Source organism: Urocitellus parryii, chromosome 11 (assembly GCF_045843805.1).
Source record: "Urocitellus parryii isolate mUroPar1 chromosome 11, mUroPar1.hap1, whole genome shotgun sequence".
NCBI lineage: Eukaryota > Metazoa > Chordata > Mammalia > Rodentia > Sciuridae > Urocitellus > Urocitellus parryii.
Window position 1 is genome coordinate 104,130,698 of NC_135541.1, and position 71,576 is coordinate 104,202,273.

At 40.0% G+C, this 71,576-nt stretch overlaps 4 protein-coding genes across 5 annotated transcripts; 2 read left to right on the forward strand and 2 right to left on the reverse strand.

Moving 5' to 3' along the window:
- Positions 1-17,913: 17,913 nt before the first annotated feature.
- Positions 17,914-27,861, reverse strand: Ovgp1 (oviductal glycoprotein 1). The gene is given in 12 exon segments (XM_026394140.2): positions 17,914-18,303; positions 18,306-18,364; positions 18,367-18,420; positions 19,206-19,341; positions 20,691-20,807; positions 21,938-22,123; positions 22,222-22,330; positions 23,603-23,727; positions 24,175-24,340; positions 25,606-25,662; positions 26,675-26,879; positions 27,837-27,861. Coding segments are annotated over 12 exon segments (1,629 nt in total).
- A 7,005-nt stretch (positions 27,862-34,866) lies between these two features.
- Positions 34,867-43,395, reverse strand: Wdr77 (WD repeat domain 77). Of its 2 annotated transcripts, none has more exons than XM_026394103.2 (10): positions 43,075-43,395; positions 42,641-42,826; positions 41,549-41,690; positions 41,213-41,262; positions 38,492-38,562; positions 38,348-38,402; positions 37,817-37,888; positions 37,195-37,303; positions 36,581-36,649; positions 34,867-35,947 (listed from the first exon to the last, which is right to left on the reverse strand). In XM_026394103.2, exons 1-10 carry the CDS (start codon positions 43,187-43,189, stop codon positions 35,788-35,790), a joined length of 1,029 nt encoding a protein of 342 aa, XP_026249888.1. In that variant the 5' UTR covers positions 43,190-43,395; the 3' UTR covers positions 34,867-35,787. The 2 variants fall into 2 exon arrangements, with proteins under 2 accessions (XP_026249888.1, XP_026249889.1); XM_026394104.2 differs by lacking the exon at positions 34,867-35,947 and adding an exon at positions 36,069-36,267.
- Positions 43,396-43,470: 75 nt separating this feature from the next.
- Atp5pb (ATP synthase peripheral stalk-membrane subunit b) lies at positions 43,471-58,252 on the forward strand. Its single transcript, XM_026394105.2, has 7 exons — positions 43,471-43,605; positions 43,879-43,915; positions 50,136-50,281; positions 52,377-52,540; positions 52,926-53,051; positions 55,913-56,092; positions 57,851-58,252. Exons 1-7 carry the CDS (start codon positions 43,566-43,568, stop codon positions 57,926-57,928), a joined length of 771 nt encoding a protein of 256 aa, XP_026249890.1. The 5' UTR covers positions 43,471-43,565; the 3' UTR covers positions 57,929-58,252.
- A 6,645-nt stretch (positions 58,253-64,897) lies between these two features.
- Positions 64,898-70,102, forward strand: C11H1orf162 (chromosome 11 C1orf162 homolog). The gene is made up of 7 exons (XM_026394141.2): positions 64,898-64,958; positions 65,616-65,717; positions 67,748-67,795; positions 68,557-68,620; positions 68,999-69,093; positions 69,355-69,404; positions 69,638-70,102. Exons 1-7 carry the CDS (start codon positions 64,898-64,900, stop codon positions 69,779-69,781), a joined length of 564 nt encoding a protein of 187 aa, XP_026249926.2. The 3' UTR covers positions 69,782-70,102.
- Positions 70,103-71,576: the final 1,474 nt, after the last annotated feature.

A 71,576-nucleotide genomic window follows, 5' to 3' on the forward strand; every position in this document is an offset into this window, starting at 1 on the left:
GTCTGGTAGGTAGGCTTCTTAATTTTCAACATTAACTCTCCAGACTGTAATTTATTCACGATTGTCATTAAGTGTGGTCTACTTTATCTTTTTTCCCCCCCAGTGGGAGATACTGGGAATTGAATCCATGGACTCTTTGCCAGTGAGCTACATCCCCCATCCTTTTTTGTTTTGTTTTGAGACAAGTTCTCACAAAGTTGCTGAGGTTCACCTTGAACTTACAATCTTCCTGTCTCAGCCCTCCCAAGTCACTGGGATTACAGATATGTGCCACCACACCAAGATTTCTAGCTTATTTTTTAATGAGTAGGTCCTTTTGTATCACTTACCTCTTAGTAATTATCCCCAAAACTCTGAAAGAGTCTGGATTTCAAAGAGTGAAAAGCTGATAGTGGCCACAGAAAAGTTCCAGCCCACTACAACCCTGAGAGCCACCCCACAGCAAGTGTTAGCTGGAGAAAAGGATAGACAAAAACCTCCTGGTGAATGACCTTGGAGAAGCCGAATTCCAGAACAGCCATGGTCTTCTGAAATCACAAAGGGTGAGGGTCAGAAATGTCTCTATAGGAAACCAAATTGGAATGTTAAGGATACCTGATGCTTAGAACTTACCTAGTACTTAGACATCTTTCAATCTGATGATTGAATGGTTTCTGTTCACCTGTGGAGAAGAGTTGATGACTTGAGAGTCAGGATGAACTCTTACCACCCCTCCCACATGCTTCCCTCCTTTTCTCCTGTGGATCCATATATTTACATGCAGACGGATTCAGAGACAATAATTTAGCACTTGTCATTGTTTCTGATCCAAGATCTTTTGCCCCTTCTTAGGAATTTATTGACAGCAGGATGGAACATCTTTCCCACTGCTTGGTCCATAGGCTCAGAGCTTTTCCCAGGGAAGGAAACTCTCTTTCCTAAAATAGTAATCTGGTGCTGGGGGTGTAGTTCAGTGGTGGAGCACTTGCCTAGCATGGGCAAGGCCCTGGGTTCAATCCCCAGCACCCCACACACACATATACGAAGAAAGAAAGAAAGTAAAAATCACATCCTGTTAAATAATAAAATAGTAATCCGACTTGATCAAAAATAAATTGTAATAGAACCTCAATTAATATTCAGGGTCTCCAAAAATGCTAAACTGTTAACAAGTGGCACAAATACTTAAGAAAAAAAAAATCATGAGACCTGGAAGTGTAGCTCAGTAGGAGAGTGCTTACCTAGCATGTGCAAGTGTGGGGATCTCCAGGACCCCAAAAGGAAATAAATAAATAAATAAAACCAGTACCAAAGACAAAATGTAGTGGGCCATATGTATTTTATATCTGGATTTGTTCAAGAGGCTTACAAGATTTTGGGGGGTTCATTTAGTAAAATCATAGTGCTTAGTGAGGTAGGGTTTCCAATATAACAGAGAGATTGATATAACATAGAGACTGCATGAAATCCTGGAGGATGTAGCTTGACATGCAGCACAAGAGAATCTGTGACAATGTGGAATTTAATGGCCAATTGCAGCAGGATTATAACCATGCACATGTACTAGGAGAGATTCATACTCAGCAAAAATTTGGAAATCGATTTAAATCACATTAAAGTCTTCCAGTGTGTTTCATGTGCTCTGTGACATTTTAAACAGCATATTATTAAATAATAAATTATATTTAATCATATTTTTATGGCTTGAGGAAAAAGTAAGTAATAATGAGGTTAGTCTGCCCTTCCTCTGTGCACATTTAAAAGCTCCAACCGCAGGTCTTGTCCCTGCAGAATGCAGGCATCAGAGCCAGAATTGTAATTTATTCAGTCTTCGAACCTCATAGTGTAGTCCTCAGCATTGTCCTGGCCAAGCCACTTAGTGCCTTAGTCAGCGTGGGGGACTTTTGGTCTTCCATGCAGGTATTTGTGTTCCACTTCAGAATGTGTCGCTCCATAGGTGTGGGGTGAAGAAGGGAAAGAGCACGTCACCGTCCAATGTCACATTGGAAGAGAAAGAACTGAAATGGGCGGAAAACTAGGAAGAAATGGGAAGGAGATGCAGAAGAGGACATCATGGAAACAACATTAATCTCACATGTTCTTTAGAGAAAATCTTGTCTCATAAAGTGAAGAGACAAATTTATGAGACAAGACAAATTTATAAATTGATGTCAGGCTACAGATGCGTGCCATTCTGGCTAACCTGTACCCAGAGGTTATTTGGGGAAAACAGTGCACTCAGATGCACCCAGGTGGTTCTTCCCTCTTGGGGCTTTGGCAAACACTGCTTGCCAGTCATTCTGCTTTCAGCACAGGTTTCAAGTAAGCACAATCAATTCAAGTTGGAAGGGAGATCAGATTATTTGAAATTCTTCTCTAGCTATTTATGGGAGCAGAATAGAATTTAATATTACTTGGGGGTTATGGAAAAGATGGTGTTTTAAAACCTGAAAGGGAAATGCAGATCATTTTTTATTTCCTAAGTAAATATTCTATAGACATCGATCTGCTTATGCTCCCAGCAATGAGAAACCAGGGTTTAGGGACTCCAGAGAAGAGTAGCACAGTGACTTAGAGCATGAAAGAATCTCCCCTGGGGATATAGCTCAGTTGGTAGAGTACCTGCCTCACATGTACAAGGACCTGGGTTTGATCCCCAGCACCAAAAAAAAAAAATTTCCCCTGATGCATTTTAAGCCCCATTAGTTAATTTATGGTAAGCCTAGGAGTTGCCTCCTACATTAAAGGGCCAGATGATTCTGCTTCAGAGACTGGGCACCAGCTGAGGGGTTAGAACCACTTAGCTGGAAGGCTCTCCACAGGTGGGGAAGCCTTTTACCAACCTTTCTGCAGGGACCCCCTTGTCTTTCCAGTGGTCCATGGCACATTCCTGGGGAAGGCAACACACCTTTGTTCATCAACAGTGTCTGATGCATTTGATGACCAAAGTCTAGCAATTGTCCCCCCAAAGAAAGTCTTAATCCATAAGCAAGACTCTCCCCAAACCCTACCATCTCCCCTCTGCATAAGACTCAAGGCTTTCCTTTCTTACGTGATTGAACTAATGTGTGTCACCTTGATCTGTGAATCCTATGTGCACAGGATTCAAGTAAACACTATTCAGGTTGGAAGGGAGATCCAATTATTTGAAATCCTAGACTTTTTAATTCCTTCTCTAGATATTATAAGAGTATAATAGAATTTACTATTGCTTTGGGGCTATGTGCAGAGGACTGTTGTGTCACGTGGATGTGTCCCAGATACCAAGGTAGTTATAGATGACATGCTAGTGAAGTTGAGGAGCCCAGAACAAGAGCCAACAGAATCACCAGGGCATTTCCTCGTGGATAACTAAGGAGTAAGATATGATAATGGTGGGAAATTCATGATGCCAAGTAGAGCCATGTGGTCCTGTTTCCTGGAGAAAAAGACTAACTGTGGGATGTTAGAGCATGGGGGTCTCAGAAACAGGGATCTGTAGGACCACAGGAATCAGGTGAGTAGTTCTGCTGTTTTGTCAATAATAGTTTCTATGATCATACAGCTTTTTTTTCAAAATAAATTGCTAATGAGGTTGCCATTATAAGTATTTTCTATGGTCTTGAGTCTCATTCCTCCCCACAGTGACTATAGTCTCACCATAGTGACAATTTAAAGGGACCATAACCTTATGCCAGGGCCACCAAGTTCCCAAACCTCTTTGTCATTGAAGGTTAACTTCCCTAATGTTATATCCACTTAACTATTTGAGATGCTCTCCACCTCATAGTCTAGGAATCTCTGCTCTAGGACTTGGAGATTCCAAGGGACCCAGTGCACTCCCCAGTGTCTACAGTTTCATGGGCTGTAGTGCTCCCTCTGCTGGCAGATGCTATGAGAAGCATCCTGGGGTGTCCTATTTTTTAGCTGCTTCTTCAAACCCCTCCAGCATTTCCTGGTAGATTCCAGTGGCTGTCTTCATTGTCTGTTTCCTATAGTAAGTAACTTTTGCGCTATTTTCAGCACCCAGCAATCCTCCCTATTTTATAAAAATACCCCCCGGTATACAAATATTACAGGTTTTTATAAAGCATAACTTGGAACAAAGAGGTGCCAAGAGTCAAGTCAGAATTAATGGTAATCCCCAAAGAAGAGGGGACCAGGAACTTTAGGCAGAATTCCTTTTCCTGCTAAGCCTTTGTGTGTAGCAGGACTAAGGTCTCTCCTGCCTCAGGGCCTTTGCTGATATGGTTTCAACTTCCTCAGAACACCCTTCTCCTTGCTGTCTGTGTGGTTGGTTCCTTTTCATTCATATCACAACTTAAATATCACTTCCCCTGTTGGGAGTCGCCCTGGCTCCAAAGACTAACTTCCCCATCCCCCAAGAAGAGCTGCCCAATGGTGAGCCCTGTGGCTCACATGATCCTTACCCACCAATCAGAAAGCACCCCATGCCAACTGTCAAACCGGTCAACCATTAAACTCTCATAACTGTCAAACCCGCCCCTGGCTCTATAAATATGCAGAGCTGTTCCTCAATAAACGGGCATTTTCTCCTATGGCAAGCCTTGTTTCATCCCCTGAGAAGACTTCCCTGACCATCTTATTTGCTTCCATCCTAGGTCTTCTCACAATTTGAAAATACTTGAGACTCTTTTGAGGTTTTTTTGGTCTGTATCCTTGTTATACTGTAAGGTCCATAAGGGTAGAGAGCACGTTTGTCTAGTTCACTGCTCTGTCTATAGTGTGTGCACAGTTCTTGGACTGGATCATGGTAGGTACTCAGGAAGGACTTTCTCCAAGGACTGATTAACATAATGAATGGTTTCTTCTTTCCAACCCAAGGATATCTTCCTTGGTGTTATGCTTTAGATGTGAGGTGTCCCCCAAAAGCTCCTGTGTGAGACAATGCAAGAAGGTTTAGAGGTGAAATGATTGGGTTATGAGGGCTTTAATCCAGTCAGTGCATTAATCTCCTGATAGGGATTAACTGGGTGGTAACTGTAGGCAGGTAGGGTGTGGCTAGAGGAACTGGGTTCCTGGGGGCATGGCTTTTGGGTTTATATTTGTTCTTATTGAGTAGAGCACATGCTTATGCTCTCTCTCTCTCTCTCTCTCTCTCTCTCTCTCTCTCTCTCTCTCTCTCTCTCTCTCCTTCTCCCCCGCCCCCATTTCCTGGTGCCACGTCCTCAACTGCTTTCCTCTGCCACATTCTTCCACCACAATGTTCTGCCTCACCTCTGGCCCTAAGATTGGAGTCAGCCATCTATAGGCTAAGACCTCTGAAACTGTGAGCTTCCAAATATCTTTTCCTCTTTTAATTGTTCTTGTCAGGTCTTTTAGTCACTGCAGCAACATAGCAGACTAAAATACTTGGGTTCCTGCAGATACTTGTGTACTTCCAATAAATTCTCCTGGGACTTAGAGCTAAGAGAGTGTGTTTCTGTTGCTAGCAACTTCTATATACCTTAATCAGTGCGCTGTCTGAAGGCAATACCCTTCACCATCACCAGGAAACTCACCTCTCAGAAAATCCACTAAGCCTCAAGCTTCTTAAAAAATCTCACAGAGCTGGGGCTTCATCCTCAAGTTACTCAGGATGGCAAATTGCTGCTTGTCTTCAGTTGGACTTCCCCAGAACTCTGAATGTTCAATGTCCAGGTTCATGCCATCAAATCCATCTTGATGAAGGAAGTCAATGGCAGAGCTGATGACAGTCTTGCAGTCAGCAGTGGTGGAGACTATGTTGGTGAATCCAAGCAAAGGTGGTCTGTGTTAACATCAGCAGACCCCAGAATCCTCCCACACCAGGTCTGATATTAATTTTTATTATGTATTTTATAGTCCCTCCTGGATTTTTGCAGTTAAAATAAAGGAATTCAAAAGTATTAATGTAAATCAATCTATATGTGGTTATAGTTTTAAAATTTTAGCAGTATGTTTGACATTTATTTATAACATCAAAGAATCATGTACTAAATTCAATATATCCCTAAAAGTGATATGTGTCAGGGGCCAGTGGGTCAGGTATTGTATTTCTTTGATTCTTAGTATTCATTTTTATACTACTGTTTCCAAAATTAATATGCAACTTGCAACCTATACATACATTTAATGAAGAACTCTTGCCCCCAAAGAATAAACTATTCAATTTATCCTGAATCCTATATCCAAAGGTGTCTTAATATCTAGAAATTTAGTTCCTCTGACATAATCAACAATTTTATAGCCTGTAAACACATATTTAAGCATAGTAAATCTGTGATGGATGTTTTGCAAACTTGGTCACAACCTCCCTAATTTATCCCTTTTTTTTAAGCTCATGTATTTAGTAACTAGTAAGCATTTTCTTTTTACATATAAACAAACTGACCAGTACAAATGGGGTAACTTAAAAAGAGTGGGAAAGATGCTATTTGGAGTTTGGGACAATTAACTGGCAAAGATTTTCTTATGTGATGGGCAAGATGACAAAAAGCTATGCTGATAAAGTAGAGAAGTCTTCAGATAGAAAAAAATGCAGATACCATAGATGAGAATCAGCTGCTTAGCTTAGTGGGCACTGCCAGGAAGTTCACTTGGCTATTACAGTGAGCCTTTAGAAGACTCAGCTGCAACTTGTTTTAACATCACATTGCTACCTCTGGAGAACTAGGGAGGAGAAGAGGAAGAAGAGCAAGTTAGGTTTTTATATCAAAGAATTTCATGCTCTCTGATTTTAGAATAATTATGGGAATGCATTACTTCAATAATTTTTAAAAATATTTTTTAATTGTCAATGGGTCTTTTTTACTTATTTATTTATTCATTTATTTATTTATTTATTTTTATTTGGTGCTGAAGATTGAACCCAGGTCTCACACATGCCAGGCAAGCACTTTACTACTGAGCCACAACCCCAGCCCCTACTTTAATAATTTTTTTAAAATATATTTTTTTAGTTGTTGATGGACTTTCATTTTTATTTATTTGTACATGGTGCTGAGAATCGAACTCAGTGCCTCACGCATGCTAGGCAAGTGTGCTACTGCTGAGCCACCACCCCAGCTTCACTTTATATTTTTTAAAGTAACTTCCCAGGAGGATCACAAGTTCAAAGCCAGCCTCAGCAACAGTGAGGCCCTAAGCTACTCAGTAAGACCCTGTCTCTAAATAAAATATAAAATAGGGCTGGGGATGTGGCTCAGTGGTTGAGTGCCCCTGAGTTCTAATCCCCAGTACCCCCACACACAAAAAAAAGGATACTTTGGTGTTCAGAAATGTAGATAATTCATCCCAAGATCTTCCTGGGAAATTAGTAGTCTGACCAAGTATATAAAATTAGTCCTCAAGATCCAAAATATTCTCATGTCTTACTACTTGCTTAACACCTAAGATAAGGTTGTTTATTCCCTTAGAAAAAGCCTCCCATGCCCCCTTCATTTCACAATAGACCAAAAATTGGCATAGAAACCTCTTTGATCTCCTGAAAGATAATTTATCATTCATCTCCTCCTTCTATCACTGTGAGAACCCAGTAGCCTGACTGGCATGAGCTCACGTACCCATTGACATAATGGGAAAAGGAAAATAGAATACCATTTAAGGAAATCCAATAGGTTGAAAAAAGAAAAACAGTCAGGCATGATGGCATAAACCTATAATCCCAGCAACTCAGGAGGCTGAGGCAGGAGGATCACAAGTTCCAATCTGGACTCAGCAATTTAGCAAGATCCTCAGCAACTTAGCAACTTGGTCTGAAAAAAAAAAGTATAAAGAACTGGGAATGTAGCTCAGTGGTTAAGCAACCCTGGGTTCAATCCCCAGTACCAAAATAAATAATGAATAAATATTAAAACTAAAAATAAATGAAAATTTTAATATATATATATATATATATATATTCCTTGCTGTTTTCACTAATATATTTTTCTTGAAGAGCCTTACCATCAATTTGTTAAATTAAAATACATGTACATGAATGAATATATCTCCATCCACACCCTATATTTGTCTGTTTTCTGTTACTATAGCAAAATATTTGAAGCTGGATATTTACAAAGAAAAGAACTTTGGTTTGCTCACCTATCCAGAGGCTGAAAGTTCAAGATAGAGTGGTCACATTGAATAAGCCTCTGGTTAGAGCCTAATGGAGAATGGCATCATGACAGGAATATAGGCAAGAGAGACCAGTCTCTTAATGAGACAGGAAGTGAAAGAGAGGCTAGTATCCCAAAAGAAATATGTTAATAGTTTCCAAAGACTGCCCACCAGTGACCTAAATTCTCCTGCTAGGTCTCACCTCTTAAAGATTTCACCACCTCTTAACATTACCACACTGAGGACCATAAAACCCTGGGCAACATACTTAAACCATATTCAAAACATAGGACATTCCTTTGAGATTTTCAATATATTGGTGTTTAATATATAAGAGCTGACATATTTATAATATTGAGTTTTCTCACCCAGAGACAAATTTTTTTATGAATTGTAAAATCCACAAAGAAAATAAATTTATGTATCTTGTTGACCTCTGAGGCCCAGAATGTAGAGAACACCTGGGAAATAATAGATCCTCAAAAAATATTTGCTGATTCCTTACCAGGCTTAGGTTAAAGATTTATGAATCAAGAAAACATTTCTATGTTCTGAAAATATTTATTTGCTTCCAAATGTTTGATAAAGCCAACTGACTCTGCTTGTTCTGGGGGACTGGACACAGGGTCTCTCACATGCTAGGCAAGTGCTCTACCACTGAGCCACATCCTCAGCCCTAAGGGGGAAATTATTTTTAATAGAACTTTCAATTTCTTCAGTGGTTATCAGTCTGGTTAGAATTTCTATCTCTTCTTGTGTCAATTTGTTTAGTTCATATTTTCCTAGAACCTGTTTCTTAGATCTTTTAGGGTATTTGCATACAATTTTTTAGTGTTTGCTTATCATTTGGATCACTTCTGTACTGAAATGATCTCTGTAAAGAATACCACAGACTAATTTCACATCCAGATATGGCTAGAGTGAGTTCGTCACGGGAAGAGTACAGACCACAAATACTTTGAAAATCAGACTGCTCAAGGAGATAAAGGTACTTCCTGACCCAAAACAGAAAGAGTGAGTCATGGCAGAGATGCTGAACTTGGAATCAGATAAGTGTGTATTTAAATATTTTCTATCACATATTAGATATGTGATCTTAGCCAAGTTATTTAACCTCTTCAGTTTTCTCATGTATAATAATACCTTTTTTACAAGGTTGTTGTGAAAATTAAATGTACTAACATGTAAAATGGTGTATAATTATATAGATACAAAAAACAAAGTGCTCAGTAACTATTATTATTAAGATACATCATTGGAAGATTTCCGGATTTACTGAGATAACAGAAAGTGATATTTTTTTTTTAAATTATTCTTGGTAGCGAGGTGCAGTGGCATAGACCTACAATCCCAGCTACTTGGGAGGCTGAGGCAAAAGAATCACAGGTTCATGGTTAGATTGGGTACTTCAGTGAGACTCTGTCTCAAAATTAACAAAAGGGCTGGGAATATAACTTCAGTGGTAGAGCACCCCAGGTTCAACCCCCAGTATTGAAAAAAGAAATTGTACTTGCAGGCTCAGAATGAAGGTATTTGACCATGCAAAGGCTCTAGAAGCTACTTCTCAAGGCAGCAAATCACCATGAACTTGCTGTGTGGCAAGAGAAGTAGATTCCAGTAGCCCTAGAAATGAAGATGGGAGAGCACATTGTACAAGAATAAAATAATGTTTATTGCAGTTGCTCTATATGTAGATTTTTTTGTTAGTTGAGTCTGTCAGTAGAAATTGAGAAGTATGGGAAAGCATTTATAAAATGACATTAGGCAGTTCTAGTGTTAATAACTAGAGCCAATATTAACATGGTCGAGGATAGGTCAGTATTCTCATGAAAAACCTTGTACAAAGGCAAAGAACATGATCAATGAGCTTGGATCTTAAGTGTTCTCAGTGCATGCACATGCACATATACACACTCCCCTACAGAGGTTAAGTTCAGGGTGCTCAGAGACGAGCTGACTGGCTCTTTGGGAGGCCTGCAGAGGACAGCTTCTTTCTTCCTGGCTCATCATGCTCTCTAAGGGTTGGGATTCACAATGAAGCTGAATCCAATACACACTTTTCACAGCCTCTGAGAGGCGGAGACTATCCAGGACCAAGCCCAGGATCTTCATGGTGCCGACTTTCAACTACCAATCAACATGGAGGACACAGTGGGAGAGTCAAGGATTGGGGCACACAGAGGAAGGGTGAGTGTCATTCTCTACCCTGCTGTTCCTGCATTTTTTTGTCTCTAGCTGTGGGGGCATTCCTACCTTTGTATCAGCTTGTGCTTCTATACATCCAAGGGTTCTGTTTTTTTTTTTTTTTCCTCTGATATGCATCAAGAATTTTCACATCCACTGTGTAGTAAATTTACAAAGCAATAAGAAGCCGAGATGATGGGCTCTAACAATTAGAGTTTATTAACAAACATAAAATGCGCGAAAGACAGATTCATGGGGTTAGAGCCTATATAGAAATGGGTGCTGGCAGAAGCTGCCAGAAGGATGGAACCACATGCACTTTGGCTTCAAAAAATAGGTGCTTTTTTTTTTTTTTTGAGATCTACAGTTGACTCTTAACTTCTTCCTCTCCTCCTCTCTCTTCCTCTGATCATAGCCCCCCAAGATCACACAGTTAATGAAAGGTGGAACAAGGATTTCAAGTCTGATTTGTTTGAACTTGGAACCTCCTCCAGGCCTGGTGTGCTGAAGCTGTCTTTGCTTTGATTTGCATGAAGGGATAAACTTCAATGATAATGAGAAAGAGATTTAGATTTGATTCAATTTTTTACAGAAATGTATTCTAATTGCTTTTCTCACAGTTTTTCTTCCTGCCTGCCTAAAGAATTGTAACCCTGTATGCTGCTACCACCTGCTGGTAATATTCCTAACTTTGAAAACTTGAAATCAGTCTTTTTATGCAACTCTTTAATGTTCAAGCCAGAAAATGACAACAGCTCATAACTTCTCCACGACTCTTTCCTAGACAGACACCACTTGAGCCTGTTCATGGGTCTGTTTGAGCCTGAGCCCTGCCCCCTTTTCCACTCAGGTCAAAACAACCAAACCATCACCTTTCCAGCAGTTCTAAAGACATCCCCCACCTGACATTTTTTTAACACTCCAGGCTCTCTTACTGCACTTAAAAAAATCTTGCTTTCAGCATCATATTATATATAGCTCTCTAAGCCTGTTTACTTCGCATGAAATGAAATAACGTACAAAGTTCAAAGGAATCACTAAATTCTCTCAAATACATCATTGGAATACTTGTCATTGTCTCTCATTAGTTTTCAAAGTCTTGAAGGAGGCTGGTTCTGATTTATCATTTATTGTATCTAGTAGTGGCTTCCAGGTAGAAGATGCATAAAATACTTATATATAATTATATGGAATGAGCCATGAATCTTATAGTTCTACTTCAGTATTTACTTTGCATTAATAGCAACGACAGGGCCAACTACATAGATAGGAGAGGGCAGACTGACTTTGGAGTCTCCTGTTAAAATATACATATTTTGCCTGTTTAGGTTCATTAAGGAGTTCCCATTGTCTTACCTGCAGTTTATGTTTTCAAATAACTGGAAATGGAGTGATTAGGCTGCACACATTTTCAATGAGAATGAAAGGAGGTAGGGACAAAGTTCTAAGCAACTGATGATACTGGGAAGATCAGCAGGGCACCTATCATGGGGTCACAGGAAAGAAGGTGACAGAGTGTAAACGCTGACTTTCTAGAAATGAGGAGAAGCCTAAGCCCCTTGCTATGAGTTTGACATTACACTACATTGATTTAAAGGTTTCCACATATGAACCCACATCTTGCCTTACCTCTGTCCTGAATAATTAAGTTTCTCTTGTTGTACTGTGCCATTAGTCCTTTCCCATGACCTAACAGTAACCAGCATTCCTGGTTACAACCCAACAGCATTGCAAAAATAATATGGGCCAGAGTGTTTCTATACCGGTTGCAGAATTGTTGGGCATCTTTATGTGGGAGGCTGAAAAAGCAAATTTCTACACTACACTGATAGGCATCTTATCAAATATTTTTTCCAGAAGAACCCACTGTCCTCCCATGAACATCCAGTACAATAAAAATTCTGTTCTTGCACAGATTAGAATGGGCAGAAGTTACTCAAGGAAATTCCTCTCTTCTCGTAGGATAAATCAATGGATAAGTTACTAGGAAGGGGCAGTCAGGTGTCTGAGCACTGTTTTTCCACCAAGATTATCATGAGCAGAGTCACCCCTGTCTTCCCTCCATGTCGATATTGGTAAGGTTAATTGTAATGTTTCTTCTTAAACATTTTCGCCAACTCCGCTTTGAGCAGAAACCCATAAGCAGACTTGGAAAGCAATGATTAATTTTACTAGAAAATAATCCCTAAGGAAAATGAGAGACAAGGAGAAACCCACACTTTTAGCTGGGTGTGATGGTGCACATCTGTAATCCAAGCAACAAAGGAGGCGGAGGCAGGAGGATGGCCAGTTCCAGGTCAGCCTCAGCAACTCAGCAAGACCCATTTTCAAAATTTAAAAATAGAAAGGACTGGGAATGTAACTCAGTAAAGTGTCCCTGGGTTCAATACCCAGGGAGGGAAGGAAGAAGAAGGAGGAGGAGGAGGAGGAGGAAGAGAAAAAAACTGCTATGAGCAAGCTATGGCATTAACATAGACCAAGCACATTCTGTGTTTTGACAATGTCAGATTTAGTGAATACCAATAAATTTATAGGCTATACTACTTTCAGGTCACCTGGTAGTCAGAAGACGGGCAAACACAAGTTCTTTTATTTAATATTAATTTCCAATATCTATATTCCAGTCACACATCATACTTGACCCAATATATTACATGCATACATACATACACATATACACCCTGTGGCTGTTTATTATATATAAAATAAACATACATATATATGTCAGACCCGCTGACAATCTGTAATTCCTGGTACAGCAGAGATGCTTAAAGAAAGACACATGTACACACACACATCCAGTAGAAATGAGCACCGTCTTCACTTTTTTCTCTCCTTCTTTTATACAGCATTGTTAATTAAAACAAGGGGAAAGAAAAAACATCCTTTCAGCAGCTTAATCCTTACAAGCATGGATAAACATTCTCAGGAAAACTTTGTTTATGGTCACAGTGCTCCGTATTTCTTATCAATTAACTTGTGGTTAGTTATTCCCAGGCAAACACACACACACACACACACACACACACACACACACACATATATATATATATATATATATATATATATATATATATATATTTTACACTTAGCAGATCATTCTTTTATCTTCTTAAGACAGCAAAACAAGGACACAGTTCAAAGAGTTCATACTTTCTCATAGAACTCCTTGTTTTGCTAGGCACAGCAAAACTTAACACTTTGTGTGCGTGAGCACACATATATACATATACTTATATATAGTAAATATATATATATATATATATATATATGAAGATGGTGATGAAGTAGGGATGTGGTGGTATGGAAAAGTAAGACAAGAAAATAGTAACACTTTTAAAGATCCTTTCCATCATCTATTATGTTGATCTCTTTATTTTCTTCAACATAATCATAGTTATTTTAAGGTCTATCTGCATGTAGACCTTGCATCTATTTGCTAGGATTTCAGTCACCTATAGTGTATTTCCGTTGTGTGCTTTCTTGATCTCTTCCATCTCACTTCTAATACGCAATATCCCGGGATACAACTTCTCCCTCTACACACTCCACACACACATACACACAACTCTCCTGTCCACAGCAGCCTTCTGCCTCATAACTTCTTCTTCCTTATCATTTCTGCAGCTTAGAATCAGCTCACATGCCTTCCTCTTATCTATTCACAAATGCTCCCACCAAGGAGGAGTGCAATTTATAGCTGTTATGATTTGGATATGAGGTGCCTCCCCAAAGCTCCTGTGTTAATGCAGGAATGTTCAGGGATGAAATGATTAGTTCATGAGAGCTGTAGCTAATCAGTGGGTTAAAAATTTGAATGGACTAATGGGGTACTAACTGTAGACAGGTAGGTGTGACTGCAGGAAGTAGGGCACTGCATTTATATTTCCCTGGCCCTTCACGTGCTCTTTCTCTGCTTCACAGTTGCCAGTTTTTCCTCTGCCACACCCTTTGTCCGTAATGCTCTGCTCACCTTCATCCCAGAGCAATGGAGTTGGCTGACCATGAACTGAACCTCTGATACCGTGGTCCCAAAATAAATCGACCATACATTGTCTAAGTTGTTCTCTTCAGGTTTTTTGGTCACAGCAATGAACACCTAACTAACACAATAGTTGTAAAAGAAGCAACATTGCCTTGGAGGAGTCAGCCCCAAATTCACAGGCAATGCTTCTCAGGAGTAAGTAATTCCTATATTTTTAAAAAGAAGAATTTGTTATGTAACTAGCATTCTAGAAGTATCCTTGTGCTCCTTTCTACATACATGCCCCAAGAGCAAGTACTATACTAACTTATTGGTTTTGTCTGGCTTTGTACTTTGTAAAAGTGGCATCATGCAGGTGGGCATGGTGGCACACACCTATAATCCCAGCTATTCAGGAGGCTGAGGCTGGAAGATCTCAAGTTCAAAGTCAGCCTCAGCAACTTGATAACAATGTGTCTCAAAATTTAAAACAAAAAACAAACAAAAAATCCATAGAAAGGGCTGGGGATGTAGCTCAGTGGTTAAGCATCCCTGGATTCAATCCCTGCTACCAAAGAAAAGGAAAAAATGGTACCATATATGTACTCTATTGCATTAGTCTTCTCTGAATCAATGTCATGTTTTCAAATTCATCCACATAGTAGTTGTCAATGATTCGTTCTTTTTGTTGTGTAGTATTTCACAATGAAAGTATACTACAATTTGTTTATTCATTCTGCTATACATTGTCATTTGGGAAGTCTTAGGTTTTCAAGTATTCATAATAGTGTTGCTATTCTAGTGTGTGTGGTCCAATATGGTAGCTCTAAATATTGTGGCTATTGAAATTTTAACTCTAGTGAATCAAAATTAAATAAAATTTAAAATTCACTTCCTTGAAGTTTCATAAGCCACATTTCAAGTGCTGTTTATAAAACATCACCATGGCAGAAACTTCTATGAACTAGCATCATTCTAGTGCCTGTCTTTTACTGAACATGTGTAATTTAGTTCATTTTTTACAGATTTTAATTATAGGGTAAAATTCTCAATTCTATCTTGTTGATCTCTTCCTCTGTTTTATTTAACATAAAAATCATTGTTATTCTAAGGTCTATGTATATGCAATGCTATGATTCCAGTCACCTATAGTCTGTTCCCACTGGATACTTCTTCTCTTAATTCTTAACAATATTCTCTTGCCTCTTTGCATGTCTTGTCATTTTTAAGTGTATATAAGTGAATATTTGACCTTTAACTAGAAACCTGTTATACAAATAGGACAATGGCCAGCTAATCCCAACCTATTTATTTATTTTTAAATTTATTTATTTATTTTAATTTGGTCTATATGACAGCAGAATGCATTTTGATTCATAGTACACAATTACAGCACAACTTTTTATTTTTCTGGTGGTACACAATGTAGCATCACACCATATGTGCAGTCATACATGTACCTAGGGTTATGATGTCCATCTCATTCCACCATCTTTCCTGCCCCCATGCCCCCTTCCCAATCTATTTAGGGATTGACCTGGGTCGAGGTTAAGTTCATCTATTTCTAATTTGCCCCTGTCATTTTGATGTGACTCCCTCAGGATTTTGTTTGAGAACTGGTAATATCAATCTTGTAAGTCTTAAAAGATGGAAGGGAATTCAACTCTCCCCATGAGAAGTTCCCAGACCCACTCTCCGTCTTCCTGACCCATGCAACTTCAGATCCTGAAGGAAGCGCTTGTTTCGAGTAGATCCCGTCCCATGACATGTCTTTTGTTCCCTTAACATCAGGAGACTATTAAAAGAATTCACTCTGCCTTTCAAAAACTTTTGGTGAGGTTTGCCAACCTCCTGCACAACTCCTAAGTCTTGCAAATACTTTTGAAAATTGGCCACGTATCTGGGGTCTTTTAAGTTTTTCCATGTCATTTTATTTTCATGTGACCTTTAAATATTCTGCTGACCTCTTTCCTTATCTATCATTTTTTCATTAGCTACATCCCAGCCCCTGTGCAGAACTGGTAAGTGCTTGCAGAGAATAAAGATGACTGCCCATGTTCATCTTACCTCAGAAAAGTTCTATACTCTCGGGGATTTTATTGGTTCACCTTGTCCTGGTCATTTCCACAGCTCTCAGATACATTTAACATACGGTTGTTGTAATTTAGCTGACTTTTGCTAGTTGTAGCAAGAACAATCATTCCTTATATGTGCTCAGAATAGAAATTCTCATCTCTAGTAGGGTTTTTTTTTTGCCTTAAAATTTATTTTAATCATATCATGTAGTTCAAATAATTTATTTTTGTTAATAGTATATTTTCCCATTCATTTTACTTTCAACTTTTCTGTATCTTTACATTTGAGGCCCTTGTAAATAATAAAATGGACATGAGTTACTAGAGACCAGGGGGTGGAACACTATGATTTGAATATAGTTCATCTTCTCTAACACTAGTGTTGGAATTTAATTCCCCATTATGAGGTTTTAAGAGGGTGTAAACTAAATCCGACCACGGTGTTTAGAAGTGGGTCCTTTAGGAGGGATTAGGATCTGATAAGGTACAAGCCCCATGGTTGAATACTGGGTAGCTTATAAGAGAGAGAATTCAAAAGATACATACACATACATATACGCACACATCTTGTCTCTCACCATGTGATACCCTGTGCTGCCTTGGGACTGCAAGCAAGGAGGCCATCATCAAATGTGGCCTTTTGAACTTGGACCAGAACTACGATGCAAAATAAACCTCTTTTCTTGATACCTCATTCAGTTTGTGGCATTGTTATCAGGAACAGAAAATGAACTAATATGTAACATCAGTAAGAGAAATTACACCCTCTCTGTGATTACACCCTCACTGGCTCCTAAAAGTGAAGAGCTAGAACACGGTCCATTTCTATAGTAATTTTGAAGAGTCGGTCACACCCAGGAGAATGCTCCCGGGGCAAACTGCAGTGCTTAAAGTGTGGGAATCGGTGTCTCTGGAGGAGACCTGGGAGCAATGTACTAGTCACACTATAAAACAGATTAAAAGTTTTGGTTTTGCCTTCTCAATCACTTCTCAATGAGAGATTAGATGAGGATGTTTTTCCATAGACAACTGAGATTTGACCAAGCAGAGAAGATAATTGAAAGCCTCCATTTCCCTCTCCTCTCCCACCTCCTCTTGAGGATTGTGGGAAACCCACAATCTCCTAAAGAACTTCTGTCTCTGACCAACAGTGAAGTGAGCAGTTGCTAATGGAAGAAGGAAGTCCAAAATCAATAATGGAAAGCACCATTATAGACTAGACACAACCCCCTTCCAAAAATAATACTAGGGGAAACGACCCTGAGAGGAGCAAGCTGCACCGGTCATTTTAAGGCACGAGTCTCAGAGACCTCAGTTAGATTCTTGTGTTTCTAGTTTATTCAACAGAAAAAAAATATTGACCCACTGTGGCTTTGGTGCCTACTTTACCCCATGAGCAACCAGGATCAAGCAGCTTCTATCATATCACACAGAGAAGAAGAAAAGACAAGGGCTTGCTCCAGTTTGCCATCCACAGAGCTTAGGCTCCTTGATCCACAGTAGTGTTTTCTTCTTTCAGAGAGAGAGCACTTGTTGGAAGGGTTGTTAGTGGACATAGGAATGGTTCCCTTCAGTGGGCATAAAGGGGTTGTCAGAAGTAAGAGGAGTGTGTGTTGGGAGGCATCTTATTTAACTTCCCTCTTCAGACCAATTTCACCCACCCTGGGGCAGTTCCCATACAGAACTCAAATTCATTCCTTGTTGAGTCACAGTTTGCCCATTATAGGTGACTGACATCTTTCTGGTGGGGACAGTAACTTTCTCAGGGAACATAGACTTCTTATTAGGGGCCATTGTCTTACTGAGGGTCTCTGTCTGAAAATGCTCAAGGGCTTCCGTTGTCCCTGCAGTGGTCACAGACTGATGGTCCACTGAAGTCATAGTCCTTGCTCCAGGGACCGCAGTGCCCCATAGAGCGACAGTGTGATTTCCAAGGGATCCTGTTTCCCTTCCAAGGGTCATGACTCCACCTCCAGGAACTGAAGTTATATTTTTATGCTTTCCACGGACTTCAGGAGCCTCAGCTTTTCTTCCTGGGGAAAAAAAATGTTAATAATATCAGTGCTCAATGCCTTTGTCACAGCCAGCCTTTCAGAATCAGATATGAAGAATTCATAGCAGATGAGAACCCAAACTGTGGTAAAGGAGTTGAGCTGACCTCTAGAGAAAATCATCATAAAGCACGAGATCCCTACCTCTCCCTTCCTTTCCTGCTAATTACGGGAAGGACTAGAACCCCTCCAATACAGAAGGAACTTGCTCCAAAAATCCAGAATTGGACTTCTGACTGCACCCCCAGCAAGTCCTGTCCCTCAAGGCCTTATTCCTTACTAGTTGAATCCTTAAGCAGAAACCTCCTGCATCTGTACAGGCACCAGGAACAACTCTGAGGACAAGGAGCTCTAGACGGCATGTTGTAAACAATGAGGTTGGAGCCCACCTAAAGACCTGACCTGCCTGAGCTCCAGTCTTGTCCTTAAAAGGAGGATTGTAAACCATCTCTAAGGATTTTCAGCTCTTGCATGCTGGGTTCCATTTCCTAACCGCCAGGGAAACCTCTACTTTTAAAAAAGAAATATCAAAAGAAACCAAATTCCCTTTTCTAGCTCTTGCCCATGAAAGCAGAAGGAAACAGAAAAATAAACTAACATATATTGAGTGTTAACAATGAGCTAGTGCAGTTTTGATTCCATATCTTATTTAGTTCTCATAAGGATGAGTGTAAGAGGAAATAACATTTTACAGATAGGGCAAAGGAAGCTCAAGAAACTCAAATAAGGTTCAAGTGTCCCAACCAAGATTACAGAATACACTGGCTGACATCAAAGTTTGTCTCTCTTCAGTTTCATGTCACCTCATCAAAGAATTTAGACCTAGCAGAATGGACCCACCCGGTGCCTGGTTATGCAAATTCCAAGCACAGTTCCTGGGTCCTTACTACTTACCGTCTTGCAGCAGGAGGTAATTCAATGTGTATAAAAGGGGAAAAGGGCCATTGCCACAGAAAGCTCCCTTGACGTCATCCATGTCCAATGTCCACACCATGGCCCCCCCAAAATGCTCTGCCTTCACAAACTTTGCCTGTAAAAGTAATGGTCAGTCAACATGCTGTACTGCCCATCCTCCACACTGGGTACAATAGCAAAACTAGAAGATGAACTGTCAAGAGGCAACACAGCAGGTGGTTTAGGGTGTAACCTGCATTTAACTCTAGTCTCTATCACTTGTTGGCTATGGGATGTCTGATAAGTTACTAAATTCCTACATGTCCCATTTTCCTCATCTGTAAAAAACTAAAAATGAACAATAACAATTTTAGGATAAAAATTCCTACATAGACTGGGATTGTGGCTCAGCGGTAGAGCGCTCGCCTAGCACAGGCGGGACCTGGGTTCGATTTTCAGCACCACATAAAAATAAAGGCATTGTGTTGTGTCCATCCACACCTAAAAATTAAATACTTTTTTTAAAAAAAAGAATTCCTGCATGCACATACAACATGGATAAAACATGCAGCCGGGCACCGTGGCGCAAGCCTGTAATCCCAACAACTCAGGAGGCTGAGGCAGGAGAATTGCGAGTTCAAAGCCAGCCTCAGCAAAAGCAAGGCATTAAGCAACTCAGTGAGACCCTGTCTCTAAATAAGATATAAAATAGGGCTGGGGGCGTGGTTCAGTGGGCAAGTGCCCCTGAGTTCAATTCCCAGTACTGAAAAAAAAAAAGGAAGGATGAAAACTTGAAGACATTATGCTAATGAAATAAGCCAGACCAAAAATAATAATAACAAATACTGTATGGTTCTACTTATATGAGGGACTTACTTAGAGGAGTCAAATTCAAAGAAACTTACAAATCATAGATCTGCTCAGAAACTTCCCCTTAAAATGCCCACAGATTAAAGACTAAACTCCTTCACCCGCACTTACATCCTTCATTTAAAAAAAAAAAAAAAAAAACTCTGTTTTGCCTACATTCTTTAAACCTGTGACAAACTTTCTACCCCAACAAGTCTTGCCCCCATGCAATCTCCTCCTCCTCCAGCTCACCTCCCTCAGGAAGCCCTCCCTGACTTCCCCATCCCTGCCACGTGTCAGTATATTTCAATGGAGCGCTTGGGATGATCTACCCTGTATTGGTATTCATCTGTTGTACAATCACCTGGTCCAAACTGAAAAGAGAAGATTGTCACTAAAAAGCTGTGTGACTGAGAAATATGTACTCCCTCAGAACTGAAATTGCTTATTTTCAAAATTAGAGAATTGGACTAGATGGGATTATGAGATGCTGCACACATACTTCTCATTCACATTCTGTCTATCTGTGTATCTATCTATCTAGATAATTTATCTCTCTATCTCTCTATCTAAATGAGTGTCCATAGAAGCCAATGAGAATCTATATGCTGGAGCAAGAAAGAAGTCAGGTCTCACCTTCTCCTGGAAGCTCCTGATGTCGTCATAGCCAACCCACTCCTTCCCTTTGTAGGCATACGGGACATGCTGATAGCCAATCCAGTCCTTTCTTGCTTTCTCAAGAAAGGAGCAAATCTGCCAAGAGGACCACAGGTGAGGTCCATGAAGTGCCATGGAGAGAAGCACCATGCCCTGGGGCAGAGAATGCCAGAGACCTCCCCAGGGAATGAGGATGTAGGCTTTCCCACCGCTCACAAAGGATCTCTTCCCCCACCCCCCTCCCAAGTAAGTTTCTCCCTTTACCTGTTTCGTCCTTGGTATTCATGATGGAAAAAGAGAGAGAACAAGGACTGCATGAGCTGCCTAAGAGGCCAAGCCAGGGTCTGGTAAATAATACCAGCATCAAAGTTCTAAGAGGGTCATACCTAACCCTTGACCAGACCTGTCTCTTTTTCAGAGTGTTTTCATAAACAAGTCTCTCCTCAGTTAATTTGCTCTCAATATAAACTTGCCTACATAGGCAGTTATTAAACTAGCACTTGGTCCTCTAGATATTTAAAGGTCTTGAAGGCAGGGACAACCAGGCTGCTACAATCCATCAAGTATGGTGCCCACTGGATGCTCGGCATTGTGCTGGAAACTATACCGCAAGGAAGTAAAGGGGTTCAAGTTGTGCTACAGAGTTAATGTCTAAGCCATTCTTTTTTCTTCAGAGCTTTAAATATTCTGTTAAAGTCTCTTTGACACATGATCTCCTTCCAAAACATTATTTCAACTATGCCACCATTCATAACCATGCTTCACTGAATTAACAGGAAAACACCTTCAGCCATCCAGCATAGAGCAGGGTTTGGAGGGACACTCAGCACTTCCACTACTCTCTGTGGGAAGGTTCTAGTTCTGCATCTGGTGCCCTCCACATCTGTGTCTTTGCACACCAGTCCTATATCTGTGCATCAGGATTCTCCTGTGCTTTGAATCTGCTCAGAGTCCACCTGCTCCATAAGACTTTTCCAGATCTCTATTGCCACACACTCAATTGCCTCTTATCATCTCCTCTCATGTCTTACATTCCCTTGGGTACATGTCTATTAAGGGGGCACTGGAGTAGAGGAAAAAGAACCAGTAATAAAAGATATATTGGAATTGCCTCAAAATAACCTTGTTAGTGGGGAAGCAGGAGGCAGAGAACAGAGAAGAAATAAGATTGGCCATAGATTAATAACTGAGGTTGGGAGCTACACAGAGGTCCCTAACCCCATCACCTCATAATAAGCCAAGATGCCAGCTTGCTTGGTGTACGTCCCTGGAGACGCTGGTCCTGTTGCTACAGCCTGCAACCCATTATCAGAGGGTTCGAGGAGGCGAAAGGTGCGCCCATAGGTGGGGAACCCCATCATGAGCTTCTCTGAAGGTGCCCCAAGGTTCCGCCAGTAATTCATAGCATATGCCTAAAGGTAGAAGAACATAACCCTCCCTGTTACTAAGTGCCAATGTCCTGGGCTCAGTGAAAGATGTCTGGGCCACTTGAGATCTTCCCTTCTCTTACCGAAGATTTCGGGTCCTCAGGAAAAGAGTACAGGGGGCTATTGTGTCCTGTGAACTTTTCCCAGCTTCCATGAAAGTCATAAGACAAGACATTGATAAAATCCAGGAGTCTGAAAGACAAGGCACAGAAAAGGAGATGCAAAGGTTGGGCTGGGCAGAGTTTCAATTCAGATCATCATCGTGCTCACTAGCTACAGAGGTGCACGTGGTCACCTGGGTGTCCCTGCTCTTCCTGCCTTCAGGGCCTGTCCAGGCTGTGCCAGCCACTGAGAGATGGAAAAAAACTGCTGGTTAGGGACAACTGTGCGTCAGGGTCTATGAATCCTGAGAGTATCTGAGGAGGTAGCCAGGAATCAGACAAGAAAGCAAATACATACAGGCCTCACTTGTGCTATCAGAGGTCTGCAGAAATCACCACGAGTAGGAGCAGCACTGTCCTATAGCAGCAGAAACGCTTTTGTCCTTCTACCCCTCAAGGAGCCACTGGAACCCACCCCTCCAGAAGACTTTCATAATGATCAGGTGGACATGAGCATGTGCCAGGTCAGAGGTGTAAGGATTTACACTGATCACCTAATTTAATTTTATCAGGCCAATTCCCTAAGTACCACGCCTTTTTCCATTTTCAAGCTGAAGAATTTGAAACTCAGATGGCGTAACTAATTTGCCTAATGTCACCCAGTTGTGTGAAGGCAGGACTCTCAATCCTGCCTAGCTACAAGATTCACACTAACCTAGAATGAATGAATGAATGAATGAATAAAAGATTCCCACAAACCAACTCCGTTCTCACTGGGTCCCTTGCCTTTCCTCCCACACTGAAACAGCTCTCTCTAGTGCAATCACAATCAGAAACACCACATCCTCTCTTTTTCTGAATCTGTTACCTCATTTGTAAATACATTATTGTTGAGATTCAAGAAAATTTGCGCACAGCCAGCTTGTTCAGAAAGATTTATGTGCTATTCATGTTTACCTTTTTAACTTTTGCCATGGAGATCTGATCTGAAAACTCTGTGTGACTAGGAATTCCTGTTTGGGGCTTTGTGGCTCATGGCTGTCAGCTCATCTGCCCTCTGCTGCCAGCATTTGCTGCATCGTGTTTTTTTATTCCTCCACCACACCTTTCCACCATGATATTCTGCCTTACTTTGAGCCCGAAAAAATGGAGCCAGCTGTCTATGGATTAAGACCTCTGAAACCGTGAGCCCTGAAATAAACGTTTCCTCCTCTACATTGTTCTTGTCAAGTCTTTTTGGTCACAGCAGCAAAAAAAAAAAAAAAAAAAAAAAGTGCTGACTGAAACAGTGCTTGAGCAGCTCTGGGTTCTGGGCTCAAGATGCCCCCTTCCCTCTACTGTCTTTCCCACGACACCCACTCACCTCCCTAGAAGGTTTACATCATAAGATGTTTGGATGATGTGTGGGGCACCAGACACTGCAGCAGAGAGCAGCAGCCTCGGACGATGGGTGAGAAGGGCCTCCTTCTGGAAGGCACTGAGGAGCTCCTGGGAAGAAAGAACCACACAGAACAGTCCCGGAAAGAAAGCATCATCCAGGAAACTTTGACTGAGCTCCTTGAGCACCATCAGGGGACACCATGGTGAGGCAGAAACAGGCCCTGCCCACAGCGTGTGAGGAAGACAGATGAGCCAGCAAGTAGGGATTTGCCAGAGGGAGGCAAATAAACTGCCTGAGGGAGACCAGGAGACTGCACCCAGAAGGCATCACCTAGGCTAGAGGACTGGAGCAAAAACCCCACACAGACAGAGAGAAGAGCAACCACAGGACCCCTGCTCAGCAGCAAGTTGGCCCAGTAGCTCCAGTGTGATGGCAATAGAAGAACATTCTGGTTCTTCTCTCCGGCCCCTGGCCCGGCCTTGTGCTCCCATGAGCCCAAATATGATCAAAAGTAGAACCATTTCTGGATTCTGGAGCTTCCAAACTAGACTTACTTCAATTAAGATAAGAAACTTCCATCGGTCATGCGTGGGGCTGTTCCTCAGTCCAGGGTATAAGAAGAAAAGGTCGAGACCATCAAAGTTGTGTGTCCTCAGGAGGGATATAGCTGAATTAATAAACTTTTCACGGTTGCCGAATGTGTGCAGCATAGAGGTGAACCTGCAGGGAGAGCAGGGCTGAGGCGACACAGCCACCTTCAGGGCCCCTTGCAAGTTTGCCTGCTGCCAAGGCGCTTGGCCTCTCCCTCCTGTCTCCCCAGTAACTACTCCATTCCCTGTGCTGGACCTAGCACTGACATTCTTTCTTGGACTGGACTGGGGAGGAAACATAAGCCAATGGCCTGCACTTCCAGAAGGATCAGTGAGCTCATTTGGGCCTGGGCTGCATAAATTGGCATAAGAGGTCAGGGATCTGATAAGGGGTTTCGGGTCCTTGGCCCTTTTCCTCATTTACTTAACTGACTTTTTTTTTTTTTTCTATTTTAGTTTGTTTTCTCTCCCAAAGTGAAGATACTTTGGGGAAAAATTAGAGCTACTTAAGCTGAATTTCAAGCAATTCTAGGAGTGCTCTGTGGATAATGATTAGAAAATAACCAGACTCAGAGATAGATGGGCCTGGATTCCATTGTCTGCTTGCCACCTCTCAGCTGGGTGCTCTCTGACAGACACTTGGGAGAAATCTGGCAAGTTCCTTAATACCTGGGCCTCTTCTTTTTCTGCTGTCTTGGAATACCAACAACCATTTCATAAGTTTCTCCCCGGTGGCCACGAGGTAATGTGTACAGTTCTCAGCCCAGCATCTGGCATATGGCATGTGTTTGAGCAGGAAAGGAGAAGCCTGGTTTCAGGCTGAACCAGTTGTTAGCTCACACCTGAAACCCTTTCTCCTTCATATCTGAATATTCCTAGCAAGGGGCAACCTCACACATTCCAGGCCACCAGCTCTCTCTCTAAAAGTCCTGCCCCCAGGCCTCAGCCATCTCCACATTGCCTCATGGAGGGTGCAGGGTCGACCAGAGCTCTAAGACGGGCGCTTTATCTTTTCTCGAACACTGCCCTTTGTGGTGGATACCACTGGCTCCATTTATAAAGTGAGAAACCCCAGGCCCTGGGAGGGTTGGGTTTATACTTCTTGTCCTGAACAAAACTCCTCTCCTCAGAAACAAGCAAGACCCCTGCTTCTTATGGAGGTTGAGGGTTCTTTGTGAGTACCCCTTTTTGTCTCTCATTTCCTTTCACTCCCTTTCCCACCAACTGCTGGAACTTCCAGCAATTGGCCCTCCATGAGCCCTTGATCCAGGGCCAGATCAGGACTTGGGGAGGTGTCTGCACTAGCTTTGCTGTCCTCGCAGCCAAGCGGGCTCCCGAGCACGTCTAGCCCCCTGGCTCCACCTTCCAGAGAAGATGATGACAGCAGGGTCTCACCTCAATGTGCCAAAGTTCCACCCTCCGATGGACAGCAGGGTTTTCAGCTCCCTGTTCCTAGGATGTGAAAGAGAGGGTTACTACGCTAGGTCCTCACACCAGCAGGAAGCTACAGTTGTATTGGTTTTTCTTCACTCAATGGAATAACAACAGGAAATGAGGGATGGGAGACAGGGACAGGAAAGGGAGAAGGCTGGTGAAGGGAAGGAGAAAGAAGAGCATAGGATCAGGGAGGAAAGGAAAAGAGGGATTTGCAATTAACCCAAGGGTCATCACAGCTTCACAACTCCAAGGCCACACAAAGTTCACCCAAATCCCTATGTCCCATAATGTTTCCAGAAGAAAAAGAAAGAGTAGTCTGAAATGTTTCTCTTCACTTCTTTTCTTACCTGACAAATATTTATTGAGCAATGACTTTGTGCTACTGACTGAAAGCTCCTTACTTTCAGGAAGCCTGCAACCCTGCCCACCTATGGCCATCAATGCAGTAACAAACCCTCCCTTGGGCAGGGAAAGAACCCAGAAGTTCTGGGAGGGGAGTACTTAAGCAAGCACTTACTGAGCACCAACTCAGTGCAGGTACTGACCTAACTGACTGACTGGGAGACCTAGAGATAAAGGAGGCACTGCCCCTACCCTTGGAGAGCTTGCAGCTTGGGGTTTACAGGTGACAAATGGTAATAAAGACACTCAACATTTGTTGAGCATTTGCAATGTCCATGCCCGCTTTGAACCATTTCAGAATTTCAGATATTAATGATGTTAACATTAATGATGTTAACATCATTAATATCTGAAATCTTCACAACTGGACTCAAATGGGTGAGTGGGGGTTTGCTAGGCAGAGAGGAGAGAGATCATGTTCCGGGGGAGACAACAGCAACTAGCAAGGCAAGGAGGCTAGAAGGAGCTCAAGGTCTTCCTGTCGGTAACAGGGAATTCTTAAATTGGGAATGCTTGAGGACAGGGCTGGAACAACCAGAAGAAAGAGAGCAACTGGAAGAATGGGCTTAATTCCCTTATATCTATAAAGTCTGAAAATACAACCCCACCTCCAATATGAACATACCTCTCCTTGAGTTTGTTGAACTGGGGGTAGAGAATTTTTTCATCTTGGAGAGTCTCGGGAACAATCTGATTGTTGCTCATTGAGGCAAAGGCAAATATCAGGTGGGTGCAGAGAAAGGGATCCAGGTCACGGGGGAAGGTGGAGGCAGATTCAGGGCGTCCAGGTGCCCAGTTGGTGAAATAACATACCAGCTTGTAGGCAGCACCTGATCAGGGACAGCATGCATTAGTTGGCAGAGATCAAGGGAGGGGGCAGGGCCAAGAGGCCACTCTCCCCATCCACATGCCCCAAAGCTTTTTGAGGTCCGGTCCCTTCCCCACTACTCAAGTTCTGGGAGTGGGGAGATGAGTTGTGAAGTCCTGTTCTGACTGGACCCTCCGGTCTGGATCCTGACATAACAGTGAGCAACACAAACTGCAGCTGCATGGAATCAGTAATCCCCCATCTAGGCGCCTGGGCAGGATGGGGCTGCAAGGGACACTCAGTGCAGATGACTTAACAGCCAGAGAATCTCCTTGGCTCTGGAGGGGAGAACACAATTTTCTTACCTTTCTCGTGTTTCATTACAAGAAACAGAGCTGCAGGAAAGAAAGAAAGAGTCACACACAGATTTGTGTACACATCCAGAGTGGGATGCCCTACATACCATCCAGTCAGCAAGTGCCCCCACCAACGGGGCACCATGTCCAGATGCAGATGCACACATGGGGACACACACACCATTCACACATTTCCTCTCCTCTGAGGTTGAGCCAGTGGAGCTAGATCTACATTCCTCTTCTCGCTAATAAAAAGTACTGTACACACACACTTTGCACAGGGACAAGGAGTTAGACGTCCCAGTGAAAGCTCTAAGCCAGTGGATGGAAAGTAGAAGGTACTGGTATCCTGGCTCTTCCCTCGGAGATTCTGATTTAATTGAGCCAAAGTGGAACTCAGGTTTAAAAACGCCAAATATGCAACCAGGTTGGAGAACCACTACTTCCATCCTCCCCCCTCCCGGTTATCTCTGACCCTTCACTATATTCCAACCCATCTCTATCTAATCCAGGCCCCCAGAGTCCCAGGCTGGCTGCTCTACTGAGCACTGAAGAGACAACACACACATGAAGGCTGGTAACTCCCGGACTGAGTGACATTGCTGGAAACTGTCAATACTCACCAACCCATAGCCACAACTTCCCCATCTCGGTGGTTTAACAGCTGTGAGGCCAAAGTTTGGGCCCATTTATAGGAGCTAGCTATAGCCCTGAACAGGCCAACTACACACACACACACACACACACACACACACACACACGCCAGGATCAATGATTTATGAGAGTCACAGTGACCCCAGAACCTCCTGTCCTCCCTCTCCAGAATAGCTGTGGATCTTGGAGCCAACAAAGTCGCAGCCCTTGGCTGACACAAACTGAGTGTCCACCGTGGGCAATGGCAAGGGTAGGGCAGCATTCCTGAGCTCTTCCTGGTTCTCAGTCTCACTTCCTGGTATTCGGCCCCAAGTGGACCGAGTATGGTGGAGAAACACTGTATGAAAATAGTTAAGACTACTGTTACAAGTTTATTGGTTGGGGAAACAGTGTGATATAAACTTTAAAAATTCAGCTTGGACTCAGACTTTTGAATCCAAGACTTGAATCTCACTGTCACTGTTTAGAAGTTTCATAATCATGGACAAGTTACTTAGCCTCTGTGAGATTCAGTTTATAAAATGGAGGTAACAGCTCATACTAATCTTACAGGGTTTATAGAGATTAAAGAAGTAATGCATGAAAATTGTTAGTTCAGGGCTTTGCACTCAAGGGCTCAATAAATGGTTTCTATTATTAGGGATGTCAAAAGGGTTACCCAAAAGAGCTGGATTCTCAAACTCAGATGTTGACACTCACCAGGCAGGTCATGTAAACATGTCAAATGGAGCACTCTTTACATTATTAGAATAGCAGCTGAACCCAGAGACAAACATCTACAGACATGAAGCCTCTTAGGAGACAATGGAGATAAGTATGAATAGGGGCAACTCTGAGCAGCTTGAAATGGTTGTCCTGCAGGGAAATGGGCCCAGGATTGATAGATCCTTTGATTACTCCACAGAAGACAAAAACCTGCATTTGTATGAATCAACAGTGTTTGAGCTAGTATATGGGTCAGTAATGAGCATGTATCGTGAATCTCAAGAGGATGCTAAGTATAAAAAAAATCTAGAATTCACAAGGTAAAAAAAGAACATGGTAAATATGATACTGGATAACTGAGAATCAATTTTTTAAAAATATAGCAACAGTATGAAGATAAACAAAACAGATCTGTCAGTCAGATGCTTTGAGGATTCATCAGTTTTCTTTGTCTGATGCAGAAGTTCTCAACCATGTATCCATCCTCTCAGAGACTTGTGCTAATCCACGTGTACCAACATGAGGTACTAAGCAGATGTCAGTGTAACACACGACAGGGAATAATAAAGACCAGTGATCAAATCTCCATAATACCTATCTTCATTTCTAGTATGAAGAAGCCATGAAAGCTGTTGTTTTAAAATCACTAGCTTGCTTGGATACAATGGAATAAAAATAATCAATGGTACAGAATGTTTGGAGGGGATATTTCACTGAAACTCTGGGAAATCCTGATGGACTGCACCCAACCGAGATGATGTGTCCATTTGTTCACCATCTTTGCCTTCCATTATATACTCAATAAACAGTTCAAAAAATATTCTTTGGGCCTGTGACAGGCCCTGCTGGGCACTAAAAACTTAGTTTCTTCTTTGGTCTAGTGAACAGATTGATCATGTCCCTAGAGCTGAAGTGTGTCTTTTTGGAGAAGTAGCATTATGGGTGCAGTGAGGAAAACAACAACAACAAAAAAGTTTTCTTGTCAGATATGATATCCCATTCCTACCATATACCATACCTGGGGCCAATTGAGTCTCACCTGTGCCCTCCATACCTTTAACTACTATTAGCCTGAATAAAGAGATGAGAATTACACCTCCTGAGGTCCACACTGGGTCAGACTTGGCACAACTTCTACCACTGGGAAGAAGATTCCTGGTGTGTTTAGTTAATTCCAATGACCATGCTCTTACTTGCTTTCCAATTCCTACTTGCCTGCTCTAATTTTTGTTACTGGGTCTGTTTTGATGTCTATTCCTGTTCTGCAACCATTAGCTTGCAGTTGGTTCCTAGGGTCTGGGGCCTGAGTCATCCCAGGCTCCTTCTACTGAACAGCCTGAGGCCTCATGGCTCTGTTACGACCTTCTTAATGTGGAAAGCCTGCCTCTCTCTACTTCTCAGGCTCCCTACCCCACACTGCATCCCCTGCCACCAGAGATTCCACATCACTGAGGTTCCCTACTAAGTTTTTGCCCTTCTACTCACACTTCAGCCAGGACCAACCATTATTGCTCTACCCACCACAGAAGCCAAATTTCTTTGCCAATCTGAACCTTGTTCATATGCACCTGAGTGGGTTCTCTGGGCTCCTATCCTACTGCAGTGCTTGTGGCTGCATCTCAGACCTGACCTCTCCATATCTACAAGTGATTGATGATGCCAAGAATGCCAAAATCTAACAATGGGAGCACAGGAATGACCTCTGCTTAACTCAGGGATGACAATACCAGAGTTGGCAATTACAACTCTGTGTGTATAGCAAATGATAAATAATAAAATGCTGAATGAGCGTTATGTCGAAAATCAGTGTCATGTTGCTCTGTTTGCTCACAATCCTCTCCTTTGAGTTCTTGCTGTCAAAGGGAAAAATAAATGCAATTAATGCTTTTTTTATACTCCCACCTGGATACTTGGAAAATATCCCTCCTCAGTGCTTAGCCTATTCTCCTGACATTTACAAATGTCTTTTACTTGAGAACTAAAGAAATTCTTACAATCAAGTAAAAAAATTCACACATGTAGCTCAAAGTAACTGGCAAGAGTTTATTGAAGGGATAGGAAAAGAGAAAGGGGGGCACTCTCCAGGAGGAGTGGGTCCTCTTAGAGAGAAGAGGGATGAAGGAGACCCTCATCATTATACAAAATACATGTATGAAGATGTGAATTTGGTGTCACCGTACCTTATATATAATCAGAGATATAATAAATTATTGTATAATGATGTATTAAGAATTGTAATGCAAAAAATAAGTAAATAAAAAGAGGGATGTGTGCCTCTTCTGCACTTATTTTATTGGGTATCCCAGAGAAGTTTCCAGAGGCTCACCCAGATTCATCTCTTAACCTTTGACTGACAGCAGAATGGTATTAGACTTTCAAGTCTCCACTACAATGATAACTTTAGGTCACTTAGGCCCATATTGATTGGTTCTTAAAACATAAATTCTTAGATTTTATGGTTAGAAGGAATTATCATTATCTCCCAAGTTTAAGAGCTGGTTTGTTAAAAAAAAAAAAAAAGTCACAAAAAGTCTCCCCCTTCAGGTTAACTTGGTTCCTCTTATTGACATTTCAGCCTGTATTTCTCCTATGGCTAACAGGTAGTTTGCTGAGGAATGTAACATATCCTGTTCACTTAAGCCAGGCAGGGCTGCAGATAAATTGCTTCTTGCAAAAGAAAACATGTGGGGGACCAGCACAGTAAGCCCAGTTTACAGAACTGTGTTCCCACCATTGACATTTGTTCCCTAACACCCATATCTCCTTCCTTTCTAACATGCTGTCCTGAGGAAACATGACTAGAGGTTCCAGCAATTAGAGCTTGGGTGTTTCTGATGCTATAATGTGATTGTGAACTCGTTACATTCCCTGAAGCTAGTGAGATCCCTGAGAATCAGCCCAATGTCTGACACCAGCTAAATCTGGGTAAACCTTCTCCAGTGTTCTTTGGTTCCAAGTATTACTCAAGGAGTGAGCCTTGAGTAGTCCTTGCCAGAAATCAGCAGTGGAATAGTGGATTAGGCTAATAGTGGACTTCAGAATAATTAAATTGAATGGATTCACTTTCACATTCAAAAATTTGAATCAGTGAAATTAAATGCAAGACATTTTCCTTTGTGTGTGATTTTTTTTTTTTTTAAAGAAAAAGGAATAACAGTAGTTTTATTGCTTTGCTACTGAAGGAAATACACTGGGGACACCTGTCCCAGAGTCTGCCATTCTACCTATCAGGGAGAACAGAAGAGCTTTTCAAGAGGTGATTCAAAGGCTACACTCCCCTTGACCCTACCATGTGCCTGACTAGGGTTACAACTCACTGGTTAATTTTGGAGATTTCTATTTCATGTGGTGGGTGAACACCCAAGGACAAAGAGGTGATTTAAAGGCAACATCTCCCACCACCACCACCTTGTGCCTAACAGGGGTCAAAATTCACTTATTAATTTTGGAGATTTCTACTTCATGTGGTGGGTGTCCTCAGGACAAGATTACTCAGCCTAGATAGGGAAGAAGGGTAATCCTGCACCCTCTCCCCAAGATCAGGGTGTTTGTATGCTTTTAAACAAAGCAATTCCATTGCTCCCTGTTGTAGGCAAATTCCATGCTCACTCTACTGAAACTCTTCCCATGACAAAGACCTAATGGACAATTGCCCCAAATGACATCATATTCCTGATTATTTTGAGGTCACCTTCTATTTTGAACTATCTTCTTGGCTCACCATAACATACATTGAAAATTGTGCTGGTCCCTCCTGCGTTACTTTGATTATGTTTTCATGTCTTGTGGCAATCATTAATAGAAGTGAATTGCTCTCATCAGCACAGATACATCTGAAGCCAAAGATGTTTTTCTCTTGTAAAACTTTTCCTTCTGAAATGCTGTTTTATCCACCTTAACACATACACACATTTCCGTGGAGTCTCATCTCTTTCACTTAAGTTTTTTCCTCCACTATTCTTAAGAGGAAAAGAATCCTGAAAATATAATGCCCATGTTATGCCCCTTCCTTATTTCCTCTAAGTAACCACAGAATTTAAGCTTTATCTGCTGACTGGTTCTAATTGGACTCTTAAACATAAATTCTTACAGATTTTATGGTTAGCAAGAATTATCATTATCTCCAAGTTTAAGGAGCTGGTTTGTTTAAAAAAAAAAAAAAGTCACAAAAAGTCTCCCCCTTCAGGTTAACTTGGTTCCTCTTATTGACATTTCAGCCTGTATTTCTCCTATGGCTAACAGGTAGTTTGCTGAGGAATGTAACATATCCTGTTCACTTAAGCCAGGCAGGGCTGCAGATAAATTGCTTCTTGCAAAAGAAAACATGTGGGGGACCAGCACAGTAAGCCCAGTTTACAGAACTGTGTTCCCACCATTGACATTTGTTCCCTAACACCCATATCTCCTTCCTTTCTAACATGCTGTCCTGAGGAAACATGACTAGAGGTTCCAGCAATTAGAGCTTGGGTGTTTCTGATGCTATAATGTGATTGTGAACTCGTTACATTCCCTGAAGCTAGTGAGATCCCTGAGAATCAGCCCAATGTCTGACACCAGCTAAATCTGGGTAAACCTTCTCCAGTGTTCTTTGGTTCCAAGTATTACTCAAGGAGTGAGCCTTGAGTAGTCCTTGCCAGAAATCAGCAGTGGAATAGTGGATTAGGCTAATAGTGGACTTCAGAATAATTAAATTGAATGGATTCACTTTCACATTCAAAAATTTGAATCAGTGAAATTAAATGCAAGACATTTTCCTTTGTGTGTGATTTTTTTTTTTTTTTAAAGAAAAAGGAATAACAGTAGTTTTATTGCTTTGCTACTGAAGGAAATACACTGGGGACACCTGTCCCAGAGTCTGCCATTCTACCTATCAGGGAGAACAGAAGAGCTTTTCAAGAGGTGATTCAAAGGCTACACTCCCCTTGACCCTACCATGTGCCTGACTAGGGTTACAACTCACTGGTTAATTTTGGAGATTTCTATTTCATGTGGTGGGTGAACACCCAAGGACAAAGAGGTGATTTAAAGGCAACATCTCCCACCACCACCACCTTGTGCCTAACAGGGGTCAAAATTCACTTATTAATTTTGGAGATTTCTACTTCATGTGGTGGGTGTCCTCAGGACAAGATTACTCAGCCTAGATAGGGAAGAAGGGTAATCCTGCACCCTCTCCCCAAGATCAGGGTGTTTGTATGCTTTTAAACAAAGCAATTCCATTGCTCCCTGTTGTAGGCAAATTCCATGCTCACTCTACTGAAACTCTTCCCATGACAAAGACCTAATGGACAATTGCCCCAAATGACATCATATTCCTGATTATTTTGAGGTCACCTTCTATTTTGAACTATCTTCTTGGCTCACCATAACATACATTGAAAATTGTGCTGGTCCCTCCTGCGTTACTTTGATTATGTTTTCATGTCTTGTGGCAATCATTAATAGAAGTGAATTGCTCTCATCAGCACAGATACATCTGAAGCCAAAGATGTTTTTCTCTTGTAAAACTTTTCCTTCTGAAATGCTGTTTTATCCACCTTAACACATACACACATTTCCGTGGAGTCTCATCTCTTTCACTTAAGTTTTTTCCTCCACTATTCTTAAGAGGAAAAGAATCCTGAAAATATAATGCCCATGTTATGCCCCTTCCTTATTTCCTCTAAGTAACCACAGAATTTAAGCTTTATCTGCTGACTGGTTCTAATTGGACTCTTAAACATAAATTCTTACAGATTTTATGGTTAGCAAGAATTATCATTATCTCCAAGTTTAAGGAGCTGGTTTGTTTAAAAAAAAAAAAAAAGGTCACAAAGGAGAAGCAGAACTTAATTCCAGTTAATCATCCTACTCCTCCCCAGGAAGTAATAGAACAATGAAGAATGTATTCTTTCCCTTCCCTAACTCTGGGAGATCACATGACTACACATTCCCATGAGAACAGAGAGTTCAGGATTAGCAAGAATGAAATACAGAAGCTTTACTTAGAAATATTTTGCCCATATTCAAACTGCCCCAGTTTTACATGATCTTCCCTAATTTAAACTTGCAAAGTTCCTAAGTATATAATTGATTATATTTTGTTTCAATACAATCAGTAATTTATCTGATTTTAAATGGCAGTGGCCAGTTAAATCCAACCCAAGGAGTAAAGAAACACCTTCATCTCTAAGTAACTATTCTGGGAACTGAGGAAGCAGAGAAAGAGCTGTGGGCTAAGCTGACACTGATAATTCACAGAAGTGGAAATGTGTCTAAGTGCAGATAACATAAAAGCTTCAAAAAAGACAGGCAAACAATGCCTAAACTCTTTATTTAATCAATCGATATTCCTAATTCTCTCCCTGATGCTGGATTGCAAAATTTTAGGAATCTACAAATATAGCAGACTTCCTATGTCCAGAGAAAGGTCAGTCCTCAGGCTGTTTTTTGGGGTAGCAAAGGTGACAAAGATGTCCCTGTAAGAGTCTATGTCAGTTTTCTAACTTCATGGAAATGATTTAAGCTCTCCACCACCCTAAACTTTGCTCTGTGAAGCTATGCCAGAAAAACACTTATATTTCATAAACACAAAGCCATGGGGGTCAGGGAGGCATTATACCAGCACTAGCCAAACTCTTTATTCAGCCATTAAAAATGGACTTCAATTCAGTTTAATGGCAAGGAGCTGTGCAAAACTGCGGTGAGTGTATCCTATCTCTTTGTCAAGTAGTTGGGCTGGATTTTTGCAAATGGAAGCATTTCCCGTAATAATGGTAAATCAAGCTCCATTAAAAAAAATTTAAAGCTGTACCTATCTTTAAGTAGCCTAAGAGCTTACAAGAACCCAGGGATGCCCACATCCCATACCCGACTCAGACACAGCCAATTCATAGAAAACTACACGGGAAGCATAAAATCCTTTTGTCGATTTTTTTTTGTGGGGAGAGATGTGCTTGAGAAAGATGGAAATCAATTCTTTTTAGTCTCCCCCAGAACCAAAAACTATAGATCTTCATGTACACTGAAGTACACATATATATCCACTTGCAAGAAAGTTTTTCCTTCCTGTGACTATAGGATACCAAAATCCAGCCTCCTTCACACTGAGAAACAATGCCTATGAACTACACAGATCTAGGGTATAACATCCAAGGCTCCTCTGTTGTCTCACAAACGGAGGGGTCAGAGGCAAAGGAGTGGGTTCTTAGGTTTACTTTCTTTCTTAAATCCAATCTACTCAGCAACACTTTCAGATCCAGGGGCTGGGAGAGGTTCTGTTGGCACAATATGGTGGATGACCTGATGGTCCCAGCCCACTGTGGTGAGGAGGGAGTGATTGAGCGGAGACCAAGTAGCATCTCTCACAAAATCTCTGTGGGCTCGGCTTCTAAACCTAGAACAAAGAAAAGTGGGGGGAAATGTTTAACATGGTTGAAACAAGAAGAAAAAGCAGACCTGAAGAAGAAAGAGAACCCAACACCCAGGGCACATTTTTTGATGTATTAGATACATTTCACCATCTGTATGGCCTCATCATCAGGAGAGTAGTGTAGCTATCCACAGTGGATGTCATCAGTCATCCAATCCAGTCCTCTATTTTCAGAGATGAAGAAATGGTGGATAGAGCGAGGTAGTGATGTGGGCCAGCGTTAGGCAGCAAATCACGGCAAAGAGGGATGTACAACTCAGATCATCTGTCCAGTGCCTTTTACCCTAGAGCAGGATGCATTTCATATCCACATTCTCCATGTGAAAAGGGTAGACTGCCCCACTGTGGGAGAGGGCTGGAATGCTACTTAGAAATCCCACCCACCACCCATAGTCCTCTATCAGGGACACAGCTGGTGGTGAATCAGCCCAGGACTAGAGAGGTGGTCTATAGTCTGCCTGCTTCCAGCACCAAGGACCCTCAAATACAGATGGAGAAAAATCCCTCCAAAGAGGCAATGCACTTTTTAAAAGAGAAAAAGGACCTCCTTGTCCATTGTTCCTCCTCCCAGATGTGTAGCCCTCCTGTTACACTTACACTTCGGAAAGGCTTGAATCCAGCACAGCAAGTGAGCAGTCTTCACTGAGAGAAGCCAGGAAGGGAATACTAGGAGAGGGCACAGAAGGACATGAAAAGTAAAGTCCACAACTCTAAGACAAAGCCCCAAATGGGCTGGTCCCAGCCAACTGTAAACTGACCCAGAGGAGAAGGCAGCCTGATTCTCACTCTTGGTTAAAGTCTCACTACCAAGTTCCAGGGAAAGATAAGGGAATTGGAGCAAAACCAGGGTTCACAATCATCCTGGCAATGAACCATCCCATCTGGTCCTTCTACTGTTTTAGCAAGAACCCAGGCTTTTTCAACCACACAGTCCTAGAACCCCAAAATTTTAATCATTTTGGGTGTTGAGCAAGAATGAGATCATATTTCAGCCATTTTCAGAAAACCCAAATAAGGAACCTACAGTCTGTACAACCCAAATAAGCAACTACAGTCTCAAGAGATCTTTGATACTTGGAAAACTCAGCTAGAGCACAGCCTACCTTACAGAACAATCATATCTTCTAATGCTTTGCCAACATACGCATCCCCCACACCCCCCTCACCAGCCCGTTCATATCCACCAGACCTCTGATGACAAAGAACAGTACCTGTGTGGGGAGAAGACCAGCCCAGTGACACACTGGGAGTGCACCGCTGAGCTGAGGGAACAGCTTGCATTTTTGGTGTCCACAAGGGAGACAGTCCCATTCTCATCACCTATATAAGAGAGCATGTCACAAGTGATTAAAAGTATGGACTTTGGGGTGAGCCAGAACGAGATTTGAATCCTACTTTCTCACGCTTGAATAAGTTAACCACTCTGAGCATTGGTTTCCTCTTTAGCAAAGTGGAAACAATAAGTCACTGGCTGGCCATAAAAAATTAAGATGAAGTAGTTATGATTTTAGTCCCAAATTGTTACAATATGCAAGCCTCCTTCCCATCACAGCACCATACCACCCACAGTAGAACAAAATACACTACCTAGCAATCCACTCACTTTGTGGCTAATTTCTAGCCATGCCCAGAATAGGGGAGCCAGAGTAATCAGGAATCCAATCAACTGGGGAAAAAAATCATCATCTCCAAGGTTAAACTAAAATGAGCACAATTTATCTAGTATCCAAATGAATCAGTGACATCATGTAGCAAGAGTACGTGCAACATGGATTAGCTCTTCCTCATCCTCCCCTTCCCAGAGTCAATATGCAATCCAGCACGCTGCCTTACCAAAGACAAAGACTTCACTTTGTTGAGGATGCCAAGCCAGGGAGGTAGGAAGGTAGCCAGGGGCATTGCAACCTGCAAAAAATGAGAAGAGAGGTTTGGAACAGAATTCAGAAGAAACAATTTCTCAAAGCAGTCACTCTAAATCCCAGGAGCACTATTTTTCTTTTTCCCAATCCCTTATGCAGTCATGTCCTCTTCCTTGAATCTAATAACCTATATTTATCCATCAGTTTTCTGCTGTTTGTGGGCATGAGTCACAGGAAAGTTTCAAGCAGAATGCATAAAATAACAATTCTAGCCTCTTTGTTCAGCTTTGCAGAGTAAATTGCCCACCCAGGAACCAGCCCTTCTTGATACTCATTGCACAGAATGAAGTTAGCAGAGCCCCAGCAAGAAAGGAGATCATATCACTATGTCACTGTGACTGAGTACCTAGAAACTTTGCTTTGATTCTGGCAAAAAAAAAAAAAAAAAAGGCTCTTCCAGGTAGCTTTCTAGGCCCAGCCTCCCACCTCTGGCTCTCAGACTCACCTATCTGTGATGCTGGCTTGGGAGAGCGGGTATCCCATAGTAAAATCCTATTATCCTAGGAGAAGAAACCGAAAAAAAGGCTTCAGAATCTAAAGAAGCAGCTGTTGGACAGGTTGTGGTTGGAGGAAAGAGGTTATATCTCACCTCACTGCAGGAAAGAAACATGGAGTCCTTGTGGGGAGAGGCAGCAACACAGGTGACCTGTCCAGCATGAGCTGTAAAGGACAGAGAGATACATGACAGAGAAGAGACAGGGAATATTACAAGGCCAGCCTAGATAAAATCAAGGGGCAAGAGGGTGTGAAAAACAGACCTGGTCTCATGATCCAATTTAACATTTTTGTGGGGGCTTACAGATTAGACAAATCTAAGAGAAAAGGTTGATAAATTATACAACCTAAAAGAGCCAGAAGAAAAGTGAATTAGTAAAGATGACGAAGGAGAAATTAGAGCCTTGGTAAGAACAGTGAAGGCATTCTCAATTAGAATATCATGAATGTAGGAGCTAAATAATTCCAGGAAAGCAGTTTTCATACTGGAATACACATACCTCGAGTAATATACAAAAACTTTCAAGGCAGTTGTGGATGCTGAGAGTTTTAAGCAAATCAATTCCTCCCATGTTTTCTTTCCTAAAATTGAACTGTCTGTACTTTCAAAATCACCCTCCAAACAATTTATAAAAGGAACATATACCTCTTGCCCAGCCCAAATCTTCCCATGGTACAATGCTCAGGTGTATAAAAATCTAATAAGAGTCCCAAACTAAGTGTCAAAAGGAAATTTTCCCTAAGAGCCAAAGAACAAAAAAAGTATCTAGGTAAAATTCAGTAAAGGGGACTGATCTTGTTTCAGCTACACCACAAGTTTTAACTTATCTCCCTGTTTCTAATAATGAGAAATGAAAAATAAGATAGATGGTTGTCATAAAGACACATTTAATAAGCTTCTCTATTTATAAATGAAGTCAGACTTTTTCTGATAGAAAATGAAGTTGAATTTGGCCAACTGATTTAACAATGCAGATTGTTTTTTGCCATTAGGTTATTTGATAGATGTTTTACATAAATGAGTTTACTCTGCAAATCCAAAATTTTGACAAATCTATGTTTGGAATAAGCATACAATAAATCATATGCCAGAAATTACCTTCTTTGCAACTACTTAAAAACTCAAAATCTTCTAGGTATCAATTTAAAAAATATATAAGGAAGTGTAGCTTTTAATCTTATTAAGAGATCTACATGCAGAAAAATTTTCAAATCATTGCTACTTGTTAACTAGAGATTGTAAAAACTACCATATCTAAAGTCATTCAACCAGAATTTCCAAGGTAGTCTGAATGTAGCCTCGTCTCAAGGATTAAACTACCTTCCATAGTTGTTTCCTAGCCCTAGAACTCATGGAAAGACAATAGGATGGTTAAGTCAGAAAAGGAATATATGCTCACTTGAAAAAAAGCAAAGCTCTGGACAAACACCATGGCAATATACAAAAGATGAAGAATATATGATTCCTCTACCTCAAAGGACTTGGAATTCACGGGGGAATAAGACATAAACACAAAGTACTGATGAAGAAGATGAAATGGGGAATGTGCCCCCCAAAAGTTAGAATTAACCAAGAATATACCATATATTCAAGAAATAAAAAGCAATTCGGGCATTGTAGCACAGGCCTGTAATTCCAGCTCAGGAGGCTGACAGGGGGATCAGGATCCCAAGTTCAAGGTCAGCCTCAGCAACTTAGCAAGACCCTGCCTCAAAATGAAAAAAACAAAAAGGGCTGAAGATGTGGCTCAGTGGTTAAGTGCCACAGGTTCAATCTCTGGTACTAAAAAAAAAAAAAGTATAGGAGATTTTAAGCACTAACACTTATTGTTTGACTACCTATCACTATTTTCAAGTACAGGATTTTATTTGGGCCCATGCTGAATTAAGCACGTAGAAACTAGAAGTAGAAGGTAAAGGAATTAAGCCCTTGAAAGAACTACAATGATTCTAAATTCATAGCCAAACATATATCAAAGCTCTAGCTGTTATTTTATAAAGAAGGGCTACCTGGGGCTGGGGTTGTAGCTCAGAGGTAGAGTACTCACCTAGCACGGGTGAGGCACTGGCTTTGATCCTTAATACCCCATAAAAATAAAATAAAGATACTGTGCCCACCTATAACTAAAAAACAATTTTAAAAAATGGCTAACCAAACAAAGTCAACTGCTAACACTGTTAATAAAAAAGAGCAACATTAAAGAACAGCACACACATTAATGGCACACTCCAGAAAGCAGACTATTTATGGACATGAATATTCAAAAAAATTCAATATTTAAAATCTCAGGGCTTATTCCATGAGAGTGTCAAGAGTCTACTACACCTGAATTAAGCTACTGCAGTATTCTGGAAGGAAGAATGACAGCAAAAGGGCCTGAATGTCCCAACAAGAAAATGGGACTTCAATCTGCAAGAAAACAATAAAGGACCGATAAGCCAAAGATTATAGATGGAGAGATGAACCACCATTTGTAGAAGGCAAAGCCTAAAACTGAATCGGGCATAAAAGATGGATAAGAAGGTAATTGACCAAATTGAAAAAGACTCAAAAGACCTTGGTGAACAGCTGATAGTGGGGAAATAGGAGGAGTAGAAGAGGACAGAATGTGAACCTTATGTAGCTATGTAGTAACAGAAATAAGGTAATTGAGAAAGAGATATGGAGTAGGTCCTGAAGACTGACTACAGTTTTAGGAAAAAAGCTATCAGGCAGAAAAACAAAAATCATCCTAATATCTAAGCAAAGTTTAAAGATCCCAAATGATTGAATAAAAACAAGACAGCTAAGACCAGGCAAGGAAGCAATACATACCTCGATATGAATTCAAAACTATCTGCTGAGCAAGGTCCCAAATCTTGATGCTAAAAAGCAAAAGAAACAGAAAACAGAAACTTAATCTTGACATATACTATCAATGCAAATATGAACTTCCTTTACCCAACATGTCCCATTTCTTTGCCTCCTGGATTCCCACCATTGTCTATTTACAACAGATTGTCAAATCTCTAAGGAAATCTTATAAACATGCTACAAATTAGTCATTGGGTTCTTATATTGAGCGCCAAACATTACTTAATGAGATTAAGAGGACACTAAAGACACCCAAAGGAAGCTTAAGAAACAGGAATGATGAGAACTGAGACCCACCAGAAGTCTTTGCTACCACTGACAGCTTGTGTGCCAGAGCTCAGGACACTGACTGAAGACACAATGTCATCATGCTCATACTTGCAGAACTTGCTGACAATAAGTGTCTCATTCTCATCCAGCTCCCACAATTCAACAGCACCTGTTGGGGATGGAGTTGGGTGAGATGAAGGGGTGAGGATACATGAGCTTGGATCATACAAAGACAGTAATTCACATCTAGGATTCAAGCAGCCATTGTCACTAAACTAACAAAGTTATTCCTATAATAGCAAAGTTCACATTGAGGACTTAGCTAGCCAACTTCCAGGTCATTTGGTTTTATCCTGCCTTTCTGTTTTGCAAATAACAGCCTAGTCAACTATGTGGGGAGAGCTGCTAGAAAAAGGCAGGGAATGCTGAACTAGTCTTTGAAATCCACTCTTCTCCTTCCAGTGAGAGAACACTGGAAAATCAGTTTCCAGGATGAAGTCTACATAATTGTCTACACAGTCCACTGATGTTAACCCTTCCCAATTAATCAGACACTAATATTTGCTGAACTATTTCAATAAATGTCATGCAGTCTTCATATTCAAGTTCAACTGTCAGAGATGCTCGATCTTTAGTGTCCTACTTTTACATTTGATCAATGCCTGCCAACTTCTAAATGTGGCGTTTTTTAAATGCCAACCCCTCCATTGCTGAGGCTGACATTCAAAACAAAACTGCCGAATGGAGAGAAGTAAAAGAAAAAGGGAAGAAATGGGATGACAGTCTGACTTCAGCACCATCTTCAAAATCAAGATTATCCTTGGTCTGGGCTGCGGAAGTCAGAGAGATTACAAACTGTTTCTTAATTTTATTATGGATTTTTCTAGGAACCCCCATCAGGCAATTTTAGAACTGGAAAAACATACTTTTCATCTACACTAGAGTTCGCGTTTGGAACAACATTCTTAGCTGCTTTTCACCTAGTTCGCGTCTGGAGCAACACTGTCAGCTCCTCCAAGCACTGAGTAAGGGGAAATCAAAGATTGATCCCAGCTGGACCCTAAGCCTACATTCCATCTGGGCGGGGCGTGGTGGGGAAGATAAAGGGAATGACCTCACCTGAATCAGAAGCCACGAGGATACCTCTCTCCCCGACCCAAGTGAGGTCGGCCACTCCGGCCTCCGTCTGGACTCCAGCGGAGCAGAAGCCTTCGTTGGGGGCAGCACACGGGTCCTTGAAAAGCCAGAGGGAGCCAGCCCAGCAGCGGCCACTCAGGCTGGAGGCCCCGAGCAGAAGCGCCCCATCTAGGGGGGGTACAATCTGTCAGCGTGACAGGGGTGGATGGGCTCGTCTCCATGGTGACCGCACAGAACAGCACGCGGGCAGGGTCTGGATCGGAGCTCGGGACTGTGGGGCGGGGTTGGGACACTTCGATGGCGCAAAGCAAGGATCAGGACGGCACGTGGGACGGGGCGGGATGGGAGGGTCAGTCCAGGGTGGGGCGCCCCGGGGCCGGGGCGTGGGAGCTCCCAGGCCCGGGATCTCGGCTCACCAGACCGGTACCGCGCAGCCTCCAACTGCCGTTCCATACAGGCGGGCGCATTAGGGGGAAGGTTCCACTCCCGGGCAGCCGGGGCTACTAGGGGGGGCGGCGTTTCCTTTCGCATCTCCACGGTTCCAAATCCAACCTAAACCCAAACTGTAAGTCTCCGCGATTCAGCTAGAGCAGCAACCCACACGTGGTGCACCTCCGGGCCTCCGCCCCTCTGGAAGCGACGGCAACTCTACTTCTCGCGAGAATTGCTTCTATACTTGCATCCTTCTTTCGGTCGGCCGCCCTCCTGCTACAGGTTCTCAGAGCATTGTACCTATTCTCGCGAGAAGAAGAAGGGCGGGGGGGGGGGAAATCGCCGGAGGAAAGCTGAAGAGGGCGCGATATTCTCTTCTCGCGAGACTTGTAAGCGGCCATCTTCCTCCTGCCCCTGACAGTCTCTGCTTGGGGTCACAGGGACACGAAGCCTGGTGCGGGGACTTTTGGTGACCATGCTCTCCCGGGTGGTACTTTCTGCCGCCGCCAAAGCAGGTGAGGGGTGTAGACCCGGGTCTGGGCTAGCGGGGTAATTGGAAAGAAGAGTGTCTAGAGGTCACAGGGAGGGGGAAAGTGGGTGAGAAAAGCGGAGCGACATTTGGGCCTGAGAGGGGAGTAATCGCGGCACGGCACGGGGAAGAGGGCACAGGGTCTCGGGGCACTGGAAAATGGTGCACGGCTTGTAGTGTTCCGGCCTCTCGGAGACTGAGCACGGGGCAAACTAAATTTCATATTGACTTTGCTTACCTGCATCTTCTGTATCTGCAGCCCCCTGTCTCAAGAATGCAGCAGTCCTAGGACCAGGGTAAGTATGAGGAGTGTAGTTCTCCCTTTTGCCCTTGTTTACCACCTCGTTCCATTCTCTGTTTCTTCCTCTTAGCTTTAGGTCAGATGTTACCTTTTTGCATAATTTTGAGACACTTCAAACATGTTCCTGTAACTGCCAGGAACATTATCATATCACCTAATGACAAAGACTTTAAGAGAATAAGTATCTTACTAGACCAGAAACTGGTTTTGATGTCTTCTATGCCCCGCCCCTCTCCCTATGACCTTCAGCTACACATAGCTGCCACAGCCTAAATAGAGTGTACCCAAGCCAAATTAAGAAAGTGAATCGTGTTGCTTTCAGTGCCCCCTCCCCCCGCGATTCCTGCTTTTACTGCTGGATCCTAAGAATCAGAGAAATCATTAATTGATTCAGTAAATGTTTCCGCTCCATAACCATAAGTGCAGTAACGTGTAAGGCTGAACTCTCGGGCAATCTAGGCATAGAGGCAGCTAATGAGTACTGCTTTAGAGTGAGGGTTCCTAAGGTAGAAAAGGTTATACTTGGCTCACCACTTAGTAATTGTGAGATCTCATTTTGCACACCTGTAATAAGATATAATAGTACATTGTGGTTTATGAGGATTAGGAGACTTGATTCCTGTGAAACTAAAAACAGTGCTTGGCACATAGTATGTGCTTAGTAAATATTAGCAGGAGTTATTATTAAAATCATTTCCTCAAACATGTCAGTTTGGAACTGGGGATGCAGCTCAGTAGGAGAGCCCTTGCCTACCATATGAAGCCCTAAGTTCCATCCCCAGCACCACCAGAAAAATGTCAGTTTTCTTTGAGTCTTCTTTTTTAACTCCCAGACTTAATCCTAAAGCTTGCAAAATTTGATAACTACCTTTTGGCTATAATATGCTACTTCTAATTTATCAGAGAAAAAGAACATATTAAAAATTATTGTGATATAGGTAATAGGTTAAATAACTGTGTATAAAAGATATAAAGAACATCCTTCATTTTCTTTCAACACTCCATCTCCAGCACATCAGCAAGCCTCTTCCTTCAGATTATGTTTTGATACTGACAACTTCTTCCATTACCACTAGTACTGAAGTGTGAACCATCATAATTTTCACCTAGCCTGTTTTCAATAGCTTTGTTTTTTTTTTTTTTTTTTTGTACTGGGGATTGAACCCAGGGCTGCTTTACCACTGAGCTACATCCTCAGCCCTTTTTATTTTTTACTTTGAGACAGGATCTCACCAAGTTGCTAAGGCTGGCCTCGAACTTGTGATCTGTCTGTCTCAGCCTCCCAGGTCTCTGGAATTACAGGTGTGCACCACCATGCCTGACTTTGTGTCTCTGTTCTTGTCCCAGTAGAACCCATTTTTACATTAACTAGAGGGATTATGTCAGATTCCATCTGAAACCTTCAGAGCTCCTATTCCACTTGAAATAAAATGCAAACTGAGCATAAAAGTTATACAGGCCTTTCTGTTTGTCTAACTACCAAGCTCATCCTCGCCTTAAGGTCTTTGTGCCCGTTGTTCTCTCTTTTCCCCAGTTTGTCAAATGTCATCTGACCTCCTACCATAAAGTTTTTCTCCTCCCTTGCTTCCTATGTCCTAACCTTCCATTTTCCATTTTCTTCACAACACTGATAGCTGTCTGAAATTGTATATCGACATGCACATACTTCTCACATCCCCATGAGAATGTTGAAGACTAGGACTTAAGTCTGTTCATTGCTGTGTTCCTGTTGCCTGGCATAAGTAGAAAGTCAGTTAATGTTTTGTTGATTAAGTGAATAAATGTTAGCTGAGGTTTGGGGATGCCTTTATAAAGTATATGCTTGAGATGTTCTGAAGACTGGTTGATTTTGGCAATCATCATTAAAGAAAAGGCATACCAGGCAGCATAAGGCAAATGTTAAGTATTTCCATACGGATGGTGGTAGGAGAATGAGGTTTAAAACTTGACAGATACTGTGTCATGTATGCTATATTTAGTTTACTTTCTGTAGGTAGAAGAGAGCCCATTGAAGAGTTTTCAAGTCAAATTTGCATTTCAAAAACATTGGCAGTAATATAAAGGGGATAGATTTAAGGAATATTTAACAAGAAGCAGAGAGATCGGATTTTGGATTCTTATAATTTGAGAAAGAGATGATACAACCTTCAACTAATGCAGGCAATTGGGGAGAAGATTTGTGTTGACCTAAAGCAAGTTCTCCAGTGCTATAATTTATGTCAGTGGTTTTAAGTGTGGGGAAGTATTGCTCTCCACGGGACATAAGAATAGTTTACAAATCTACTGATTAATGGTTCAAGTCCAGTACTGGCTATATTTAGAATATTGTTGGAAGAAAAGTGGGGTAGGACTGATCACACACACCTGGGATAAGAAGTGGATTTATTGTCAGGAGCCTGACAAGGCAGCTCTGCACATAGAAAGGGACAGCAGCAGCAAGCGAGAGAGAGCAGCGGCAACACCCCCTTGAATGTTACTTTTATAGGTAGAATCATGGCTACGTGCTAGAGGCAGGTTTAGTCTTGACTGACATAGTAAGCATCTCCTGATCTTGTGGAAGGCAAGTTTGTTTCTTGGGAACAGAGACAGGCACTTTTCCTGTCTCAAAGGGGGAACAGGGAAACTGGCATGTCTCTTTATCTTATCAAGGAGAGAACAGGGAAAGCAGTACATCCCCATTTCAGGGGCCAGTAAGTTGTCTCCTATCTCTCACTAAGAGAACAGGGAGAGATCAGCATGTCTCCAGGCCAGTAGGTTTTATCTTGGGCTGCTTTATATTTCTTGGGAATAAGAATAGTATTCATAAAGTGGGGGTGGGAAGAAGGAAGAAGGCTGCAATTATACTAACAATTGTGTTCAATTCTGTATACCTCATTTTTTTAAAAAAAGTATAGATTCCTTTTTGTGGTAAGTAGTCAGGATTGTGATGGAACTGAGATATTTAACCCAGATATATGAGTATTATCTTACATAGAAGTTCCAAGGATGTAACTGAATTTAAAGGTGAACATAATTAGAGCCTAACATTGAAAGTTCTGTTTTACATAGTTCACACATTGTTTCCTGATTCAAAGCCCAACAAACGGAATATTCAAAAAGTTCAAAGTTCAGGAACTTACAACACAGCAGGCATGGAATAGCTATCTATTTACATATAACATTATTATTGGCTAAGCATCAGTCTAAGTACATTATATATTAACTCATTCCTCAAAACAACCCTATAAGTTAATGGGTTTTGTTTTTTTGTTTGTTTGGTTTGTTTTTTGTTGTTTTTTTTGTTGTTTTTGTCTTTTGCAGTTTACATAAGAGAAATCTGAGATTATAAAAGCTTAAAGTTAAGGAAGTCGGATCCTAGGCCAATGTGGTGAAGATTTGAGCCTAATTTTTCTTCTATTAGGCGCAGGGTCTCTGTTTTAGTGCCTAAGTCTTTGATCCATTTGGAGTTGATTTTTGTGCAGGATCAGATAGAGGTTTAATTTTATTTTGCTACATACGGATTTCCAGTTTTGCCAGCACCATTTGTTGAATAGGGCTATCTTCGCCAATAAATTTTTTGAGCCCTTGTCATATGAGATAACCATATTTATGTGGGTTTGTCTCTGTCCTCTATTCTGTATCATTGGTCAACAAGTATATTTTTGGTGCCGATACCATGCTGTTTTTGTTACTATAGCTCTATAGTATTGTTTAAAGTCTGTTATTGTGATGCTTCCTGCTTCACATTTCTTGCTAAGGATTGCTTTAGCTATTCTGGGTCTCTTATTTTTCCAAATAAATTTCATGATTGCTTTTTCTATTTCTGTGAAGAATGTCATTGGGACTTTAATAGAAATTGCATTAAATCTGTATAACGATTTTAGTAGTATGGCTACTTAACAGTATTAATTTTGCATATCCAGGAGCATGGGAGATCTTTCCATCTTCTGAGGCTTTCTTCAGTTTCTTTCTTTAGTATCTGTAGTTTTCATTGTAAAGGTCTTTCACCTCTTTTGTTAGATTGATTCCCAGGTTTTTGTTTTGTTTTGTTTTGTTTTTAAGGCTATTGTGAATGAAGTAATTTTCCTAATTTCTCTTTCAGTGAATTCATAGCTGATGAATAGGTATGTATTTGGTTTGTGGGTGTTGATTTTTGTCCTGCTACTTTGCTGAATTCACTTACTAGTTCTGGAAGTTTTCTGGTGGAATTTTTGGATCTTCTAGATATAGAATCATGTCATCAGTAAATAGTTGTAGTTGGAGTTCTTCTTTAATTTCTTCGTTTTGTCTAATTGTTCTAGCTAAAGTTTCAAAAATGGTGTTCAATAGAAGTGGTGAAAGAATACATCCTTGTCTTGTTCCAATTTTTAGCAGGAATGCTTTCAATTTTTCTCCATTTAGAATGATGCTGGCCTTTGGTTTAGCATATATAGTTTTTACAATGTTGAGGTATATTCTTACTGTCCCTAGTTTTTCTAGTGTTTTGAACATGAAGGTGTGCTGTATTTTGTCAAATACTTTTTCTGCATCTATTGAGATAATCATGATTCTTGTATTTTAAGTCTATTAATATGAAGAATTATGTTTATTGATTTCTGTATGTTGAACCAACCCTGCATCCCTGCAATGAATACCAGTTGATCCTGGTGCACTATCTTTTTAATGTGTTTTTGTGTGCAATTTGCCAGAATTTTATTGAGAATTTTTGCATCTATGTTCATCAGGTATATTGATCTGAAGTTTTCTTTCTTTGATGTGTCTTTGTCTGGTTTTGGTATCAGGGTGATATTAGCCTCAGAGAATGAATTTGGAAGGGTTCCCTCCTTTTCTATTTCATGGAATACTTTGAGGAGTAAACAATTAATGTGAGGAGAGAGCCTACAGATGGGAGAAAATCTTTATCACATGCACCTCCGATAAAGCATTAATCTCTAGCATATATAAAGATCTCAAAAAACACCAAAAAAAAAAAAAAAACCCACAAATAACCCAATCGATAAATGGGCTGAAGAACTGAACAGACACTTCACAGAAGTATAATTGATCAACAAACATATGAAAGTGTTCATCATCTCTAGCAATTAGAGAAATGCAAATCAAAACTACTCTAAATTTTCATCTCACTCCAGTCAGAATGGCAATCATCAAGAATACAGCAACAATAAATGTTAGCAAGGATGTGGTAAAAAAAAAAAAGTATATTCATACATTACTGGTGGTACTGCAAATTGGTGCAACCACTATGGAAAGCAGTATGGAGATTCCTCAGAAAATTGGAAATGTAACCACCATTTGACCCAGCTATCCCTCTCCTTGGTTTATACCAAAAAACTCAAATCAGCATATTATAGTGATGCAGCCACATCAGTGTTTATAGCAGCTCAATTCACAATAGCTAAACTATAAAACCAACCCTAGGTGTCCCTCAATAGATGAATGGATAAAGAAAATGTGGTATATATGCTCAGTGGAATTTTACTCAGCTTTAAAGCAGAATAAAATTATGGCATTTCCAGTAAATGGTTGGCGTTGGAGAATATCATGCTAAGCAAAATAAGCCAATCCCCCCAAAACCAAAGGCCAAATGTTTTCTCTAATATGCAGATGCTAATTCACAGTAAGGTGTGGGGGGTGGGGGCACTAGGGAAGAATAGTGTTACCTTAGATTAGGAGGAGGGGATGTGAGGATAGGAAAGATGGTAGAATGAAATAGACATTATTACTGTATGTATATATGTGACTACATGACCAATATGATTCTGCAACATGTACAGAAAAATAAGAAACTATATCCTATCTATGTATGATATATCAAAGTACATAAATGCATTTTACTGTCATGTATAACTAATTAAGACAAATTTTTTAAAAAATTAAAAAAAGCTTAAAATTACTTGCTAAAAGTCAAGTAGCAGGTCTAGGATCTTAACCCAGAGAGCTTACCTACAGAATCCATTTTCTTATGTATTTTACTGCTTAATAATAGACATACAAAGTGCTAGACGGGTGATCTATGAGGCTTATAGAAGGGATTCCAGTATTGGGTGCAAGTTTACAGAGTGTAAGTCATTGTCCTTGTCACACCTAACCCTCTTATTTTTAGTCCATTCTTTTCCCATTATGATAGTGAGAAATTGCCTCAGTCTTCGATCCCACTCATTGTTTCTGCTGATTGTTCATACATTGTATTTTCTTGGAAGAAGAGGTTTTAAATTTGTACAATTATTAACCCATAGGGTATTGCAGGCAACAAGGATCTTTCATACTGGGCAGCCACGTCTTGCTCCTCTACCACCTCTTCCTGAGTATGGAGGAAAAGTTCGTCTTGGGCTGATCCCTGAGGAATTCTTCCAGTTTCTTTATCCTAAAACTGGTGTAACAGGTGAGCATATGTCCAGTGTTTAATAGTATATTTGGATGGTAGCACTATAATCTGGTCAGTTGGGTTTTTTGTTTAGTTTTGGTTTTGTATTATTAGTCAATAGGAAAGCAGGTTTTGCATGAGACTTTATCCTTACCTCTACTAAGTGGAATACCATCCAAACTGCTTCCCCCCCACCCTCATCCTGACATTTGCATATTTGACTGTTTCCTGGAGCTTAGATACTTACAACTTATTCAGAACTCTCTTCATGCTTCCAGATTCTGCCTTCTAAGTTCATTTCTTCTGGGGTTATCTCTTATTGGATGTTGCACTATCCACTTAAAAAATCATCCTCTATACTGTTCTTTACTCAATTCCAACAACACAATTCTCAGGAAGTCATAACTACTATAATTCCAAAATATGTCCATCTCCAAACCATTTTTCTCTCCCTCTTCCCCTCTGCCATCATTTCTGACCTGTTCTATTTCGATATACCCTGCTTCCATTCTGGTCAGTTGTTTTTGAAAAAGAAATTTTGAAGGTGATTTAGTATGACATTTAGGTGCTCTGACTTGTCTTTGGAATGAATTTATTTGGTATTTTTAACTTAATTTTATAACATTATTTCCATTTGTTGTGATATACCAAATTTTTTGAATGCCGGTTCCATGCTAAGCACTATTCTAGGCACACTGTCAGATAATAAAAAGAGCTATGGATAAAAATATAATCAAATAAAGCAGAAGAGACTACTAAATTTTGTGTGCATACAAAAACAAATTGTACCATCATTTTCAGTTCTTATAAAAAAGCAGAAACTTTCAAAACCTTATATCTTTATAGTGAATATGACTTCACATATCAAGATTTCTTGAGAATTTACAGGATTTCTATGAAGACATTTTTATTACCTAGAAGAACTAATAATTTGCTGAGGCTGTTTTCTTGAACCTAGGTTCCCTGATTAAGTCAGCCTTCTTTTTTTTTTTTTTTAATTTTTCAATATTTATTTAGTTAGTTTTGGGGGGACACAACATCTTTATTTTTTTATGTGGTGCTGAGGATCGAACCCAGCGCCCTACGCATGCCAGGCGAGCGCGTTATCGCTTGAGCCACATGCCCAGCCTTCTTTCTATACGGCCTTTCTTATTGTGTCTGATTAAGTTTAGGATTCTTTCTGTTACATGCACTGCCTTTCTTGCTGTAAGTAAGAAGTAAGTACTGTTGTGACCAGAGCATTAGAAATCAAAGGTGGTTTTTAACCCTAGTGTTAACTGAAATTGTAAAAAGATCATCCATAGATGATTAAAATGTTATATATGATAGGCCTTTCTTGCAAATTTACATTTAAAACTTATGTACTAAAGGGGATTTTTTTTTTTTTAAGAAACTTGGAACTTTGTATGCGAAATAGGTAAAATGTATTTGAGACTGTAACTTTTACTCCTATAATGTATCCTAACATTGTTATTACTAGTGCTGCCCAGAAACACTGTAAAATGCTACCCTAAAGCCCTCTGTGTCCTAGCTTGACATCTTATGAGGCGCATATGTGTTTGTGTTCTAAATATGGTTTGTGTCTTTTCAGAACTCATAACCTGGTCTGTTTTTTTTTTTTTGTTGTTTTAACGATAACTATATTTGAAACTTTATTATTAGATGTTGTAGAAGTTGAGCAGAATTCTGATAGTCTTCCTTTTATGTACATATGACTTCATTTTAGTTGTTTCTTGCTTGTTTCCTATGTCAGATTGCAATTTAGTAAAATATAGGAAAGGAGTAGATAAACTTTGTCCTGTTCAATGTTCCCATTCAATAAATAATACAATTTAATGGACATATTACTTCAAGAAAGTATCCTGACATCTTTGTAGAAATAGTTCCTGTTTGTTAAGTTATTGTGCTACGTGCTTCATATACTTTATTTCTCACTTTCATCAGTCCTTTCATCCATTCAGTTTTGGTGTTTTGTCTTTGAATATGATTATTTTAAATCATTACTAAATTTTGCTTTCAAATAATTAAATGTAGAAGTATCTTTATACCCTGCTTCATTTATATTTATATTTAAATATTTAACATACTTAAATATAACTCTTTCTTCTTTTAGGACCCTACATGCTTGGAACTGGGCTTATCTTGTATTTTCTATCCAAAGAAATATATGTGATTACCCCAGAGACCTTCTCTACCATATCAATAGTGGGGTTACTCGTCTATGTAATTAAAAAATATGGTGCCTCTATTGGGGAATTTATTGATAATCTCAATGAGGTAAGAATCATAAACTTTATTTCCCATTTTAGTCTATAGCAGAAACATCAAGGCCTTCTAATGATATTTTTTATATGAATGGAGAGGAAGAACATATAGAAAAAAATCTGTGTTAGTATTAGTTATCAATCTGAGATAATTTTTTTAAACCTACTAAACTCCCTAAATTTTCCATAGTTTTGTTCATTCAACAAGATACTATGTAACTCTTATGATAGGACAATTCTTTTTAACAATTTATGTATTCCTATTTTTGTTTCTTTGTGGGTTTTTTCATATTTTTTTTCACATATGAGGGGTATAACTTTGGGGAAGCATAAAATGAATCTAGTTTTGTAAGCCTTGGTGCTTTCACTGATCTTTTTTGTTAATATCATAATTACAGCAAAAAATTGCCCAACTAGAAGAGGTGAAGCAGGCTTCCATCAAACAAATCCAGGATGCAATTGAGTTGGAGAAGTCACAGCAGGCACTGGTTCAGAAGCGCCACTATCTTTTTGATGTCCAGAGGGTAGGTTTCACTAGTTTCTAAGGAAAATGAAATTATTCATTTGTATGCGTTAAAAAACAAACGAGCTACCAGGCACGGTGGCACACACCTGTAATTGAATGGCTCCAAAGGCTGAGGCAGGAGGGTTGCGAGTTCAAAGCCAGCCTCAGCAACTTAGTGAGGTGCTAAGCAATTTGAGACCCTGTCTCCAAATAAAATACAAAAAAGGGCTGAGGATGTGGCTCAGTGGTCTTGTGGTGTCCCTGAGTTCAATCCCCGGTACCCAAAAAAAAACAAGGAAACGCAGGGCTAGGGATATTATGTTCATTGGTGGGACACTTGCTTAACATGCATTAAGGCCATAGGTTTGATCCCCAACACCGCAAAAGAAAAGAAAAATCACAATCTCTTAATGAGGAATAATTTAATAACTATATTGGGCGTATTTTATTTAGAAAAGAGAAGATTGGGATAGAAGTTGGCAGTTACAGCCATTTAGACGTTTAAGGATTGTCATCAAAAAATAATTTTAAACTATTATAAAAATAATTTAAATAGTTTATCTAAAGTTAGAAACAGTAGAAGTTCTAAAAGAACACATTTTGGTTCCACACAAAAGGAAAACAGTCATGAAGTTACAGCTAGTTAAAAAATGCATACACTAAGAAAGGCCAAGTATTTCCTACAAACTTGATATAAGAAAATCTTACATATGTGCTCTAAGAAAACCTGATACCTTACATTCAAATTCACAAAGAAAATTCAGGTAGTAATAGTACTTTTTTTTGAGAGAGAGAGAGAATTTTAATATTTATTTTTTAGTTTTTGGCAGACACAACATCTTTGTTTGTATGTGGTGCTGAGTATCAAACCCAGGCCGCACGCATGCCAGGCAAGTGTGCTACCACTTGAGCCACATCCCCAGCCCACAATATCTTTATTTATTTATTTATTTTTATGTGGTGCTGAGGATCAAACCCAGGGCCTCACACGTTCTAGGTGAGTACTCCTCTGAGCCACAACCCCAGCCCAATAATGGTATTTTTTATGATGTTGACAGCATATTTAGATTCCAAAATCTTTATAGTTTCCAAAATAAGGAACATATTCAAGTATTTTGCCATTATTTTTGTTGAGCCCTGTATTTTATGCCTAATATGTAAAAGATGCTCTCACAATGAAATTTTATATTATAAAAGCACCTTTGAAATGAACAATGCAGTGCTAAAATAGGGTAAGTTATCTGAAATATTAAAGATATAAGTCAATAATTTTTTGGTCTGGTTTCAGTACCCTTTGCATCAGAGTTGGTGTAAGTCTTTGGGCCAGTTCCAAGATTTATGAAATCAAAACCTCTATTAGGGGCTAAGAATCTGTATTCTTTTAAATAGGGTCCCTAAAGCATATAAATGTCTTAAAATCTTAGAAAATATTAAAGCCTCTTTCTATGTATATTGAGGTTAAAATTAGAGAATGCTTCTTGTCTCATGTATAATACTGCTTCAGCACACACACACGGATATGTAGATTGTGCCTTTTTTTTAAAAAACCAAGTCAGAACTTGTAGCTTTTTCATAAGTCATATGACAGTCATTTAATATGTATTTGTTGAGTTCTTCCTATGTGAATACTGTGGTGGTTAAGGCAGGGTATAGAAAATATATTGGAGAAAGAAACAAAATTTCTACTTTATACAGTTTATTTTCTAGCCAATTGGGGAAGAACAGAAATAGTTGAGTAGATGTAAATGTCAATGGGTAGTAAGCACCAGGAAGGACAGTAAATTAGGTGTTGTTAAATCAGTGTTAAAGCAAAAGAGATTATAGGATGAGGGAGTTACTATTTTGTAGGGTGGTCAGGAAAGGCCTCTATTTGAGCAGAAAGAAATGGTGGTACAAGCTATGTGAATTTCTGAGGAAATAATATTTCAGAAAGAAGGAAAAAATAAGTGCAAGGGCCCTAAACCTGGAAGTTTTCTTGGTATAGTCCTGGAAAAGGTCAGGAGGTCAGTGCAGCTAAGGCGGGATGAGTGACGGGAAGAATAAAAGGAAGTAAGGAAGAGAGTGGTCAGAGGATAGACTTTGTAGCCTGACTGCCTGTATTTGGATCTTGGCTTCACAATTTATTAGCTCTGTAACCTTGGGCAAACTCCTTAACTTTTTGCCTCAGTTTTCTCTCTAAAATGGATATAACAGTAACTATCCCACAAGTGGTTTAAGATTTAATTGAGGGGCTGGAGATGTGGCTCAAGCGGTAGCCCGCTCGCCTGGCATTCGTGCCGCCCGGGTTTGATCCTCAGCACCACATACAAATAAAGATGTTGTGTCCGACCAAAAAAAAAAAAAAAAAAGATTTAATTGAATTGACACACAAGTGTTTAGAACATGGCACGTACTCAAAAACGGTTAGCTATTATTTGACTAATCAAGTATTTGCACATAAGTAAAAAGACAAATGTACAATCTTTGCTGCATTATATGTTGAGAAAAAATTAAAAGACCTAATTTATTAATAGAACTTGGTTACATGGGTCATAGAACACTGATATGGTAAAATCCAATGTAACTTAAAATTAAAGTGGGCTTGCATTTCATAGCTAATAAAAGTGAAGTACATATACCAGTTTAGTAAATATTTCTGGGAAAGAATACAAGAAATAAAGGAAAATGGTAGCCTGTGGGGGAGCTGAGGAAGACTTTTTTCTTAACCGCCTACATTTATAAATACATTTTTACCACATGCTGTTATAATTATTTTTACTATATGTTATATTAAAATAATTATATCTAAAATAACAGGAGAGAGACATTCTAACTGTATCAGAGCAGAAGTATTACTTTAAACATGCAAACATTATTCATTATTTCTTAATTTTTCTCCAGAATAACATTGCTATGGCCTTGGAGGTTACTTACCGGGAACGGCTACATAAAGTATACAAGGAGGTAAAGAATCGCCTGGACTATCATATCTCTGTGCAGAATATGATGCATCGAAAGGAACAGGAGCACATGGTAAACTGGGTGGAGAAGCACGTGGTACAGAGCATCTCTGCACAGCAGGTATGTGATTTTGTAGCTTTTTCTAGTATCTCTCAAAGCAAGTTTCTGATAATGCTTTTTAAAGGTAGGAATAGCTAAAAAGGAGTCTTTTAGCTTAGAAATAGCAAGGTGAGTCTCATTTATATTTTTGGATGGTCGTGGTGTAGAAGGTATCTGCACAAATTCCAAGGCTTTCCCCTTTTCTCAAAGTTTGTTTACCACAGGTCATTGAGAATAATGGTTGTAGGTAGCATTAACCAACATTTTATTTCTCTTTAAAATGTAACATAAGCCCCTTCCATTTCCTAATTCCACAATCTCCATTCCATTTCCATTTTTCTAGCTAAATCTTAATCCATCTATTTTGAACACAAATGTTTTCTACTATTGAACAGAAATGTTTTCTATTAATTGCTTAAACCGTATTTGTTTGTTTTTTCTTTTCTTTCTTTCTTTTTTTTTTTTTTTTGGAGGGGGTTGTTAGTTGGTTGTTGTTGCTGTTTGTGTTCTTTATTTACTTAGGACTTGATTTCCTCTTTCCAAGATACATAGCACTGAATATTGACCAGGCATTTCTGGTCATGTCCTACATATCTTATACAAAATCAGAACAACAACGCCATCATCTGGTTCAGGTTACACTCCTATAATCTCAGTGACTTGGGAAGCTGAGTCACAAGTTTCACAAGTTCAAGGCCAGCCTTATCAACTTAGTGAACTCTGTCTCAAAATGAAAAATAAAAAAGCACTGGGTATATAGCTCAGTGGTGTGGTGTACCAGATTCAATCCAAAAACAAAGCCTATCAAAATTTGATGGGCTGTTTTTATTTATTGATTTTTAAATAAATTGTTTTTACGTAAAAGTTACATACATGCTTATTCAAAGAACCTGAAAAAATAGCCAGACACAGTGGCACACACCCACGATCCCAGTGACACAGGAAGATTGCAAGTTCAAGGCCAGCCTCAGTAACTGAGTGAGCGAGACCTGTCTCAAAAAATAAAGTCCCCAGTACCCTCCTTTAAAAAAAAAGAAAAATACAAAAAAAAAAAAAAAAATAGAAAACTACCGCAGTCTGGCTGGGCACAATTCACAAGCCACTTGTCAAGCAGAAACGAACTTTATTTTTAGAACGCACACTCCACACCACACTAGCTCTTCAGGAATTCCCTCAGAGCCCAACTGCCACCACCAGCGAGCTTCTCAACCCCCACTCCTCCTGCTCTTGAGGCCGGTTGGCTGGGTTGCGTGGCTGGAGCCAAAAGAGTCCCCCAATGAGCAGCTCTGTGGTCTGAAAGGGCAGGGAAACAGCCCAATGAACATTACGGAGAGGAGCCAATCAGCTGGCAGCTGGAAGTTTGCTGGGGCCACTTTTCGGCTGTGGCTCCCAACAGAAAACTAACAATTATTTTCATTCATTCTTAGCATTTTTTGTATTACTAGTGCTTATTGGGTTGTTTTTTTCAAGGATCAGTTACAAACCAACATTAAGGACAGTTCACTATAGGAGTATCTGTCTTCAAATTCTTTATAGATTTCACTCAAAAGCTGTGAGCCAAGGAACTTTAATTTACTCCCTGGATTTACTTTTAAAATAAATTACATCTCTTCTGTATTAAAATAATTAATTTTATTTCTAAATTTTTCTAGTGGTCTTAACTATATTAAACCAGGATCATCTTGAGTTTTTGGTCTTACAGGAAAGGTGTTTTTTAGAATTATAATATTTATACTCTACCATGTAGGTTCTAACTAGATTTCTCTTTCTTTATCACAGGAAAAGGAGACAATTGCCAAGTGCATTTCAGATCTCCAGCTGCTCGCAAAGAAGGCTCAAGCACAGCCAGTTATGTAAATGTATCTGTCCCAGTTGAGACAGCTACACACAATTGACTGAATAAATGAAAACTAGTCTACATGACAAAATCTTTCTCTATTGCTATCTACTGAAATTACAGTTTACCTTTCCTATAAAAGAAAAGTTCTTTTAATGAGAAAGCTAAATCTGTTGGCCAGTCAGATAGTTATCATTACCCTGCATTTTGAGTTGTTCTTTTGATCACTTTTGAAAAAGCAATATGCTTTTATTAAAACATTGCCTGGTGAACAATTACCAAGTAACAATTTGAATTTATAAATAATCCCATCATCTTATAATAAAGTGACGATTAAAACAAGATTTTTCAAGTTTTGTAATTCTCTGAGGTATAATTTCAGCATTTATCATGAGTAAAACTTAAAGATGTCATTGATTAATATCTTAGAAAACTGTTGGTGAGCTATTTCTAGCTAATGGATAGGTTATGAGAAATGTAAAGCTTTTAAGTACCCAGACTTAAAATAACTAAAGAAAATATTATAAATCAAATCATATCAATAACTATTAAAATTTCAATAGAATGCCTATAGAAAATATTATAGACCCAGTATACTGTCATGAAATCACTTAATGATTTCCAGCACTACAAAAATAAAATAAGAAACCCCACTCCTAATAGTGGAGTTTACCCTGTTCTCAATAGCAAGCATTTTTTTATAAAAAGAAAAATCACAAATGTGTTGGAAGGAATGTGAAGAAATTGTAACCTTTGTGTGCCATTGATAGAAATATGAAATGGAATGGCTACTATAGAAAAGTAAGTTTCTCTAAAAATTAAAAATAGAATTACTATATGATCCAGCCGTCTCGATGTGATAGTACATACCTTCCAGCTTCTTGGAGACTGAAGCAAGAGTATCACTTGGGAAAATCTCGAGGTCTACCTAGGCAATGTAACAAGACCCAGTTTCAAAAAAATAAATCAATAAAGGATCTCAAAATTCTTAGTAGCATTATTCACAATATCTAAAACAGAAGCTGCCTTAGTGCCCATCAACAGATAAATGGAAAGCCAGATGTGGTATAGCTATACAATAGAATATTTGGCCTTAAAAGGAAATTCTGACACTTAATACATCTTGGATCAACCTTGAGGATATTATGCTAAGTTAAATACACCAATACAAAAATGACAAGTCAGTGAGACCGTATCTGAGGTTCTACTTGGTGTGAGTTACTTCCAGTCAAAATCATAGACAAAATACAATGGTGATTGCCAAGGAATAGGGAGTTAGTTAAATGGGTATATGCAGAGTTTTTGTTTTACAAAATGAGTTATGAAAATGAAATAGTGATGGTTTCACATTATGAATATGGTAAAACACCACCAAATGTACACTTAAAAATGGTTAAGTTTTATGTGTATTTTACCATAATAAAATTGAAAAAAAAATCCAGCAGATAAATCTTAAATTTCTTCTCTTCGTAGATCTGTCTGCATTTAAGCCTTCTATACTTACCCAAAAATTTATTTCTACTGAGGTAGACATTCATCTGTTTTGAACACAGATAAGAAGCAGCTGAAAATATGGATCATGTAATTGCTATTTTCATTGACTTACTAAGATTATAATCCAACAATCATTTGGGTCAATATTGATGACTAATGTATCAATCTAATATAGAAATCAGTTTGACACCTTTAAGAGATTTTGATGGGTCAACATATTATTCATTGAACAATAATCCAAACTATTCATTTAACAAAGAATTATAAAACATTATTTAGCTGGGCACAGTGGTGCACACCTATAATCCTAGTGGCTCAGGAGGCTAAGCCAGGAGGATCACAAGTTCAAACCCAGCCTCAACAAAAATGAAGCACTAAGCAACTCAGTGAGACCCTTTCTCTAAATAAAATTTTTTTTTTAAAAAAAAAAGGGGGGGTTGGAATCTGTGAGGTGAATAGAGCCTACATCTTGGGAGCAAATCTTTACCCCTCATATATCAGAGCACTAATCACTAGGGTATATAAAGAACTCAAAAAGCTAAACACCAAAAAAACAAAATAATAAATGGGCCAAGGACCTGAAGAGACTTCTCAGAAGATGATGTACAATCAATTAACAAATACCTGAAAAAAATGTTCATCATCACTAGCAATTAGAGAAATGCAAATTAAAACCACTCCAAGATTTCATCTCACTCCAGTCAGAATGGCAGCTATAAGTGTTGGCAAGGATGTGGGGAAAAAGGTACACTCATCACTACTGGTGGGACTGCAAATTGGTGCAGCCAATATGGAAAACAGTATGGAGATTTCTTGGAAAATAGGGAATGGAATCACCATTTGGCCCAGCTGTCCCTCTCCTAGGTCTATACCCAAAGAACTTAAAAACAGCATACTACAGGGACACAGCCACATCAAAGTTTATAGCAGCACAATTCATAATAGCTAAACTGTGGAACCAACCTAGATGCCCTTCAGTAGATGAATGGATTAAAAATGTGGCATATATACAAATGGAATATTAGAGAATAAAATCATGGCATTTGCAGGTAAATGAAGTTAGAGAAGATAATGCTAAGTGAAGTTAGCCAATCCCAAAAAAACAAATGCTGAATGTTTTCTTTGCTATAAGGAGGCTAATTCATAGGGGGATAGGGAGCGGGGAGCATAGGAGGAATGGATGAACTCTAAATAGGGCAGAGGGGTTGGAGGGGAAGGGAGGGGCATGGGGTAATTAATGATGGTGGAATGTGATGATCATTACTAACCAAAGTACAGGTATGAAGACACGAATTGTTGTGAATATACTATGTATACAACCAGAGATATGAAAAATTGTGCTTTATATATGTAATAAGATTTGTAGGACTGGGATTGTGGCTTAGTGGTAGAGTGCTTGCCTAGCATGCATGAGGCACTGGGTTCAATTCTCAACACCACATACAAATAAATAAAATGAAGGTCCATCAACAACTTTTTAAAAATAAAAAAAAAGAATTGTAATGCATTCTGCTGTCATATATAAATAAAAAAAATTACATTAAAAAAATAGGGCTGGGGATGTGACTCAGTACTTAAGTGCCCCTAAATTCAATCCCTGATACAAAAAAAAAAAAAAAAAAGTTATTTGTGCTAAGCAACAAACTGCCCTGGTCATACAGAGACAAAAACGACTACCTCAAAATTTTTTTAAAAAATCTAAGAACACAATAAGAATTTGAAATGATAACAGATTTAAGCATAGGGTGCTTTAAGAGGACAAGTACCATTTTAAGCAGTCTAACCAAGTTAGTCATTTCCCTTGTACTAATAGGTCAGGGTTCATACTTCTAGAATATATGTTTAAGGGATTTGACTTCACACTATCGTGAGAGCTACTTAAGTTAGACTGTTGTCTTTGTTTCTGATGCTGAAGTCCATCTGGCAGTCAATTAAGGAAAGATGGATGCAAAGTGGAAGGCAGTAGGAATGATAGGAATCAGGAAAGATCACAGCCCAGACTGAAGCCCATGTCAGTTTTTATTGTCTCTGATTTTAGTGATGTAGTTGTCCTTCATCTCAAACGCCTGTTCTAAAAGTTAGCGGAAACTGAAGTTATGATCCAGGTTAAGTATGGGAAGTTGTCAAGCTACCTACCACTTTTGAGCCAACACAACATGTACGAACTTCACAAACCACACCCCACCCCCAAATCTTGCTCAAGAGTCTTGTGCTAAGTTACAATACACCTATTCTAGTCACATTTGGTAACTTCCTTAAAGTTACAAATTTCAACTAATTTTTTTATAAATTTGTATTATTCTGGTTAGATCAGAGAGATTTGGCTTAGTGCTTTCATTACAAATTGTAATTCCTATAGAGCCACACACCCACACAACTTTTGAACTTTTAATTTTGCAATAAGTAGTAATGGCGAAAATTTACTGAAAATTTCAGTAAAATGTATGATTGTTTTTTCTTTATGTATAAATTTTATACCAATAATTGCTGTTGTGTCTTTAAGTAGTTTTTCTAAGGGATTTGAATAGATTTCTGTTGAAAACTTCAGTGTTAACATTTTTATAATTTGTACTAAAATCATGGTATAAAAATTTTATGCATAAATCAGAATTTTAAATTAAAGTATTTTTCTTTAAAAAAAACTTGTCTTCCCTAACCAAAACAGGGAATAGAATTATGGAAAATAGTTCTATCTAACCAAGTTAACACATAATAAACCATCACAATAACTATCATATCAATAAATGTTAACTTGAATGAATAGTATTTTAAAATTCCAGTCACAGAGAGACAATGGAAATGTTCAACAAAACATTGACAGAGCAAAAAGATGACAGGCCAGAGGGGAAATGGTGTTTGAGCTGACATTTGGAAGAGGAAGTTAGCCAATCTTAGAGAGGGCAGTATTTGTGATTGTAGAGAAGATGTAGTGTAATATTTTTAAAACTCTAAAGAAATCAAGAATAAAATACAAATCATAGGTCTTTAAATGTTGCGCCTACTTATATTTTGTTCTAAGGACAGGGGACAACCACCAGTTTTAAGCAGAGAAGGAATGATAGTTAGATTTTCCTTTCAGAAAAATCACTAGTAAGCTGGATGTGGTGGCACATACCTGTAATCCCAGCAACTCAGGAGGCTGAGACAGGAGGACTGCATGTTCAAGACCAGCCTCAGAAACTTATCAAGGCCCTAACCAACTTAGTAAAATGCTATCTCAAAAAATAAAATGGGCTCTGGATGTAGCTCAGTGGTAAATTGTCCCTGGGTTAAACCCCCAGTTCTTTCCTCCACCTCACCCCACCCCACCCCAAAGAAAAAGAAATAGCACTAGTAAACACAGGACAGTTTGGAGAGAGAGAGAACAACTAGTCAGGCTGAGTCATTCTAGCTAAATGATATTGAAAACCTTGACCAAAGGCTTTGGCAGGTGAAAAGGAAGGAATTGGTGAGAAGTACTAAAGGCAAGAGTTGAAGACTTGCCTAAGAAGAAAATGGAAGAAGAGAAGCATCAATTTGAGTCTCTTGCTTGAGAGAGTTAAAAATGGGGGGGGGGGGGTACTATTTACTATGGTTCAGAATACAGGAGAAACTTTCAGGGAAAAATATAGCTAAGTATAAAGTATGAAAGAACATCAGTGTTTGAGGGTTGGCAGAGTAAAGCATTCTGCAAAAGAAAGAATGGTCAGTCATTGGAAGAAAACGAGAAGAGTGTAGTATCATAAAATGGAGAGTGTGAAGTTGCACGTAGGAAGAGTCAACAGTAATCAATTTTGCAGGAAGATGAAGAGGAGGACTCAAAGTGTCTATTACAGATAATAGCTCAGGAGTCTTTGATGGCCCTTCTCAGAGTAGTTTTGTTTGAACGGTAGAGACAGAAGAAAGATTCACCGGGGTTACAGGACTGGAGGACAATGAGGAAATAGACTCATGGAGAAGAATTTCCAGAAAGTTACTCCTCTAGTAACCAGAGAGAGCAAAAGGTTGACTCAAGGGAATGTTCTAAAATGAGGGAGGCTGGATCGAAGGAAAAGTCAACAGAAGGAAAAAGAAAATGAAAAGAAACAGGAAGATAGAGGTAGTAAAATCCTTAAGTGGGCCAATACATTCAGCATTCCACAGAGGGAAACTTCCTCTATTGACACGAGAAAAGTAAGGAGGGATCTTCAAAGAATGAAGTTTTCCACTGGGAAAACAGGAAGCTCATCCATTAGTCATTTATAAACAGCACCTCGTGGATCAGGCACTGCTAGAAATTAGGATGAGAAAATATGATATCCACAAACCTCACAGTCTAGCGATCACAACACTAAACAACATCAGTGTTCTTAATGTTAAAACGTGACAGGGGCACATATGATAAGTGAACTAGTCTAATCCAGGAGCTCATAAAAGGCCTTCTGGAACAAATTGTAGTTAAATTGACATCTGAAGGATAGGAGATCATTTGAGGGAACAGCTTATACAAAGACCCTGGGGTCTCTACCATTAACACACGCCCCAGCCACTTGAGCAAAAGAGATCATGATAGGATGCATCTTGTGTTTAATCACCTCTCTTGATTGCGTCAAGGGCCACAAGGAGTGACTGGCCTGGACCATCTAGGCTTGTGTAAGCATGCTCTATGATGTCCACACAATGAAACCCCCTAACAAAACATTTCTCAGAACGCAGTCCCCTTGTTAAAGGATGCATAACTGTATACATTTTGCTGGAATTTAAAGAACCCCACCATCAGCCTCTAATATATCTATCACCTCCCACCCTCTACAAATGCCCCATTCTTGAATTATGCTGATATCCCAAAGGTACATCACTTAAATCCCAGCAAACCATCCTGGCCCTGGGCCATCTATCCCTCCCACATTCCCTCTCCTGAATCCAAACCCCATCTGTGCGTCAGCCTCCACCCCAGCTCAAGGTCCACCTGCACTGCCTCCTTTCTCTAGCTGCGCAGCTTTTTCTTGCTTCTATTCCAGGATTGGCTCTGCCCTCTGCCCTCTGCCCTCTGCCCTGGGCTGCCTGATTTAACCCCTTCTCATGTCAGCGTTCTCGATTCTCAATGGAAAGGCCCACGACTAAAGAAGCCTTCCCTAGTGGTCCACCCTGTCTAAAGACATTTTCCCATCACTCCCTCTCTAGCTAGCACTCTTTCCTTCATGTCCCTTAACCAAGTGTCACTCTTCTATGTCTTTGAGAGGTGTCTCATGCCCCTTTACAATGAGACAAGGTAAGGAAATTTTCTGCCTTGCTCTCAGTACATAGCCCACTGTAGGGTCCATAAAGTCTATCTGGTGTGTGTACTAATCAATACTACTTTATGAGTACTTATCAATATAATATTTTATCAATATTTATACATAAATGAATCACCTACCTTCTGAAGGGATCTCAGCCCCCTGAACACACTTGACATCTGCACAGCCACACTTAACACTATCTGTTCTTCACTTTACTTTATCAGCTTCATTTCCCTGGTAGGAATAGATACGATCATGAGGTCCTTGATGACAATCATAATGTCCTACTATGGTGACCTCCGCAATATCTGGCAGGGTGATTCAAGGGAACAATCAATAATTAGAAATGAACTCACCTTATCCTCTTATGTTCTGAAGTTCATGTGTCAAAATACATAAAAGCAATTTAACTGTTTATAGGATTTTTTTTAATGTTGCATTAGCCCTAAAGAGGAAGTCCACCCTTGAGCTTAGACAGGATCTTTATGACACACAGCTTAAAGGCAGCAGTGACAGTGCTGGTAATTTTTATTTCGTCATTTCTGCCAAACGGGACTCATAACGGAAGCAGGATCAGTCTTAGAAAACTGCCTCCTATGCCCGGAGTTTTTCTTAAAAGGTAAATGCATTTCACAAAATTTTAATCTGGGTAAAATAATCGCTCACCAAAAGATAATGCCATCTACTTGTTACTAGCTTCTATCATTTTTTTTAAATTAGGTGGGGAAAGGATTGTATTTGAATGGCTGCATTTAGAAAGTTGATGAATTTTAAGGCAATGAGCAAGATTCTCCAGTGCCGGATACAACTGTTTCTGTTGTAACTTTTTGCTTCTGTTAAACATTTAAAATATTGTTTTTAAAGGGAAATATGCTTCCTGCTTTTATTGGCCTGAATTTGTAAGTAGTTATTTCCCTTTGGCATTGTGTGATGGGTTTTGCTTTCCGGGGTGGGTTGTTCTAACTTGTTTTAGGTAGTAACACTTCATTGAAAGGGTTGTTCACTGAGAACTACGAATGTAAAGATCAGAATTTTACACAGACCTACCAAGCTCTCCTCTTCCACCTCCCCAATGGTAAGATCTAGTGTAAGTGAATGCCCTCTTTAGTACAAACACATACCTCAATACCTTCAAAATAATATATTCTACACAATGAATTAATATATATAATAAGATACTACATCCACGCATGTATACATATTATAGCGATACTTAATGGTGGGCCTTGTGTCTCATGGCTAATACTCCTCACCAAATTTTCCTGTAGGTGCCTTTATTACACATTGCAGGATTATTTAAAAATGTTGGTAAACTGTAAGGTACTTGCTAATGATGCTATTGCTGATGTTGTAGGTGGTAAATGACAATGAAGTATTCTTTTCCCAGCCTTCCCCGGGTCCAGGAACTTGGAAATTAACTTTTAAGAACTGAAAAATGAAAACACATCAACAATTGATGTCATTGATTGCCTAAATATATTACATTATATTATATCATATCATATATTATATTATGTATAATATAACATAATAAATTATATTAAAATTCAGCAGAAAAAGTAGAGCCAAAAAGTTTTAGCACATGTTTATCTAAATATGAGGTAAAATCATGGCCATCTAAAATATAATCAGGGATGCATATAAAGGCTTATGTGCAAAAATTTCTGTTTCATTGTCCTTTATTTTCAATTTAATTAAATAAATTGAAAATAATTTATATCAGCCAGTAGGGAGCTGGTAAAGCAAGTTATACACAGTATACCCCCTTACCCATACTATCACTTGCCAGATGTCTGGTTACTTCCTGTTAACTGTGTCTGAAAGTATGGAATGAAAGTTCCAGAAATAAATAATCATAAGTTTTAAATAACTTTTGTTACAGCATATTGTTGTAATTGTTCTATATTGGTGTTAATCTCTTACTATGCCTAATCTATAAATAAAACTTTATCAGAGGTACATGTATACAGGAAAAGATATTATATCTACTGTACAGGGTTTGGTACTACCCAAGGTCTCAGGCATCTCCAGAACATCTTGGAATGAATCCCTCACAGATAAAGGGGGACAGGTATAACAGAAATGCCAATCATCACTAAAAATGTTACAGTCTTTAGTGGTATGAGAGAATGTGTATGATAAAATGCTGAGTGAAAACAAAGGATATAACCTCTTGCGGAGTGTGGTGGTGCATGCCTGTAATCCCAGCAACTTGGGAGGCTAAGGCAGGAGGATCAAAATTTCAAGGCCAGCCTCATCAGTTTAGTGACACCCTCAGCAACCTTACCTCAAAATAAAAAAAATAAAAAGGGTTGTGGGTGTGGCTCAGTGGTAAAGTGCCCCTGGATTCCATCCTCAGTAGCAAAATGAAAAAGGATACAACATCTTAAAGAAGTAGCTCATGCAGCTTTAATAGAATGCATGGAGCAAGACTAAAAGGAAAGTTACTAAAATATTAACAATGACAGTAGGGGTTTAGGCGCTTTTACTTTTCTGCCTTTAGATATTTTATATTTTCTGGCTAAAAAAAAAAACACTAAATAAAGAAGGCTTAACATAACAGGTAGAAATCTAGACAAGGATATCAGCATACTTGAAAAGACAATATGTGAACAGAAGTGTCTGCTGGCCCCCAGAGAAGGGCCTCTAAGAGGAATTTGTCAAAGTTTACCCAACACTGCCAGGGAAAAGTGAGGTGGATGCCTCAGACTTGGAAGACACTTCACTATTAAAATCATTCATTCATCTTATGCTTACTTCAATTCAATGCCTAACAAGCAAAATTCTGGTTTTAATGGGAGCTCATACAGGTTCTGATAGTAAGCACCGATTCCACCAACACATTCCTATGTCAATTTGTACCTCAGTCTGCCGTGAGTTGTGAATGGGAATCAGTTCTGGAGCAATCAGTCAATTCTTGGTGATAAGTTCTCATTTCGGGACCTACAAAGCACACCAGGTAAAGTCTTGACCTGTGATGGCACCTCAGCATCCACCGTTGACCTTTCTCTCCTTGTTATTGTCCTATGTTAGCATCCGTCTCGGAGTGGGTCCCTCCGTGGTTGGCCCCTTTTAAGCTAAGAGGTTCCTTTTTCTAACTCTCAGGTGAAGACAGCATGGGAGGAAAGAACTCCACACCTAAGCCCCAATATGGTGAGTTCAGAACAGGAACTGTTACGGGCCTCACTACAAAGTAAAAACAAACTAGAAGATTAAGATGTTGTGCTAAAAGGGGCTATAATGGGACACCACTGGCTAGTGCATTTCTCAGGTTGGGAAAATCATCTTTTATCACAACACAGACTCTAGTGCCTCAGAAATGAAAAGGGGATCCAGAAAGGACTGCTAACCCTCCAAATCTGAATAGATCACCTGGGCAGTTCATGAGAATCTAACTCACTTCCCTTCCTCCTCCCCTATTTGTTTTCTAGACACTGGGGGAAACTATCCTGGCTGCTTTGGGCAGGACATTGTTATCAGCTGCCCTGCAAAATGACCAGCCAAAAAGGGCAGCAGTTCCTAAGGTCAAGATCCTGAGGGCTTGGGGAAGCACTGGCTCTGGGTTTCACCGCTTGTTCTCACTCCAAGCCTGGAGACCCTTGCTTAGATCAGAAGGAGGATATTTTCCTAGGGCTTCCGGCGAAAATCTTTGAGGAAGGAGACACGGCACACATTTTTTATTTTTGTTTCTCTAGAGGACACAGGGCACAGCAGGACCCTGGGCTCTTCTTTTATTTGCATAGCTGATGGTTTTAAGTTCCTGTTTAAATACTCACTTTAAATGACATAGTCTCCTCTCCCACGTAGAGTCACCCAGTTGCTAATCTCCTCTGGTTTGCTTGGGTAAGAGAGGCACCGGGGACATTTACTTGACAAATGGCAGCTACACTAACTTCTTTCATGTTCTCTCGTAGACATCTCCTCTACCATCTCCCCAAAGACCACGAGCTCTGCACCCTGTCCCTCCACCCATCCCAAGTAAATGAACATTTACTCGTCTGCTTCATCCTGTAACCACATGGCATTTGACTTTGTATGGACAGCTTTGGCTTGGGGACAGTGGCCGAGGGTCTGGAGAGAAAGGAGCAGAAACAGACAAAGAATTGTTTCCTAAGCTTGTAAATGCCTGTTGAGGCAGGAAGGGTGGGGAGAATCGGCAGCTTTCATTGAGGCCTCAGATGCCTCTGGTACGCCAAAGCCGAAAGTTGCCAAGACCAGTGGGTCAGGGCAGCAGCCCACTAAGCCAGGTGCCGTCTGCTCCAGGCTATCCTGCAGGTGGGGAAGGCTGCACTGTGGCTTTTAGGAACGGCCATCAAAAGCTCAGCAGTTGACCCTCTTCCTTTTTCTACCAAAAAGCACAGCAGATTTAATCTTGGTCTTTTTGGCTGGGGTTCTACTGACACTGCTGCTGACGGCCATGGTCTTCCTCATCATTAAGAGCTGCAGAAGATGTAAGTGGTGTCTGAGGGATGGGGCAGCCTTGTCTGTCACTGAGGACAGAGATAGCCACCAAGTGAGTAAGGGTGTGTGAGATAAAACCTGATTAACACAGATCAGAACGGCCCTCCTTCCCCTTCTCTTCCTCCCTGTCCTCCCCACTCCCAGCCCCTCCTCCCACCCTCCCCTTCACCCAAGATTGAAGGGAGAGGCTCCCCTCTCCTCCAGACCCCAGTGGTGAGACTTGTCCCTCTTCTTCCTGGTATTTGTTGCAGGTCACTACAGTCCCCAGGTTCCAGATCCTCACTCGGACTCTCCTGCCAAGGTAGGATGATTGTGTTTCTCCCAGGGCACTGAGGCCCTGCCCTCTGGCTTTCCCTCTGCGTTTCACGTTATTGACTGGGGTAGTTGTACTGCTTCCTGGACTCTCCAAGGGATTCTTTTAAGAGTCCTTCTGATCTCTTTGGGTCCCCTCTTTGCAAAGTCACAGCTGCTTCCAAAGAGACACACTTTGCTCCAAATTGAATCCACTCATTCCTTCTCTCCATCCCTCTGAAGCGTTCATCCCTAGGAGAGGACCCGCTAACCTACGCCAGCATGTCTTTCCAACCCTTGGAAAAGAAGAGCCACAGCTTGACTGCAAACCATTCTGCGGACTTAGACCCTGTCGTCTACGCTCAGGTTAAAGTGATAAGCCAGTGAGGCTTGACTCCAGTTCCTCTCATCTCAACATATTCTTTTCTGGTCTTCTACAATTTTTTGACTGCAGCCCACGTGAAACTGCAGAGTTGTTTAGGTGTGATCTGACAGTGGGATCCAGAAGTCTCCAAAACCAGTGGTCAGTCATTTTCCTGGCCAGAGGAAAGGTTGCTGGCCTTCCTACTTGTACCAACAGCTCCCTGAGGGCCTCCCCAGTAGCCTCCCAAAGGGTGTGAGACAGAGCTCAGTGTTCAGAACGTAATCCCCCAGTGTCATTGATCAACTAGGGAGGAGTCAACCCAATGAACAATCTATCAAGAATTCCAAAAAAGGCAAAACCCTCCCAAATATTGGCTCCTTCTTCATCAGTAATTAGTCTATCACAGTCACCTTCTCCAGACGTCAGGACCAGTGTTCTACACAAATACAAAACCCATATTCTATAAAGCACTATTCAAATGTGGGTTTCCATATCTTTCCTATGGCGTATGCAATATGCATAACAATCTTACATGAGAACCAAAAATAAAAATTAATCTAAACATTAATTCCCCTCCAATCACAATGGATAATCATATAGGCAATCCCATTAAAGATATCAATCCCAATAAAAAAAAAATTCTAGGCACACTTACCTTAAAATTCCCACTTAAATAAGAAAGCAAATCAGCAAAATTCATAAAGACAAATTAATGATAAATAAATTCATATAGGAAATCTAGCCCTAGCAGCTAACTTAAAGCACCTGTTTTGATTTCTTTTTTAAAGACATTTTATTATATTATTTATGCATGCCTCACCTATTTACATAGTATAATTCAATGTTTTTTTTCTTTTTTATTTCTTACATACATGACAATAATGGAATGCATTACATTCATAATTATCCATCCACTAATTCAATGTTTTTAATGTATTTACCATATTGTACAACTATCACAAAAATCTAATTTTAGAATATTAACTTCCTAAAAGAATTTCCACACACTTTAGGAGTCAATCCTCATCTTCTCACCCTAAGACCCCTAAATAATTACTAATATGCTATCTATCTCTGTATGTTTGCCTATTCTGAACTTTTCACATAAGTGGAATCCCACAATATTTGGCTTCTTTGATTTAACTTAAGTTTAATCATTTTGCAGCATGATTCAGTAATTCATTCCTTTCCAATATTGAATACTGTTGCTTTTTATAGTACGCCACCTTTTGTTTGATCATTCAACAATTGATAGAAACTCAAATTGTTTCCACATTTTAGTTATGAACATTGCTGCTGTAATTACATTTCTGTACTAGTTTCTTAAAGTACCTGTTTTGTTAAGCACGATTAATTATTATGCTAATGATGTATGAATAAATAAATCAGTAGAATAGAATAAAAAAGACCAGAACTAAACTAAAACACAAACGGACATTTAGATTTGGGAGATGGTTTATTAAATGATTTGAGAAAATTTGGTTTATTCAGTAAATGGTACTCAGATTTTTAAAAAGTAACCATGAACCATCTCACTCCTTATGGCAAAATAAATTCCATTTCTTATTTTATGTCAGAAACTAAACTGTAAAAGATCATTAAAGTACTGTAATAAATATAAGAGTAAAAATAATTCAGAGTGGGTCATGTCTTTAAACTTATGACACAAACCCCAGAAATCAGAATATATTAATTTGATTTATAAAATACCATTAGAAAGTCAAAAAGACAAATGACACATTTGCAACACATTTCCAAAGCATCTCACAGATGAAGGACTAGTTTTCTTAGTATATAAAAAAAAATCTGAAAGTAAGT

Bases quoted from the DNA above. Each gene is read 5' to 3' on its own strand.
- Atp5pb (XM_026394105.2), top strand. From the start codon at position 43,566: ATGCTCTCCCGGGTGGTACTTTCTGCCGCCGCCAAAGCAG. The intron at 43,606-43,878 runs GTGAGGGGTGTA...CTGTATCTGCAG, and splicing joins TTCTGCCGCCGCCAAAGCAG to CCCCCTGTCTCAAGAATGCA. The intron at 56,093-57,850 runs GTATGTGATTTT...TCTTTATCACAG, and splicing joins AGAGCATCTCTGCACAGCAG to GAAAAGGAGACAATTGCCAA.
- Wdr77 (XM_026394103.2), bottom strand. From the start codon at position 43,189: ATGCGAAAGGAAACGCCGCCCCCCCTAGTAGCCCCGGCTGCCCGGGAG. The intron at 42,827-43,074 runs GTGAGCCGAGAT...TACCCCCCCTAG, and splicing joins GGCTGCGCGGTACCGGTCTG to ATGGGGCGCTTCTGCTCGGG. The intron at 41,263-41,548 runs GTGGGTCTCAGT...TTTGCTTTTTAG, and splicing joins AGTGGTAGCAAAGACTTCTG to CATCAAGATTTGGGACCTTG.
- C11H1orf162 (XM_026394141.2), top strand. From the start codon at position 64,898: ATGAGGTCCTTGATGACAATCATAATGTCCTACTATGGTGACCTCCGC. The intron at 64,959-65,615 runs GTGATTCAAGGG...AACTTGTTTTAG, and splicing joins CCTCCGCAATATCTGGCAGG to GTAGTAACACTTCATTGAAA. The intron at 65,718-67,747 runs GTAAGATCTAGT...TCTAACTCTCAG, and splicing joins CCTCTTCCACCTCCCCAATG to GTGAAGACAGCATGGGAGGA.